Genomic DNA, 72,089 nt, shown 5'->3' with positions numbered 1-72,089 from the left:
ATTATATAAGACCGTATTTACTACATATAACATAACTACAGTAATACTTTTATAATAAATATTAATAAATGTAAATAATTAGGTTACTAATGAAACACTTAATTAAAATAACAGTTAAATCACTAATAATATATAAACTTGTTCGATTACTATTATAGGTATTAATATATATAAATGATATAGGTTCGTGAATCTGAGGCCAACCCTACACTTGTTCAGTGACATCATATGTATTTTTACTACAAAATACAGTATTGTGAGTTTCATTTGCTCCCTTTTTATATATATTTTTGGGACTGAGAATACATGCGCTGTTTTTATAACTGCTTTATTAAATGCTTTTGAGAATATATTTTGAACTGCGAATACATGAAATGCTTTTATAAATGTTCGACGAGATAGACACAAGAAAAACATTCCTCGAATGAATTATTATTCAGACAGAAGTTCTGCGGATTATTATTGAATTATGTGGACATGATAATTGCCATCATTGAATTATGTGGACATGATAATTGCCACCATTGAATTATGTGGACATGATAATTGCCACCATTGAATTATGTTGACATGATAATTGCCACCAATTGATATGAATGTTATGTATCGAGAGAATGATTTTATACACAGGTTATGTGTATGTTATTTTTGTGCACAAGATATGTGTACGGTTACTAAGATTTACGAAAGATGATTTCGTACACGAGAAATGTGTACTGTATTTAAAAGATATCGCATGTACATTACAGGTGGGTATAGGATTCGGGCCCATTTGTACCATGCAGCATTTAAATCTTGTGGTCTATCAAAATGATGAATTTTGTTGTTTTATGATAAACCTATGAACTCACCAACCTTTTGGTTGACACTTTTCAAACATGTTTATTCTCAGGTTTGAAAGAAATCTTCCGCTGTGCAATTGCTCATTTTAAAAATATTACATGGAGTCGTTCATGGCATTTAGACGTCAGTTCATCGTGATGATACCGGTTGTTGAAGACTTCGTCCGGATGGATTAGGACGGGGTATGACAGTTGGTATCAGAGCGGTGGTCTTAGCGAACCAGGTCTTGCATTAGTGTGTCTAATTGATAGTCGTTAGGATGCATTAGTGAGTCTGGACTTCGACCGTGTCTGCATGTCAAAAGTTTTGCTTATCGTTTTTGTCGGAAATCATCTGCTTATCATCTTTAGGAAATTACCTGCTTATCATTCTTAGTCTAGACATGTCTTATTGCATTGATTGCATGATTAATGTATAGACAAAATTCATATCTTAGCATATCTGCTAATTCATATCTTAGCGTATCTGTTATTGTTACCTTTGCCTGACAGTTTCCGTAGATTCCTCCGTAACTTATGGGATTTTAGTATTATATATGCATATGTAAATTATGTATTGCAGGGTACTAATCTACATCCTATAATCTATTTCTTATCGAAAATCATTCATCTGATCGTACGAGATGAATCCCTCAACCAATTCGAGTTCCTCAGATTCTGATAGCTATTCCGATAGTTATTCCGACAGCTATTCCGACATAGATATTCATCTAAGCTCCGAAAGCAGTATAAATGAAATGGATCAACCAACTAGTCATCTTCAATTCTGGATGAATTGGGAATGGGTTCGTAGTCTACTTAATCATTGGAGACAAGAAGAAGCGATCCCTTTCATCCACCATATTGTCCTCTGGGAGAAGAATCTGAAGCATTCACCAGCGAACTAATCTGAAACACCATTTTCACTCTCATTTCCCAAATATCTCGCCACGATTATATTCTATCTAAAATTCTAAACCTTATTCATCCGCTCGTTCCAACCGACAATCATCCTGGAATAATAGAAGAAATCAACGAACTTCGCGCTCGAATAATCAATTTGAAGAATATGGTGCAAAATGTACCAGCTTCAGCAACATCACCGGCACCAACAGTACCATCAGTAACAGCACCAGTACCATCATCAATACATGCCTCAACATCTCATTCGGTACCTCGAATATAATCATCGTTCTACGAATCGTTCTACATAAACTATCTTCGTCCTTCGTGATGATTATGTAATCTTTAATGTTTTAGAGATTATGTACTCTAGTTCTAGTCGTAAATCTGACGAGTTTAATATCACATTGACTCATTAAATCCATGATTACGTCTGAAGAAAATATATATGTATATATGTTTTCATAAAGATTGTAATTAAAATTTTTATTGTACAAACTGTTAATGGTGAAAATATTTTAACAGGTAGGTAATACCCGAGGAATATTTAGATTTCGCATTAATAAGTTACACTGTACATTCTACGAATCTGATTCAACTGTTATTTACTATCCTACTTACAACCATAGCTATACGAATTCGTTCACCACAAAATAACCATTTTCATTCAATTTTATATTTTGATTTTGACCTATCAGAATCCAACAAGTTGCATAATGAAGAAATAATGGACACAATAAAAATTGATTAGAAACAGACTAATTGACAATATAAAATTTTGTTAAGAAACCACGCTAACAAGATCCTAGCTAACTGTTCCTAGCTAACTGTTAATTCCATATTACATTTTATTTATCGCAATTTAATTATCGAAATTTATTTTATCGCAATTTTAATTCTCGCAATTTTATTTAACATCATTTAATCTCTGTTAATTACTTTACGCACTTTATTTATCGTCATTTATTTTCTGTTATTATTTTACGCACTTTAAATATCGGGACACGTATACAAGGTTTTGACATATCATATCGACGCATCTATATATATTATTTGGAATCACCATAGACACTCTATATGCAGTAATGATCGAGTTCTCTATACAGGGTTGAGGTTGATTTTATAATAATATATATACTTTGAGTTGTGATCGAGTCTGAGACATGTACACGGGTCACGATACGTATTAATTAATTCGAATATTATATATTAAATTATATATGAATTATTGAACTGTCAACTGTGGACTATCGACTGTGGACTAATAACATTGGACAATTAAAATGAATTAAAATATTGACTATAACATATGAAACTAAACAATTCTTCAAGTTTGCCACTTGATTTCATCTTAAACCTCATTTGTATTTTGACGAATTTCAATCTACGTTCAAACTTTTCATAATTCTTGAGAACATCTCAATCGAGAGGATGAACCAACCGCACATCATCTACGGAAAAAAAGATTGATGCGTATTGTTATGCATCTGAAAACACTCGGAACCTGACTAAACGTTTCACACGTATCCGTGCTAGCGCTTTTGGCATTATTATTACTGAAAATTAACATTTAAATTCCTTCTCCAATTAGACAATTTTGTCACAGCTCCAACAAGTCAACTTCGACTTTTCGTTCAAAACAACCTTATTATAACCTTGATATATACTCGTGCTCATTTATTGTTACCAGGGAACCTTTTATATTCCACCATACTACCATCAGCGTTTAATCATCTAAAAACACAATTCTCCTGAAACCACCTCGGATTAATAATCGACGATTCAGATATCGTAGCATTAAATGCAGAGGAAACAGAAAAATGGTAGATGGTCTAAACGACTAAAAGTTTGATGATAAAGAAAGGAGTGTTAGAAACGCTCGATAGAAAATTTGGTACTGAAAAACAGATTGAGCTAACCACGAAGGAGACCAAGGACAAATACAAGGACCAAACCCTATATTCAAAGAATCCAGGTAATTCTGGATCCGCCGAAATCTTTAGAGAATATTTTATTCCGAAGTCATGTTAAAATCTTACTGAAAATATTTCTTCATCAACCATCGAACTTTGAAATCCTAAAATATCATCATAAATATCTTCGATATTTCTGAGGATATTTTCATAACTCTTCTTGTCCGAAATTAGTTATCTCTTCGTGCTATCCGTATTACATCAATAAGGAAACCATTTTAGTTTCTAAATTTCTTTAAAATTCGAGATTAAATTATGAATGACTTCTGGAGTAGTGTTGGAAATTGATGCATGAGTTAGTATAATATAATGACACTTGATCAACGTGATTATATTACAGTAATTCATGCTGAGTTTCTAAATGGAATATGATGATTCACAGATTATAACGTCATCATGTGTCATGTTACATAACTCTTTTATTCTGATTAACTTCTGAACATATCAAGAAAATATATTCTTGATAGTTCTATTCTCAGTTATTCTGGTAATCTGACAAATCAAATCGTGCTATTACGTTCTTTCTTGTTTAGAACTTTAAACTCATTCGAAACTTCATACTTACGAATTCTAGACCGTTACTCACTTTATTAGAGGTTGGGAGGATAATAAAAAGGCAAAGAGATCTAAAATATAAGAGAAATTATAAAGTCCAACAACAACACGGAGGTTACAAACCGTGGATATTAATACGAATAACAATATAAAGACACGGTATAATTAAGAATAGTATCACCCCAAGGTAATAGTAGAAGTAAACAGATTCTTCTGATGGAAGATTGAAAAGAAGGATGACAGAAATGATAATTAGAAAAATATCAAGGATTAAAACTGGATTAAGCATTTTCACAATCTTTTCGATGTATGAATTAAGAAAGAAAGTATATGAATGGTGAGAATAATGGAACGAAAGAGCTTAATTTATAGTGAAAATATCAGACAGAGTAATTGAGGCAGATCACCATATTTAATTATGGAGATCTTAATTTCCTTATTCGCCGAAAAATCAAATCTTTAAGATTTCGAAGATCTTCTTTAAATCCTTGAATTCCGGAATTTAACAAAGACAAAGTCAAAAGTTAAGACGTACCTTATTTTCTAAATTCAACCATGACTACGTCAAAAGTTATGGAGAATCTCCATTTCTTCATCTCGGTCTTTGTGATAGCTTCATTCATACGCTTCGATTAATCGAATCATTTTATCCATATTACTCAATGATGATAAAACTCTATTTATCAACTCACATTCGTCATGAAAACATTTTTATTGTTAACCATGACCACCTCACTCAAATTTCAGGACGAACTTTCTTTAACGGGTAGGTACTGTGACGACCCAGCAATTTCCGACCAAATTTAAACTTAATCTTTATAAGTTTCCGACACGATAAGCAAAGTCTGTAATGTTGAGTCTCGAAAACTTTGGAACAGATTACATGAATGCATTTAACCTTTGACCGATTCTGACGATTCACGAACAATTAATGGTAAATAAATATGTGTGTGTATATATATAGGTAATGATTTGAAATATAAATTGAAGTAGTATATGTTGTTATTATACTTAATTATGTAAAATAAAATAAAAATATGATATTATGATAATTAGTATTTAAAACATATCTATATATAAATAAAGTATATTAAATATATTTTATGATTTCGAATTTATTTAGTAAATAACAGTAACACTCAATTAACTTTCGATGAATATTAAACAAGTTAAATATAAATTTATATGTTTTTTTAAATAAACGGTGATTCGAAAATGGGTTTTATAATTTATAGGCCTATTAAATATATATTTAGGAGTTATTTGTTAAGTTTTACACTTAGCATATTTTACTTGGGGTTGGGAGCTAATAATTAATTTAGTTTTTTTGTAAATAGTTAACGATCAATTTGTATACATAATGACGGAAATAAATAAAGATAATTAATATAAAAATTTGGAATTTTTCTGTAGACTTTTATCAGCCACTAATTATCAACCGAACACGATATAATACTCCGTAAATTGAGAAGACAACAAACCTACCGGCTGCTAACTATTCCTAATAATGTAATTAATCAATTATGATCACTGTTTTTTTCTTTTAATCATTCCACACGCTCTCTTTTAATCAAAACTAGTGAATGTGATTGCATTCATTATTACTACTTTATGTTATATTATATAATACGTATTCTGTTTCATGTTATTATCGCACTGCATTTGATTTTGACTTCTGTCTCATATCTAGCACAAATCACGGTTCCACTCACAAGACAAATCCAAAAATCCTCTAGTCATCAATATCATTGTTTTTATTTTCTTCTGCTTGTATCAACCTAACGTCCACCATTATAATCCTCGAATTGCTGCTACTTATATCTGTTTCTGTTTCAGACCCAATATCGAATATCCTCACCATCAAGGACAATTAAAATGCTGCTACATACGCAACTTGTAAACCAAACTGCTGCAACTACGATTTTCACTCAGTCGAACACCATCATATATTCTAAATATACTTCGATGACACTTAGAAAACTGATACATATCGATTGTTAACTGCTTTTTGCTTAAAACCACCACAAACAATCGAATCAAACCTGCAATTAAATTCGTTGGTTACTGCTGCTGATCACACGACCTTCTATTTCTTCTTCAGCTGCTAAACGAGAATCAATCACCACAAACCAAACAAAGTCATCCATGATCACTATTATTGAAAATAAAAACGAATGGTGTTGATGCAGTACGGTATCACGAGATTGATGACAGAGAGTAGATGATGATACATAAAATAACAGAGATTGAAGACGAAGAATAGTATACGAGTGTGATTGTGATGATGTTGCAGTGAATTCTGCGTTGATGATAATGAATTTGATGAGAGTTGTTGAATTTTGTCAAGTAGGTAGGGAAAAGGGATAATCCATTTTGATTTTATTTTTTTTACAAGGTCTGATGTTTTTTTTTCCTTTACCAACGAAGTAGAAAAAAAAACAGTTTATAAATGGATTGTTATTTCGTGAATTTAGACTTAAACTCTGCATATTGATAAGTGTGCTTGTGGACTCAGTTTAATTGTTGGGCCAAGTCAATGGAATGGGCGATGATGGGTTAAAGTAAGATAGGCCGAGATTAAATAAAAAAAACAGATACGGAGTAATGGTTTGGGAGTGTGTCGTATGAACGAGAGGTCATGGGTTCGAGTCCCGTTCGCGGCAGTTTTTCTTTTTAAAGCTTCTTTTGAGGTAGTTTTCATATCAAAATATTATTATTATTAATACCATTACTAATGTATGTGTTATTATTTTAACATGATTAGGATTATTATTAGTATCATTTATTAGTTATTAGGATTATTAGTATTATTAACCTATGTTTCATATATATAAATATTAGAGTTATTACTATTATTATTAACATGTGTATTAGTATAAATATTATCATTATTAGTATTGTGATTACAATTATTAGTATTGTTATTATTAAAAATTACTATTATTATTATTATTATTATTATTATTATTATTATTATTATTATTATTATTATTATTATTATTATTATTATTATTATTATTATTATTATTATTATTATTATTATTATTATCATTTTTACTAAAAATATCTTTTTATTAAAAATATCATTATTATCACTATTAGAAAAATTATCATTTTTATCAAAATTATTATTGTTATTATCATCATTATTATTTTGACAACAATATTATTATTTTTATATTGTTATTTTTATTATTAATACTAGTATCAATATTGTTATCATAATAACTATTATTATTATTATTATTGTAAAATAAAACAACTTTTTATTTATTATTATTATCAATATTATTTTATCAAATAACTATTAATTATATAAGACCGTATTTACTACATATAACATAACTACAGTAATACTTTTATAATAAATATTAATAAATGTAAATAATTAGGTTACTAATGAAACACTTAATTAAAATAACAGTTAAATCACTAATAATATATAAACTTGTTCGATTACTATTATAGGTATTAATATATATAAATGATATAGGTTCGTGAATCCGATGCCAACCCTACACTTGTTCAGTGATGTCATATGTATTTTTACTACAAAATACAGTATTGTGAGTTTCATTTGCTCCCTTTTTATATATATTTTTGGGACTGAGAATACATGCGCTGTTTTTATAACTGCTTTATTAAATGCTTTTGAGAATATATTTTGAACTGCGAATACATGAGATGCTTTTATAAATGTTTGACGAGATAGACACAAGCAAAACATTTCTCGAATGAATTAGTATGCAGACAGAAGTTCTGCGGATTATTATTGAATTATGTGGACATGATAATTGCCACCATTGAATTATGTGGACATGATAATTGCCACCATTGAATTATGTGGACATGATAATTGCCACCAACTGATATGAATGTTATGTATCGAGAGAATGATTTTATACACATGTTATGTGTATGTTATTTGTGTGCACAAGATATGTGTACGGTTACTAAGATTTACGAAAGATGATTTCGTACACGAGAAATGTGTACTGTATTTAAAAGATATCGCATGTACATTACAGGGGGTTATAGGATTCGGGCCCATTTGTACCATGCAATATTTAAATCTTGTGGTCTATCAAAATGATGAATTTTATTGTTTTATGATAAACCTATGAACTCACCAACCTTTTGGTTGACACTTTTCAAACATGTTTATTCTCAGGTCTGAAAGAAATCTTCCGCTGTGCAATTGCTCATTTTAAAGATATTACATGGAGTCATTCATGGCATTTAGACGTCAGTTCATCGTGATGATACCGGTTGTTGAAGACTTCGTCCGGATGGATTAGGACGGGGTATGACACGGTTGATGATCAACTGTGTGAACCTTTGAGCTCACTTGTTAAGTTTGAATTGGTTGCTCACTCGTTTGACAGAGCTGACATGTGTGATTACACGCACGAGTCACCACACGGTTGATTCACTCGCTTATGAACAGTACCTCAACCGTGCACCTTGTATGAAACCATATTACTGCTCAAATGTGTCAACAGTGGCACGAGTGACTATATCACTCGCACGGTTGATGACTCAGCCGCACGTGTGACATTATCACTCACACGGTTTATCATGTTAATATGTTTATGACACTCTGACGCGAATGCTTTGATATTTTATAATATGTGGGTCATATTTCTAACATTTCTGTTAATGTTTGTTAAGATATCATCAATGGTTGATCAACAAGTCAATGTTCCAATTGTTAACGTAGAAGGACAGGTGGAGCAACAAGCTAATCCTCAAGTGAATCCAGTTAACCCACCTGCTCAGCAAGAGATTCCTCTAGAGAAGGGTGAACTGAACAATCAAGTCGCTCTCTATGACACTACTTTAGAGAGAGGTGATCATTTTAAAGAAATTATAGTTTTCCTTCAAAGATCAAGGATACACACCACTATTTCTACTCCATGCACGCCATACTACAGCCATCAAAGAGAATTCTGGAGAAATGTTGTACTTGACGTATCAGAAGATGATGCTAAGATTGTCAGTGAGGTTCAAGGGCATGAGATCATCTTTTCTAAGACAGTGATAAGAAGGATTTTTGGTTTTAATGACGGGAACTGCTCTCACATGACGATCAGTCGAGAAAGAATTCATGGTTGCTTCAAGAGATGTGCTTATTCTGGGTATATTGCTGGAAAATCTGAACTGATGAAGACGCTTCTGCCTCCACAGTTTAGATATCTTGCTCATGTTATTATGCACTGCTTGAGTGGACGCAAATCGGGTTTTGATAAGTTGAATGAAAAAGTGCAGAGTATGTTTGTGGTACTTGTCCTAAAGGCTCCATACAATTTCTCAGGATTTGTCTTACACTACTCAAAGCGAATCTTTTCAGTTCTACTCAGAGATATCTCATTTATGCCCGTTTTCTTCAATTGATCATTAATGACGTTGCACCTGATCTACCTAAGCTTGAAGAGGATATTATTCACCTTAAGCCAATGAATCCGATAACTTTCCGGAGAGTGGAGGAGACAAGAAATGAGGGTTTGAAACCTGACTTTAGCAGAAAGCTTATTTGTCATCTTGCCAAGGAGAGTTATCGATGTCCAGCAGGTAATGCTTGGAGGAATGAAGATTCAGACTCTGACTATGAAGTTTCTGATAAGGAAGGTGAGGGTGATAATCAACGAGCTACTGGTGAAGTTCAAGGAGGAGGTAATGTTGATGATGAGATTATCGAAGGTGATGATGAAGTGACAGAGGATGATGTCAGCTTGATTCAGAGGAAGAGGAAAGGGAAGGAAGCGATGACTTCAGAACAGCCCAAGAAGAAGGAGAAAAGAACAAAGCATCACTTTGATTCGTCTCAAAAGTCATCACAGGGAGGTTCGAAACAACAGGCTCAGAAACAACCATCCGGTTTCATGAAGGATGCGAGAGCTGCTGTTACATCACCAAAACCTTCCACCACAACAACTCAGGTCACGCCAGATGAATTCAAGACACAGCATAATCTACTATTGTCTTTGATCACGAAAATAACCAACTTAGAGAATCAAGCCATTGAGGACAAGAAGATCAGTGAAGCTAAGATTGAATCATTGGTAGAAGGAAATAAGAGGTTATCTGATAGATTGGACCATCAGAAGGGAAGGACGGAGAAGTTGAAGAAGAAAGTTTTGGCGATTAAGAGTGAGAACACGGAGAAATTGAAGATTTGAACAATAAGATTGAATCGATTACATCTGGTAAAACTAAGTTGATTAAGGAGAGAGGAGAAGAATTTTCTTCTGACTTGGGTGGTGATGACGAGAAAGACGATGAAGAAGATGCTGGAACTGGAGGACCCTCTTTTAAGATAAAGTTAGTGATACTTATTCGAAGCTTTAATGAATACGGTGAGGTCTTTACTGCTGAATATTATATGAATTATTCAAATGTTTTTAATGAGGCAGAAAATGGGGACGTTCCACCAAGTGATTTTCCGATGGAACAGCTTCCTGCTCTGGCATACGATAGCGAAAACGATACAGAGGATGCAGAGACAGTTGAAGCTAAGAACAAGGCTCAACAAGAAGAGTCATTTGCCAGTATCCCTCTCGAATCAATCCAAAATATCAACTTGAGCGATTTCGATAATTTGTTTGCTGATGAGAAGAGTGAAGATTCTGTTGGTAAGGATAATGTAAAAGAGGATGTGATTGTTGAATCCGAGGACAAATTGGTAACAGAATCTGATGAAGAAGAAGAAGAAGAAGAAGTTGAGATTGTTATGCCTTCGCTTGAGCCATACTCAAATCCGTCACTTAACACATTAAGTGACTTTTTCAATTTGAGTAGTGATGTGAAAAGAAAGTAATTAGATGATTTAGAACAGGCGAGGAAGGTATACAAAGAATAAGTGAAAGAAGTGGATGTTTTAATTGAAAAGAACAAGAAAATCTGACATGAGAAACTTCTCGTTAAGAAAGAAAGAAAAGAGATTGAGCTGAAGAAGAAGAAACTCCGAGCCGAGCAAGCTAAAGCCGAGGCACGGAATGAGAATAATGAATGGTTCAAACGTGATAGGGTTAAAGTTAACAAAAACATTGAAGAAGACGAGATCTGTCAGAGTTGGTGGAAGCAGAACGTCGTTAACCCTGATCAGTTGAATAAGCCAGAACTCGAGCCGAAGTTTGCTAGTTTCTACGAAAGGGGAAAGAGAACCAAGAAGTATTCCAAGGGTAAAATACTAAGCTGGGTTTACTTCAAGGAGATCAATTGTTTTGCGATCAAGAGGGAAGGAGGATTTGATTACATGGTACGTCCTAGTCACTTCAAAACTCTACCGTACTTCGAGATCATGCAACTTGCTAAGCTGAAGATGTTGAACGCTGAAGATTGTGACCTTTCCAGGTGGTTTAAGAGAAAACTCAGATATGAGTATAAGACAGGGAAATGGGACATCTTTGAATCAACAGCCGCCAGGTTTTCCATGCACCCAACAAAGAGAAATTCTGAAGGTGGACCTGTACGCGTTGTTAAGTTCCGCCCAGCCAAGTACATGAAGCAATCTCCATTGATGCCCTTACCCAAGGATATATGCAAAAACTTCAGATGGTGGTTCTATGATGAGTTATCGGAAGAAGCAGTGATCTTAACTGCAATTGAAAAGGAAGATGGAAGCATACAGTTCGACAATGTGAGGATTTTAGATCCTATGTGACTAAGGAACTTATCGAGATTTGATGTGGAGACACTTCACCGCCATCACATTATGTTTAGAGATGATCGAAAAGAGGAAGCTATGAGATATCAACGTGTGATCGATGTCTACTATGCATACCTCAACAAAAACAGTGATGCTCAAAGCTCAAACCAAGTTCAAGCTAGCTGATCTATGTCGGATACTGTGTTGCTAGTTTGAAATTTTTTGTTTTGATGATGTATTTATATGAGAGAGAGAATCTGGATATGTACTTGATGTTAAACTAATGTTACTTTTGGACTTATATGTATTTCATGGACGTTTACTTTATTATAATCGATGGTCTAGGTCCTAGGGGGAGTTGTTGATGCATTTTATGTAAGTCCCTAGACATCTAACCCACGTCCATTGTAAGTACTTCAGTTTATGGGCTACCATGATCGCTTGTTATTATCCTATATATGTTTATATATGGTTACAGGTACTGCAGGAACGCGAAAAGGATAAGTTGACATTACTAAAATCTGTCACACGTACGAGTGAAGTCTCACTCGTACGGGTGACAAGCTCATACGCACGGTTGAGCTGAGCTGAGTCATAAATCTAATCTGACTAAACATACACGAGTGAGTGATCACCCATACGGCTAAGGCTGATCACTCGTATGAGTGATAGCTGGCATGCGCGGTTGATGCATCAGCAGGGGTATATAATGTGTTATGTTCTTCATTTTAGGTTAAGCCTCACACACATCACTCAGATCTGGTAACCCTAATCCATTTCTCTCTTAACCCAAATCACTCCTGTAGTGAATAATAGCTCTAGGCATTAATCTAATCACACAATCCTTATTGTGGTTTGACTAATTTAATCCCAAAAAGCTCCTAATATTCACTAGTTATGGTTTGATTCACTAATTCTGCCTTTGTGTGAATTAAACCTATTGATTTCGAAGTTCCTAGTCATGTTTCATCACCAGTTCTGTGACCCTTGTCACAAATTGGTCCTAACCACATCATTAAATAATAATAAACATTAAATAAAAATAAAAGCATATAATAACTGATGTGTGCGAGGTGTAGTACGAAATAGATTATATTTTACTAAGAAATACTATTAAATACGATACAATTTACACAAGTTATTTATTTATTTATAGAATGGATATACCCAAACCTTGCTACAACACTTATAGGCAGTGTACCTAATCGTAGAGTAGTATAGTTTTTAGTAAGTCCGGTTCATTCCACAGGGAGCTAGCTAAGTTTAACGCTATATATTTTAAACTATATTTGTATAAATATAAATATAAGTAATATTATTATAATTATAAAAGGGGGGTTTTACCGTTTAGTGAACGGTTTGTCGATTTTATGTCTTAAGTAACAATTAAAACCTAATGTAAAATATTAAATATAAATACAACTTAATTTAAAGCGTAAAGTAAATGACGATAAATAAAAGTGCGATAATTAAAAGTGCGATAATTAAAATGACGATAAATAAAAGTGCGATGAGATATAAAATAAAGGAATTATGCTTATTTAAACTTCCGTAATCATGATGTTCGACGTGTTGATTTTAATTTATTACCATGGGTTAATTGTCCTTTGTCCTGGATTATTCGATATGTCCATCTGCTTTTTGTCCATAACAGTCCATCGGTCATAAATATAAAGTGCGAGTGTCCTCATCAAATTACCCTTATACCCAAAGTCAAATATTCCAACTAATTGGGGACTTAAACTGTAATAAGGTTTTAATACATTATTAATGATTACACCAGGTTATCGACTGTGTGCAATTCAAGGTTTTAATAGTTTATTAACAATTACACCAAGTGTCCTTGTATGTAATCCACCCCTGTTTTAATGAGACCATTGACTATTAATCCATTCCCGTGTCCGGTTAAATGAACGATTATTAGTATTTATAAATATAACGCCCATCGTGTCCGATCGAGTGTATGTGGTTATTTATAATTACCTCAAATTGTAAATCTCTATACTAAATTAATGAACTATCATTCAGTTAAACAAATATAAAGCCCATTAATAGCCCATAGTCCAATTTCCACAAGTGTCGGTCTTTTGTCCAAACCCCAATTATGGTCCAAAGCCCAATAACTCCGTCTTAATATTTAGTCCAACATCATGATTACTCCGGCTTAAATAAACATAATAATAACTTAGCTACGAGACATTAATTTAAAAAGGTTAAACATAACTTACAATGAGTATTAATCGCGTAGTGTTACACGGACAGAATTTCGACTTACAAACTTAAAGCATTCGCCACTATAACCTTATTATTATTAACTTAATATTAAAGTTATAATTATAAAATAAATATAAATATAATTGAGAGAGAGCAAGAGATCAGTTGATGAAGGTGTAAATAACTCGTCGCCCAAACTTGCAATTTATAGCACTTGGCCACAACTTTGAGGCCATGCGATCGCATGGGATATGTGCCTTCTGGCCATGCGATTGCATGGAGGCCTAGGACAGCTCACATCCTTTTGTTTTCTTGTTTGTCGACGGTTTTTAATAATATAATATAATATATATAATTATATATATATTATATTATATTCATGTGCATAGTTGACTTGTATTTTCAGTTTCGTTGAGTCGCGCGTTGATAGTTGGTTCATGTCCCGGTTCCGAATTTTCGAACGTCTTTCGTACGATTTAATATCTTGTACTTTGCGTTTTGCGGCTTGTACTCTTGTAATTTCTAGACGTTTCTCATCAATAATTTGAACCACTTGGATTGTACTTTGTACTTTTTAGCTTTTTGGTCATTTACGTCTTCAAATCGTCGAATCTGTCTTTTGTCTTCACCTTTTATTATTTAATCGAATATCACTTGTAAATAGAACAATTGCAACTAAAAGCTCGTCTTTATTGAAGGATAATGCTATGAAATATATGTTCGTTTTTAGCATTACTAAATATTCCCACACTTGAGCATTGCTTGTCCTCAAGCAATATAGAACTTGAATATAGCTTTACTAGAATCACTTCTTTATTCTTCACTCTATGTACATCAGTGATTTTAATATGGCGGTATGAACAATGGTAGTAACAATGTGGTTTACAGTCCCACATGACTATAAAAATTTAGATCCTTTAGGAAATTGGATCTTTATGAAAACATTTGATCTTTTGAAAATTCAATCTAGCTTTTACACTAGATAAGTTTTCCGGAATAACCCTTCACCGGTGTTTGCAAGATGTTTTTGTGGGTTTTGTAGGTTTCAGATTTGAAAATTTTAGCTCAAAACTTGCGGTTTTGTGTCACCCACTTGCTAACCTTGTATTGGGAAAGCAACACATCCAGTATACTTGCTTCGTATATTACCTTTCGGTAAACTACCATCCGGTTGTAAAGGAAAGCGTTGAACAAGCAACTGTTAAGGCAATGTCTAATGACATGCTCTTGATTATGGTCCACAACGTGTCGGATGCAATTACTATCCTTTGTAGGAGCAATAGCAAAGATCACCCCATAATTTTTCGATCTGGCAAAAGGTCCTGTCTTCGACCATGCTATGCAACCACAGTTCTTACGGTTGACACCCGATTTGGTTCAGGTGACCTAATGAATTCCGGTGAATTCTTAGGATTTACTTTCAATGGTAATGAACTCATTGAAAATAGGTTTTCAGAAAACAAATCGGTTTGTAATTTGATCAAAATATTTTCTCGTTCAAGCTCGAGTTTAGATATCATCGAATTCCATGAGTTTGTAATTCTCAATCTTTAAAAGTCAATCTCAAGGATTGATTAATATCAGGCTTAAATGCTGATTTTTAATCTTTAAGGAGATTATCCTTTCTGGGGATCTGATTTATTAGTCTTGTAAGCTAATTTGCATGGTGCCCCCCCCCCCCCCGATTATACGAGACAAATCCTCTCATGGATATGATAAGTCTGACCACATGGCGACCCTGTTTGATGCTGAGGTCTGTGGATTTCCAGCTGATTTTCGAGAAAAATTTTCAAGGTTTTTCGTAGACTCTACAACTGGTCTGGACGACAACTTCCTGACCTAAATCAAGAAGCACGTGTCTTTTTCTCGGAAGACTTTACTTCCTTTTAAATTCTATTTATATTACAATAAAATTGGTAAAACTGATTGATATCGTCCAAAAAGTATCTTCAATTATTTGTACAAAAATATGTGATATATGTTCTAAATAACTTGGTAAATTTTTCTCACACTTGGCTTTTATTTTTCTTTCTTTGCCTTTTTATTCTCTTCTATTCCATTTTAAAAGAATTCAAGCGTTTTGGGTTGTTTCTCAATTTATGTCCTTTCCGAGGTAACAATAATTTCGGTGTTAACACCTAGTTTTATCGTTCATAAATATGTATAAACATGATTTTAAGTTCATTAAGTTGAAAATTTTTAAAAATTTTACTAGAAGTGGGTAGTCAGTATATAAGACTAGGACTGTTCTTTATTATCAGAGAGCACTAGATTCTAATACAACTACTGCATTACTAGTAAAGTTTAACGGTGGATATTAAACCAAGTGTATAAGTCAAAATTTTAAAACCGAAAGAATTTAATCCCTTCCCACACTTAAGATCTTGCAATGCCCTCATTTGCAAGAAATCAGCAACAATTTAAATTATTGAGGGTTATTAGCGTAGAAAAATGAATAAATTTTACCAAAGTTTCCAAACATATTGTTGTTTGTTTGAATGACAAATGGTGCACATCATTTGTTCATTCCTGCAGTTGTTATTTCACATATATTTTGCATCTTATCATCAAAATTAGTTGCTTTTGCTGAACTTAATGTCAGTATTTGAAAATGCGATGTTTTACCCTGTTGTGTACATGAGATAAAATACATACAATACAAATATAAACATGCATGGTATTTTGAAATGGGACTTAATATCCCACTTTCAAATTACAAAAATGAAATAATAGTACAAAATAATAAAAATGTTAAACATTACATAAAAGTATCAAAATGTTAAATGTTTAACATAAATAGATAAAAATAATAAAAGATAAGAAATCACCAATGGAACACTATTGATTTGGATAGGGATTCCAGTTCATATCATCGCTCGGGTTCCATGGTTGGTGATAGGTGTCCTGGTAGGCTTGATTGGGGTCGTATAGGTCAAAGGGTGGTCGTATGTCGGGCTGATGTGGTGGATAAAAAGCAGGCCGAGTTGGGATGTAGTTATGTGGTACCTGATATGATAACTGGCTCATGATTTGGTGCTGATGAACTTTCCAGCTATCATGTTGGCATCGCCTGGAGTGCTCATACTCATCTGTGTCTCTCCACTGCTCATACTGATGATGCCTAGCCTGGTTATTCATTTCCACCTCATCTACATGCTGGAAGACATCAGTATAACTATCCTTAATGTCATTTGTTTCCTCTATCTCCTCATCCGAACCCCTCTCTACCTGTGGATGGGTGCCCTGATATGTTATTGGCATATTGTGCCTCCGTGTTAGTACCTTTGCACCTTGATAAACCTACAAGCCTATGCTCTCGGCTTGTTCCTCAATTTCTACCATCGGACCCCCATGCTCTTTATCTACACCTAAGTACTCTCCAATGAGAGTAACAAAAATACCTCCCCCTATAATACTTCCTGCTTGCATACCCTCAACAAATTTAGAAAGATAATGGCCTACGCAATAAGGTATGTTAACAAAGCTCCTCGGGTCTCGAATACACTTCAGGTAAAATAAATCGTTTAAGGTCATTTTTCCTTGTTTCTACCCGTTTGTGTAATTGAGTTTGCTAAGAATCTATGTATTACCCGGAGCTCTGCTCTATCAATATCTAAGTAGGAGTGTCTTCCACCCCGCGTAAATTCCCTAAATCTTGACATACGCCTCCATATGGCGTTAGCGTCAAAATTCCTATCTACTCTTTCACCTTCAGTAATTAAACTATTACAATCAGGTGTAATAATCTTAGCGGGGGTGTAGATTAATAAAGCTCTAGCCATGTCCAACATGGACATTCTGTACATTGTACCTCCTAAAAGAAATCTAATAAAACTTTTATCTCCTATCATAGTAACTTCATTATTTAACTCTATAGTGCTAAGCAATTCAACACACCATTCTCTATATATAGTTCTACGCGTAGTAAATAAGCGGATCCAATCGTTAAATGTAGAGCTACCATACCTCTGGACTAGTAAATCCCTAACCGGTTCGGCTAGGTTAACCGCTTCCAAAGGCTCCCAATCGATTACCCGAGGCATTTCAATATTTTTGCGGTAAAGAATGTGCATGTTCTTTTGAATTTTCGGGTATTCTGTCCAACAACGATCGAATCTTAGGTTGGGATGTAATTGTTGGTCATCGATAAGTGGGAGCATAATCCTCGGGTGAGGCTGAAATTGACGATAATGAGTGTTAAACAGTGGTTCCGGCTCATAATATAGCATGTGTTGATCATAATGTTGTTGTTGTTCAGGTTGTGGTTCCGGTTGTGGTTCTTGATCAGGTTCTTGTTCAGGTTCTTGTTCATGTTGTCTAAATGATGATGCAACATCTGTATCTGTATTTCTCTGCAAAACACATTAAACACAAAATTTGTGCACCCAAATATGCATTAGTGTTAGCAAAATAACAAATTAAAACAATTACAATATCATGTTTAATCCACATTAAACTTCTACACATTTTTATATTTTTATCAATTCTACAATTTTTCAAATAAGCATATATGAAAAGTATACAAAGTTCATAAGCATTCAACTCAAATAACTTGTTAAAATAACCATTACTAGCAATTAAACAAGTTTCAAATGGCAATTACATCAATTTAATCAAGTTCATGAATTTTAGACTTAAAAAGTCCACTTTGATGTTCAAAAATCATGTTTAGGATCAAAGTTTGGATCATTTAGCTACCTAAACATGTTACACTACTTAATTTAGCAATAATCCATAACAAAAATCTGCCATAACCTGTTTAAATCAAAAAGCCTAAATTGCTCAAGAACACAAACCCTAGATTTCTAAAAATTTTGAAGTTTAAGGCTTCAAATCATGACAAATAACATCAATCTAGGTTATACAAGCATAATATACTAACAATTTAACTCTAATTAAGCTAGAAATCATCAAAATTAAATTAGGACAATTAATTATAATTATCACAAAAATTAGGAAATTTATGAGTTTAGGGGTGAAATTTTTACCTTTTTGCTTCCCCATCTGAAGAAAGGCATGATTAGAGTGGATTAAAGCAACGAATTTCGTGAATTTTAGTGAAAATTGGTGATTTTAGGGAGAGTTTTGAGAGGGTTTCGTGAATATGTGTGTGTTTAATGGAGACAGAGAACCAGCTCGCTGCCTTTTTGATCCTGTCCAGTTTTTTAAGTCCATGCGATCGCATGGTTTTTCTGGGTAAACCCCATGCGATCGCATGGGGTTTATTTTTTATTTTTTTTATTTTATAAAAATCTTTTACTAGTGAAACAAAAATTAATTTATTTTTAAAATTTTGTTTCTATTTAGATTAAGGTTGTTTCGGTACATTTACCTAGTTCGTCCCTCGACAAAAATTTTAAAAATTTTCATTTTAAAGCGTTTGTTTTAAAAGCAAAGATTTTTGGGTTTTTTTAATGTTTTTGGCATACTTTAAATCAATAAGATTAAAAATAATGATAATAAAATTTCTCGTCCCGCCCTCGGGTAAAGCAATTTCGGTTCCATAACCTAGTCTTCAACTTACGACGAATTTTAAATATCAAAATTTTAACTTAAAGAAATAAAGTACATTTTTGTTTTTAAATTCACACCAAACTTAAATTTAAAATGCATATTAAAATTTCATATAAATATTAATAATATTTATACACTGGTTTTACAACTTTATATTTAAAATAATATAGTTATATATTAATTTTAAAAACAAAGGTAAAAATAAAAATAAAAATCTTTTTGATCTTTTATCCCACTTTAATCAATCAAATATTATCAAAAATATACGTCCCTCGTTTGGGTAAAGTAATTTCGGCTATATTACCTAGTTTTACTCCTGATGAATTTCTGAAATATTTTAGATTGATTGATTAAAGATATTTATACCTTATGAATAAACGGTAAATTTCGCAGTGATGAATTAAATTTTTGTATGATATCAATGGTTTCAGTTTCGCATACCTAATTTTATTGAATATCAATTTAATACTTTATAGCGAACGATTCAGCGTTTATTATCAAAAGGTTAAAAGCAATAAATAAAAACAAAAACTGTACATACTTACCTGTGATATGGAATCCTCAAAGACCTGCTTTAGCCGACTCATAGGAGAGTCGTTCGATTTGGTTCTCCATAGCTACATAAGCGTAACCTTGAATTTTCAATAACTTTTCTTCTAAACATATGAACGGTCCTTCTCTGCATAGAGTAACGAACTCGGTATTGGAATGTGTTTGATTGTTCGAACATTTCCCTTCGTGCGACCATTTTCCGCATTTATGACATCTTTCAAGGTGTCGTGCTCTTCTTTTTGCTGCGGATTTTGATTTTCCTTTACGAAAATGTGTCTTATGATGATCTTTTCTGAGTTCTTTCCTCACTTCGTCCATTTTTCCTCTTATGAATGATACCAGTTCACTCGAGAAAATGTTATTATTACGTTTAGTAATCATAGCGTGTAGTAGTAGACCATGGTTCAGATCAAAGGAATTCTTCATCTCGTAAAACCTAAAAGAAATAAAAATTCAGAATGGAGGGATAAGACTAGTTCTTTAGGGTCTGCTAGGGAAAGACCATTCGGATTCCATTTTTGAGAACTACACGAAAACAGAACATCTAACTGTAACTGAAATTCATATTACCCTTAAAAGATTCGAATCTTCCCACACTTAGTTAGCTGTGATGTCGATATTGTGATTAACTTCATTTTTAACTTTCATTGGATTATCTATTTAATGTTTAACTCTGTGACCATCAACCTTAAATTCAATCCCATTTGAATTTATTAACTCTACTGTTCTGTACGGGAAAAATCTTTTGACTATGAATGGTCCAGACCAACTTGATTTCAATTTTTCAAGAAATAGCTTGAATCATGAATTGAAAAGAAGAACTCTATCTCCTTCCTTAAATTCTTTTGAACTTCTGATTCTTTTATCATGCCATTTTTTCATTCTTTCCTTATAGATTAACGAATTTTCATATACCTCATGTCTTAATTCTTCTAATTCGTTTAGTTGACTTAACCGTAGATGTCCGACTTCATGTAAATCAAGATTACATGTCTTCAAAGCCCAAAATGCTTTGTGCTCAATTTCTACTGAAAGGTGACATGCTTTTCCGTAAACGAGTTTAAAGGTGTGGTTCCAATTGGAGTTTTGTAGGCTGTTCTAAAAGCCTATAGTGCATCCTCCAATTTCATGGACCATTCCTTTGGATTTGATCCTACGGTTTTCTTTAGAATACTTTTTAAAGCTCGGTTGGTATTTTCAACTTGTCCACTTGTTTGTGGATGATAAGCAGTGGATATTTTATGAGTTACTCCATATCTTTTAAGAACTTTCTCAAGTTGATTATTACAAAAATGAGTACTGATAGTGCTCCAAATGATCATATATTTAATCGCAATATCCTTCCAATATGTAAAGTTTTTAGTTATAATTGTTCTATTTTTAAGTTGTAATCGTTTATATTAAATAAGTGCAAAGACGAAAGACGAAAACGAAGATTTGAAGACGCGAACGTCCAAAATGCTCAAACGTACAAGTTAAACTCCAAATGATACTATTTATCGATGAATAACGTCTAAATATTGACAATAGTACAAGCCGCGAAACGTAAAGTACAAGATATTAAATCATACGAAAAGACGTTTGAAAATCCAGAACCGAGATATAAACTGAGTATCAACGTACGAGTCAATGGACCTAAAATTACAAGTCAACTATGCACAAGAATATAATATAATATATATAATTAATATAAATTACATATATATATATATATATATATATATATATATATATTATATATTATTATGTCGACAAGAATTAAATAAAATATAATAATATAATAATAATAATATAATAATAATAATATAATAAATCATGCTACGTATGAAAAGATCAACTTGGAATGAATTGAAAATATTGAATTGAACAACTTGCTCAACCATCTGTTTCAACATCTACCTTTCAAAGGTTTAATAGTAACATTCAAGTGGCTATAAATAAGAGGGCATCGAGCATCAGACTACTACACCTTTTTACCATATCATAATATATATGTGTGTATATATATATATATATATATATATATATATATATATATATATATATATATATATATATATATATATATATATATATAATATAGTTTAGTTTTATATTAGATTAGTTTGGGTAATGTAAAGGTTATTTTACGAGTTTTGAAGTCGAAGTTCTGTCCATGTAACACTACGCGATAAATAATCAATGTAAGTTATGTTCTCCTTTTTAAAATTAATGTCTCGTAACTAAGTTATTATTATGCTTATTTGAGCCGAAGTAATCGTGATGTTGGACTAAATATTAAGACGGGATTATTGAACTTTGGACCATAATTGGGGTTTAGACAAAAGATCGACACTTGTGAAAATTGGACTATGGGCTATTAATGGGTTTTATATTTGATTAACTAAATGATATCTTGTTAATCTAATATAGAGATTTACAATTTAACGTAGATATAAATAACCACATACGCTTAATCGGGTACGGCAGGCGGGATATCTATAAGTACTAATAATTGTTCAATTGACCGGAAATGGGGAATTGATTAATAGTCAATGGACTCATTAAAATAGGGGTGGATTAAATTCAAGGGTAATTGGTGTAATTGTTAACAAAGTATTAAAACCTTGGATACACGCAGTCGATAACATGGTGTAATCATTAAACAAAGTATTAAGACCTTGTTACAGTTTAGGTCCCCAATTAGTTGGAATATTTGACTTCGGGTATAAGGTTAAATTTGTCGAACATTTTATAATTATAACCGATGAACTATTATGGGCAAAAACCAGATAGGTTTCAAATAAATCTAGGACAAAGGACAATTAACCCAGGGTAATAAATTAAAATCAAAACGTCAAACATCATGATTACGAAAGTTTAAATAAGCATAATTATTATATTGTTATTTATTTTACGCACTTTAGTTATCGTCATTTATCTTTACGCTTAAAATATAAAATCGACAAACCGGTCATTAAATGGTAAACCCCCTTTTATATTATTACTATATATAATATATTTTGTACAAATATAGTTTTTTAAAATATAGTGTGCAATAAGTCGTCTCCCTGTGGAACGAACCGGACTTACTAAAAACTATACTACTCTACAATTAGGTACACTGCCTATAGTGTTGTAGCAAGGTTTAGGTATATTCCATCTGTAAATAAATAATTAAAACTTGTGTAATTTGTATCGTATTTTGTAATAAAAATTATAGTATTTTTCGAACATCTCCGCTCGCACATCAAGTTTTTGGCGCCGCTGCCAGGAAGCGCGAAACGCTATATTTTTAATTTGTAAAAATATAATTATATATAAGTTTGAAAAAAAAATTAAAATATAAAAAAAGAAAAAAAGAAATAGAAATAAATAAATAAAAGAGGTAGGTTTTATTTTTAGGAGTTGGGAGCTGCGATTGCAGCAGCCGTGTGCCCCACCTTGGGGTTTCACTTCGGTCACAGCAACAACAAAAAGAAAGAGAGTTGGTGGTTGCAGTGATTGGGACCCACATCTTGTGAGGATTGTTCTTGTTTGTGTCCTTGGCCACCCAACAGAGGAAAATAGGCAAAGTGATTTTGGTAATTGGTGTAAGTCAAATAACTGGGTCTCACCTTGGTGTGAGCCTGCGTGTGTAGATCAACAAGGAAAGAATGCAAAATAAATTAATTGTTGGTGTTGGTCTTGGGGTCACGAACAGAAGCACATGGGTGGTGATCAATTTTTTATCCTACTTTGTTTTATTATTGTTCAAACAATTAATTAATTAGTACTATATTTTGATCCTAAGTTCCATGTTTCATCGAATGACTAGAATATTACACATTAGTTAAAAAAAATAGAAAATAATAATAATAAATAGAACATTTGGTAACTAACTTTCAAATTCAACTTTTTCACGTGTACAAGTTAGTCGATATTTTTTTAGACATAAAGCGCACAAGTTTTTGGAGAAAAATAATATTTCTATCTTGTACTACGAATTATTGACTATTAATTATTGAGTGATTATTGATGTTGGTATTATGACTTACTACATATAAATATAAAAGATCTGAATGATTTTAATGGATGGGAAATAGTAGATGAAGCCAATAGAGTAGACCAAGACTTAAGTAAATAACTCTTCCACTTGGAAATATTTTATTATTTTAATAAATAAAGTAGTAGTAGTGCGTTTAATCTGTTCCAATTGGAAATATTGTAGTTATTATTTTAATTATTAATATGTAAATGCATATAATCTACTCCACTTGGAAATATTAAAGTTCAATATCATCAGTTCAATATAATCTGCCATTCTAAAATAAAATAAAAAAATTTATACTGATTTTTAGACTTTAAGATTGTAGCTAAAAATTGGTCATAATAATAAAATGGAAAATTTTGAAGACAAGGCCTTAGAAACTATTTTTGACATCCAAAATCAATTAAATCAATACCCTCAAATGGGTGTTGATGACAATTCGTTCGGTCAAACTTGGATCACGAATAACGAAACAATAACTAGTTGTGAAATCTGTGGAGATTATCATTCAACATGGGAATGTTATTATTACGTTCCTATAGAAAATTATGCACCCATGGAACCTGAATGGAACGATTATGAAGATTTAAATTGGGATTATTCTCAAGAATATATCCAAACTCAACAACCAGAGGACGAGAAAAATTATGTGTCTGAAAATTTTTTAGATTATAAAAAAATCAAACTCAAAGAATTTGACGCTCAAAATGAACAGATAAGAGAGTTTGCAAATTGGCAGACTGAAACCTGTTGATCTGAGGAGTATTTTGCAAGAAAATCTAATATCATCGAATTTTGATGAATTCGAGAGCTCCGAAATCACCAATTATCCCGATGATACTTTTTATTCAGTTTTACCAATTTCACAACATACCGACACATTAGCATTAACCGACAAAATCACTGATCTATCAATGGATGAAAAAGTAATAAGGGTGACAAATTGGTACTCTTGGGAAAACGATAACGTTGAAAATTTTACCCCCGAGACCAAAGTGGTGGGACCGATAAGGAACGTTAATGAAAAAGAATTTACTTCAATCCCAAAATTCACCATTCCACAACCTTCCAACCCAATATTCTCAATAGACGAGTCATCTACCGAAGATGAAGTACGAGCTGTAATAGATATTGACACCTTGGATTTCACCCAATTGGGTAATAGAGGTGAAAACTTTGATCCCGAGAATGAACGGAAGGAAATGTTAGGAATTGTCCACCCTAAAGAAATATGTATGTCGGTGTATAATGATCCATTTGACCAAGAACCAGAAAAGAGACATATCCATTTACTAAAAGCTACACTTTAAGTAGTGATGATCGGGTGAGTCTAAACTTTAAACCCATTGATATATTATACACCACCCGAGATGTAAATAACTGACTCACTATTTTAATTCGTAGAACTTATTCTACCAACTTCACATGTCGTCAGTTAAGTGTGGGGAAGTCTAACCCCACTTAACGTTAAATTCAGGGTTCGGGTTAGTGCATAACTCGTTAATAAACATGCATGATGAGTAAGGGTAAAAGATGCATTTTCAAAGATTAGCAAACACTTCGGAAAAGCAACCGTTTTTGAAGAAAAACATGTGTGATAAAAAAATAAAAGGAATGAACGATGAGGCGCGCCATCTATCATTCGACGAGCTTAGTAATTACAAACTGGGTATTTTTAATCACTTTTCTACGCTAATCACCCTCATGAATTTAAAATTTTTACCGATTTCTTGCAAATGAGGGCATTGCAAGATCTCAAGTGTGGGAAAGGGTTATAAACTCTCTCGGGTTTGCACTTGGTTTATTTGCCAAATTTTGTGAAAATTTGAAAAAATTTCAACTAAATGAATTCAAAATTATGTTTATACATATTTATGAACGATAAAAACTAGATGTTAATACCGAAATTGTCGTTACCTCGGAAAGGACATAAATTGAGAAACAACTTAAAATACTTGAATTCATTTAAAATGGAAAAGAGGAGAATAATAAGGCAACGAAAGTAATAAATAAAAGCCAAGTGTGGGGAGAATGCACCAAGTTATTCAATTAAAAACTATCTATCACATGTTTCTGTAAAGTTATTGCATGTGCTTTTGTTTTGGACTAAATTAACTGTTTTACCCGGTTTATTGTAATACATTTGAAAGAAAAGATGGATCTACACGATGAATCAATTTCATCATTAAAAGGAAGTAAAGTCTTCCGAAAAAGACATGTACTTCTTGATTTAGGTCAGGAAGTTGACGTCCAGACCATCTGTAGGTTGACAAAAAATCTAGAAAAGTTATCTCTAAAATCAGCAGGAAATCCACGGACCTCAGCATCAAACAGGGTCGCCATGTGGTCAGACTTATCCTAACCATGAGAGGATCTGTCTCGTAAAATGGGGAGGGCGCAGTGCAAATTAGCTTGATAAGACTAATGAATCAGACCGCCAGATAGGATAATCTCCTAAAAGATTAAAAATCAGCATTTAAGCCTGATATTACTCAATCCTTAAGATTGACCTTAAAGATTGAGAATTACAAACTCATGGAATTCGATGATATCTAAACTCGAGCTTGAACGAGAAAATATTTTGATCAAATTAAAACCGATTTGTTTTCTGAAAACCTATTTTCAATGCGTTCATTACCATTGAACGTAAAATCCTGAGAATTCATCAGAATTCATTAGGTCACCTGAACCAAATCGGGTGTCAACCGTAAGGATGGTGGTTGCATAGCATGGTCGAAGACATGACCTTGTTCCAGATCGAAAAATTATAGGGTGATCTTTGCTATTACTCCTATAAAGGATAGTAATTGCATCCGACACGTTGTGGACCATGAACATCTGCATGTCATTAGACATTGCCTTAACAGTTGCTTGTTCAACACTTTCCTTTATAACCGGACGGTAGTTTACCAAAAGGTAATATACGGAGCAAGTATACTGAACGTGTTGCTTTTCTAATACAAGGTTAGCAAGTGGGTGACACAAAACCGCAAGTTTTGAGCTAAAATTTTAAAATCTGAAACCCACAAAACCCACAAAAACAATTTGCAAACACCGGTGAAGGGTTATTCCGGAAAACTTATCTAGGGTAAAAGTTAGAATGAATTTTCAAAAGATCAAATGTTTTCATAAAGATTCAATTTCCTTAAAGGATCTACATTTTCATAGTCATGTGAAACTGTAAACCACATCGTTACTATCATTGTTTATACCGCCGTATCAAAATCACTGATGTATAAAGTATGAGAATAAAAAAAATGATTCGAGTGAAGTGTGATTTAATTTCAAGTTATGTATTGCTTGAGGACAAGCAACGTTCAAGTGTGGGGATATTTGATAGTGCTCCAAATGATCATATATTTAATCGCAATATCCTTCCAATATGTAAAGTTTTTTGGTTATAATTGTTCTATTTTTAAGTTGTAATCGTTTATATTAAATAAGTGCGAAGACAAAGACGAAAAAGAAGATTTGAAGACGCGGACGTCCAAAATGCTCAAACGTACAAGTTAAACTCCAAGTGATACTATTTATCGATGAATAACGTCTAAATATTGACAATAGTACAAGCCGCGAAACGCAAAGTACAAGATATTAAATCATACGAAAAGACGTTTGAAAATTCGAAACCGAGTATCAACGTACGAGTCAACGGACCTAAAATTACAAGTCAACTATGCACAAGAATATAATATAATATATATATATATATATATATATATATATATATATATATATATATATATATATATATATATATATATATATATATATATATATATATATATATATATATATATATATATATATATGTATATATATATATATATATATTATGTCGACAAGAATTAAATAAAATATAATAATATAATAATAATAATAATATAATAAATCATGCTACGTATGAAAAGATCAACTTGGAATGAATTGCAAATATTGAATTGAACAACTTGCTCAACCATCTATTTCAACATCTACCTTTCAAAGGTTTAATAGTAACATTCAAGTGGCTATAAATAAGAGGGCATCGAGCATCAGACTACTACACCTTTTTACCATATCATATTACTCCCTCTGTATATATATATATATATATATATATATATATATATATATATATATATATATATATATATATATATATATATATATATATATATATATATATATATAATATAGTTTAGTTTTATATTAGATTAGTTTAGGTAATGTAAAGGTTATTTTATGAGTTTTGAAGTCGAAGTTCTGTCCGTGTAACACTACGCGATAAATAATCAATGTGTAGCGACCCCGACAAATCGTCAAGTGACGGCGTCGGCTACGTGGGTCCCATTACCTGATTATAAGTCTTTAAGATAACGTTTGACCAAAATATGTCGCCTTCATTTCAAAATAAAGATTGTTTCAAAGTTTACAAGGATTGTTCAACCAAAAGTTAAGTTACAACGTTATAAGTACGATTGAAATCTAGGCGACACGGTTTAAAGTAAAGTCAAAAGACGCTCCATGAAATGCATGTATACTCGACATCGGATGCAAGTATCAAATAGTAAGCGGAAGCATGTTTCACATATCGTGCATGACCTGAGAAAAACATAGAAATCTGTCAACGAAAACGTTGGTGAAATCATAGGTTTAAGTAAGTAAGTACAAGTGAACCACAAGATTTGCATCAATGAAATAATAGTAATACATTCCAAAAGTTGTTTCACGAGCACCCAATTATCAAAGCTTAACATTCCTTCCATTGTATACCCCATCACTTAGTGCTAGAACAAACACTGATTCTCGAAAATATATTTCATCCGTAGACGGTAGCGAACCGTCAAGGATGAGGGCTGTCAAACCCATATGGCCATATAACATAAGTTCTCGCTTACACCCGGCAAGTGTAACTAATGATAATCGAATTGAGGATTTTGTTCTAAACTCGTATGTAGAATGTTTGTTTTCCCGTTCTTGTGTTCACTTAGTTCAAAAGAATCGTTTATGTTTTCTCATCCCAATATAAGTTCAAAAAGAGTAAAAGTGGGACTATGATCTCACCTCGAGTGCACGAGTATAAAAGTACTTCAACAAGTAAACGTGTGCATGAAAGTTGCTTAGCCTTGACCTAAACAAGTAAGTTATATCAATTAACCGGTTACGACACAAGGTCGGGTGAAATGTGTTCAATTAGTCCTATGGCTCGACACGACTCGATTATGTAGCATGTGAAGCAAATTGTCAAGTTTCATGCAAGATACAAGTATAAAAGCATGTTAGGAAGATTGCATTAAAAGTTTGGTTAAGTTTGACTAAAAGTCAAACTTGGTCAAAGTCAACGAAAAAAAGTCAACGCGTTCGGGTTCGGTCCCGAACTATTTTTCTGAGGTTTTTACTCATATATAAGCATATTAGAACAAGTTTCATGTGAATCGGAGGTCGATAGCTAGTCAAACATTTCACGTGAAACGGGACGAGGAGGTCAGAATCTGACCAGGCACATCGGCGCGCCGCGCGGGGAAGGGGCGCGCCGCGCCACCCTCTGTGCAGGGATTTCTGGTCAGTTTTCAAAGTATGCACGAACCAAAACACAAACAATCACATTTTATGATCCGCAAACAATTAGAACATGTATTTTATATCATCGGAAAGCTATTTCGACAAGGAATACAACTAACCACATATCATCAATCAAAAACATCATTTACAATAAACGAAAACTCGTCAATTGATCGAGAAAGGTTTATTTTCAAGTTTCAAGTTCGTAAAACGTATTTTATGATTCGGGAATCCAATTTACACATACGATATGCCGTTTTGAAGGTAATGAAGCATACATTACTACTAGACACTAACAATTAACATTCCATGGCATTTAAGCATCCAAAAGTTCATGTCAAGAACTATCAAACCCTAGTCAAACATCACAAAATCATTAATCGGGTTTTTGAAGTTTCCTTAATCAACCTACACATCCAAATGTGGCTAATGATACTAGTAACACAATTAAAACATGCACTTTAACAATCTAACAACATTAACTCATCCAAAATCAAGGATTAAGCATCCACTTTTCATTTTCAAGCTAGTTACACCAAAACATCAAGATCGAGCATACAAATCATATAATCATGCTAGACACGAGCCATAGACACTAACTAACAACATTTCAAGTCAAAAACACGAATTTAAAGAAATCTAGAGTTTTAGAAATGTTACCCAAAATCGGTGTAGTTAGTATCAAATCGTAGAGGATGAAGAGAGGATCACGAAAATGTAATTTGTTTTGTTGTAAGCCTCCTAGATCGAATTTAGATGATGATTTAGTGAAGTTGGGAGAAATGGGGTTCTTGAGCTAGAGAGAAAAGGGAGAGAGATGGAGGGATTGAATGGATGAGAATGGTGGGTTGACTAGTTGACCTAGTCAACTAGTTTGCCCACTTGACAACTTCGGTCCCTCAAGTTTCAAAGCGGGTGCGGGAATTAACCAACGAAATATTTTAAAAACGCTCGAGTAACCGAGTGATGTTATAATTAAATAGCGGAAATATAATGAACGTTACTCACGGAAACTATTACTTTAAATACGAAAGATTATGTTTTTAAAAAAAAAGACGGTGTTAAAATTAAATTTAACGGAAAAACGCGGGATGTTACATTATCCACACCTCAAAAGAAATTTCGTCCCGAAATTTAGTTGGAAGTAGTAGTTGTTGAATCTTACTCGAGACCTTGCGTTGTAAATTCTACGAATAAGTGAAGGTACGTCCTTGAGTATTTCCACGAATTTTGACGGTCGGGATCATATGTTGTTTTAAGGTTTGGCTTCCATGATTCATGGTTTCAACCGGTCCTCCTAGGAAGTGAGGGTTATCGTCGATAGTGAGTTCATCAAAGGAGATAACAAGTTCTCGTTTCGCAAAACACGTCTTTGAGTTGATACATTGAATGTAGGATAAACGGAGACCCAAAATGAGTCGGAAAAGTCTAAACGGCTAGCTACGGGTCCAAAACACCCCCAAGAATTTAAAGGATCAAAATATCGCGGATTTAGCTTCCTACGTTTTCCCGAAACGGATTGCACCCTTCCAAGGTGCGACTCTTAACGTGACGCGGTTTCCCACGTGGAATTTGAAATGTTTACGTCTAACATCGGCGCAGCTCTTGGTGATTACGAGTCGCGTAGGGTTTTGCCTGAATATGAATAAATTTTCTCGGTTGCTCATGAATAACCTCGGCCCCGGTGAATTGATCATCGTTTACTTGGTTCGACAAAGGAGAGTGACGTTTCCGGTCACACGTGGTTTCAAAAGGAGTGACGTTAAAACTCGAATGAAAATCATTGTAGTACGAGGATTCGGTTAAAGGAAAATATTTTTCTCAAGTAAATTTGAAGTTGGTAATACAAATTCGTATTATGGTTTCCAAGGTTTAAATCGCATGTTTGTTCGGTCCGTCGGGTTGTGGATGGTACGCGGTACTCATGTCTGAACGCGGTCCCGAGGCTTCTTGTAAAACTAGAAGTGAAACGAGTATTTCGATACGGGATAATTAACAAAGATACACCGTGTTGGAATAGAATCTCTTAAGATATGTTTGAACGAGTCAGTTAGGGTTCGAAAAAAAAATGTTCGTTAGGACTATTCACCCTCGTGGCGAATACTTATGTAATATGAGGAGTTTCTCTATCCATGGAGAAATGTTACAAGGAGTTTCTTTAAACGGAAATGCGAACGGTAAAGATAGTAGTGAAATGAGGACTTAGAATAGGATGAGTTTACATCTCGAGGTTGCCATAACGTGCCTCTAGTTGTCAAAAGTTGAAGTCTGAAAGAGAAACGAGATCGTACACGTAGTTGTTTAGTTCGGGGTTGAATAATAGTTGGCCGATTATTAGAAACACAATGACATTAAGTCAAAGAAGAGTGAAGTATCATTGGATCGTGTGTTATCTTAAGCTCCAGTAATATCAGACGGTAACGGTGAAATAACAGAGATATGTAGCGTGGTATGTGATGACGAGAAAATTGATCGGATCCACAATTTAGTATTAGAATTCTTCGCGCAACATAACGAATTTCAGTTACACTGATTTTGAGTCGAGAGAGCATGCCTTCCGGCGTTCATGTAGAAATATTTTCATAATTGAGTTCCATCTGGTGCTATACGATTTTTAACTAGAAATGTTGGTGTGAAGAATCACGCTCAAGGTTCGAACACGGAGAGGTTTAGAGTTTTCCTTAGTGAGTTAACGAGTTTAAAAGTCGTGTGACACGAGAAAAGTCAGAAATGAATCTTCGGTAACAACCGGTGAGATCTAATATTTTTACGAATATAAGTCTGAATTGGGAGAGTTTCCTGATTACATGTGGCTTGATTTCGAGATTGATTGTAATGCCTTGACCATTAACATCATGGTCTAGAATATTGGACTTCGTTCAACAGAAATTCTCACTCGGAGAATTTGGTATAGAGTTGCTCTTTTCTCAAAAGTTCGAGCTTAAGATGGTGATGTTGTTCGTTTTCCTTCTTTACTTGAATAAGTTAAGATGTCATCTATAAATACGATAACAGATTAGTCTATATGAATTTGCATACGCGGTTCGAGAGGTTTGTGGATACGGGCGTGCCTTGGATAAATCGAATGGTACCAAGAGAGATTTACAACTAACGTTGTGAGTTCGGAAGATGGCTTAGGAGACATCGTCTCCCTTAACCCCCAATTGGTGATAACCGGAACGGAGGTCGATTTGGAACATACGGGATTCGTGCAAATAATCATGAGGTCATGGATGCGAGGGAGAGGGTATCGGTTTCCAACCGAAAATTACTCAGTTCACAATAATCTATACAAGATGATGGGGAAACATTTTTTTTTTTTTTTTTTTTTTTTTTTTTTTTTTTTTTTTTACGAAATAGGTTCCGAGCTCCCTAGTTCTATAGGTGTCAAGTCAAAAGTCTTAACGTATTTCCTCCAATAAAATTTATAGGTACACAATATTTTTCCGTCGGTCACTTAAATCGTCTAAGTAGTATCTGGGGGAAAGAGGTGAAATATAAAGAGCATGAGTCAAATCCTTGGTTATAAAACGTCTAGCGGTAATCGAATCGAACAAGTATGAAATATACGGTTTGTTGTGAAGAAACGTACCCGTTACTAGTCCATCGTCGTTCCGGGCATCCTAGGTGTCGATGTTGAAGGTTCAACGGCGTGCGTTGGGGTTGATTTTCTTATTTGGGCACACATTCCTAAAATGACCCAGTTGGCCACATTCGAAGCAAGCATCCGTTCTGTGTGCGTTGGGCATCTTTCGAGCGACGGGTCCTTGGCGCCGGTGGCGAAACCTGCCACATCCTTCAAAGTGATGCTTGTGGCATTCGTCACAAAAAGGCAGCTTTCCGGCATAGCCTTTCTTGTCGTTGGAGGTAAAAGGCTTCTTGGCGGGGTTGTTGTTATTGTTGTGGTTGCTTGATTGAGAGGCTTCCCATGTTCTTTTGTTGTTACTCGGGTGGTTCTCGACCATTGGTGCCGGTGCTTCCATTTCATTCACCGTTTCTAAGGCTTGGCGGGCCATTGTTAAAGCCTCTTGTAGGTTAGTGGGTTGAGATGTCATTACCTTGTGTTGAATGCTCTTAGGGAGGCCATCCATGTAAAGTTCGATTCTTAGGGATTCGGGAGTCATGAGAATTGGACACATCGAGACTAGTTCGGTAAACCGTTGATTATAAGCTCCGAGGTCATTCCCGACCGTTCTTAAATTCCTTAGCCCTTGCTCGAGCCTTCGAGTCTCATCGCGCGGGAAGTATTCGGTGATCATTCTTTCTCTTAATTCGGTCCAAGAGAGTGTAAGGGCTTCATCGATACCCACTGATTGTACATACGTGTTCCACCATGAGAGAGCGATACCGGTGAAAGTGAGGGTGGAAAACTTGACCTTATCTTGGTCTCGACAACCGCTTGTGTTAAAAATGGTCTCCATTTGTTCAAACCATCGGGTGAGAGTAACCGGTCCTCCGGTTCCATCGAAAGTGGGAGGATTGTACTTCATGAAGTTCTTGTAGGAGCAACCTTCGATTGAATTACCGGCTCCATGATTGTTGTTGTTAGAAAAGTGATCGGTCACGGCCGTACCCACGGCGGAGGTTATCATTCGTTGAAGAGCTTGTTCTAGGGTTTCGAGAGGAGTATTGTGTTGACCTTGGTGAGCCATTGTTCCTTCATGAGACAAGAATATCGTTGGTTAGTATTTTCAACAATACTAACCGTGGCATGGAATAAGAATATCGTTGACTCGCCTTAAATTCTCTATGTCATAATGTCGGAACGTCCATGTGAATCACCGTAATATAATCCCGGAAATTATATTACCCTGATTCTCATGTGCATTTAACATTACTTCATAAAGTCAAGGTGGCGCACCAACAAAATTTATCAACGTAAGATCAAGATCGAATACGAGTTAGGTATGATAGAAGAGTTCGAGTATAAATGCACAAATAGTCAAGTAATTCCTACTTCAGTCTATATGCCGGTTGTAGTCTAGATTCACCTATGTACCCTATGACTCGGGGTGGACACAAATGAACTCTAAATCCCTACAACCAAAGCTCTGATACCAACTGTAGCGACCCCGACAAATCGTCAAGTGACGGCGTCGGCTACGTGGGTCCCATTACCTGATTATAAGTCTTTAAGATAACGTTTGACCAAAATATGTCGCCTTCATTTCAAAATAAAGATTGTTTCAAAGTTTACAAGGATTGTTCAACCAAAAGTTAAGTTACAACGTTATAAGTACGATTGAAATCTAGGCGACACGGTTTAAAGTAAAGTCAAAAGACGCTCCATGAAATGCATGTATACTCGACATCGGATGCAAGTATCAAATAGTAAGCGGAAGCATGTTTCACATATCGTGCATGACCTGAGAAAAACATAGAAATCTGTCAACGAAAACGTTGGTGAAATCATAGGTTTAAGTAAGTAAGTACAAGTGAACCACAAGATTTGCATCAATGAAATAATAGTAATACATTCCAAAAGTTGTTTCACGAGCACCCAATTATCAAAGCTTAACATTCCTTCCATTGTATACCCCATCACTTAGTGCTAGAACAAACACTGATTCTCGAAAATATATTTCATCCGTAGACGGTAGCGAACCGTCAAGGATGAGGGCTGTCAAACCCATATGGCCATATAACATAAGTTCTCGCTTACACCCGGCAAGTGTAACTAATGATAATCGAATTGAGGATTTTGTTCTAAACTCGTATGTAGAATGTTTGTTTTCCCGTTCTTGTGTTCACTTAGTTCAAAAGAATCGTTTATGTTTTCTCATCCCAATATAAGTTCAAAAAGAGTAAAAGTGGGACTATGATCTCACCTCGAGTGCACGAGTATAAAAGTACTTCAACAAGTAAACGTGTGCATGAAAGTTGCTTAGCCTTGACCTAAACAAGTAAGTTATATCAATTAACCGGTTACGACACAAGGTCGGGTGAAATGTGTTCAATTAGTCCTATGGCTCGACACGACTCGATTATGTAGCATGTGAAGCAAATTGTCAAGTTTCATGCAAGATACAAGTATAAAAGCATGTTAGGAAGATTGCATTAAAAGTTTGGTTAAGTTTGACTAAAAGTCAAACTTGGTCAAAGTCAACGAAAAAAAGTCAACGCGTTCGGGTTCGGTCCCGAACTATTTTTCTGAGGTTTTTACTCATATATAAGCATATTAGAACAAGTTTCATGTGAATCGGAGGTCGATAGCTAGTCAAACATTTCACGTGAAACGGGACGAGGAGGTCAGAATCTGACCAGGCACATCGGCGCGCCGCGCGGGGAAGGGGCGCGCCGCGCCACCCTCTGTGCAGGGATTTCTGGTCAGTTTTCAAAGTATGCACGAACCAAAACACAAACAATCACATTTTATGATCCGCAAACAATTAGAACATGTATTTTATATCATCGGAAAGCTATTTCGACAAGGAATACAACTAACCACATATCATCAATCAAAAACATCATTTACAATAAACGAAAACTCGTCAATTGATCGAGAAAGGTTTATTTTCAAGTTTCAAGTTCGTAAAACGTATTTTATGATTCGGGAATCCAATTTACACATACGATATGCCGTTTTGAAGGTAATGAAGCATACATTACTACTAGACACTAACAATTAACATTCCATGGCATTTAAGCATCCAAAAGTTCATGTCAAGAACTATCAAACCCTAGTCAAACATCACAAAATCATTAATCGGGTTTTTGAAGTTTCCTTAATCAACCTACACATCCAAATGTGGCTAATGATACTAGTAACACAATTAAAACATGCACTTTAACAATCTAACAACATTAACTCATCCAAAATCAAGGATTAAGCATCCACTTTTCATTTTCAAGCTAGTTACACCAAAACATCAAGATCGAGCATACAAATCATATAATCATGCTAGACACGAGCCATAGACACTAACTAACAACATTTCAAGTCAAAAACACGAATTTAAAGAAATCTAGAGTTTTAGAAATGTTACCCAAAATCGGTGTAGTTAGTATCAAATCGTAGAGGATGAAGAGAGGATCACGAAAATGTAATTTGTTTTGTTGTAAGCCTCCTAGATCGAATTTAGATGATGATTTAGTGAAGTTGGGAGAAATGGGGTTCTTGAGCTAGAGAGAAAAGGGAGAGAGATGGAGGGATTGAATGGATGAGAATGGTGGGTTGACTAGTTGACCTAGTCAACTAGTTTGCCCACTTGACAACTTCGGTCCCTCAAGTTTCAAAGCGGGTGCGGGAATTAACCAACGAAATATTTTAAAAACGCTCGAGTAACCGAGTGATGTTATAATTAAATAGCGGAAATATAATGAACGTTACTCACGGAAACTATTACTTTAAATACGAAAGATTATGTTTTTAAAAAAAAAGACGGTGTTAAAATTAAATTTAACGGAAAAACGCGGGATGTTACACAATGTAAGTTATGTTCTCCTTTTTTAAAATTAATGTCTCGTAACTAAGTTATTATTATGCTTATTTGAGCCAAAGTAATCTTGATGTTGGACTAAATATTAAGACGGGGTTATTGAACTTTGGACCTTAATTGAGGTTTGGACAAAAGACCGACACTTGTGGAAATTGGACTATGGGCTATTAATGGGCTTTATATTTGATTAACTAAATGATATCTTGTTAATCTAATATAGAGATTTACAATTTGACGTAGATATAAATAACCACATACGCTTAATATGGTACGGTAGGCGGGATATCTATAAGTACTAATAATTGTTCAATTGACCGGAAACGAGGAATTGATTAATAGTCAATGGACTCATTAAAATAGGGGTGGATTACATTCAAGGGTAATTGGTGTAATTGTTAACAAAGTATTAAAACCTTGGATACACGCAGTCGATAACCTGGTGTAATCATTAAACAAAGTATTAACACCTTGTTACAGTTTAGGTCCCCAATTAGTTGGAATATTTGACTTCGGGTATAAGGTTAAATTTGCCGAGCATTTTATAATTATAACCGATGAACTATTACGGGCAAAAACCAGATTGGTTTCAAATAAATCTAGGACAAAGGACAATTAACCCAGGGTAATAAATTAAAATCAAAACGTCAAACATCTTGATTACGGAAGTTTAAATAAGCATAATTATTATATTGTTATTTATTTTATGCACTTTAGTTATTGTCATTTATCTTTACGCTTAAAATATAAAATCGACAAACCGGCCATTAAACGGTAAACCCCCTTTTATATTATTACTATATATAATATATTTTGTACAAATATAGTTGTTTAAAATATAGAGTGCAATAAGTCGTCTCCCTTTGAAACGAACCGGACTTACTAAAAACTATACTACTCTACGATTAGGTACACTTCCTATAGTGTTGTAGCAAGGTTTAGGTATATTCCATCTGTAAATAAATAATTAAAACTTGTGTAATTTATATCGTATTTCGTAATAAAAATTATAGTATTTTCGAACACCTCCGCTCGCACATCAAGTACCCCGATCACTTATTAAAGCTTTCGGTGTTCCGAACCTAGCAAAAAGATGTTTTAGGAAGTTGACTACAACTCGTGCATCGTTAGTTGGGAGAGCTTGTGCTTCCGCCCATTTAGATACATAATCAATGGCAACGAGAATGTAGAGATTATTATGAGATTTTGGAAATGGACCCATAAAGTCAATACCCCAAACGTTAAAAACTTCACATACTTGAATGACATTTCGTGGCATTTCATCACGTTGACTTATTTTTTCGGTCCTTTGACAAGCATCACAGGATTTACAAAGAAGGTGTGCGTCTTTGAAAATTGTAGGCCTATAAAATCCAGCGTCGTAGACTTTTCTTGCTGTGAGTTGAGGCCCATAATGCTCTCCTGTTAGTCCTGTGGGACAATGGTTTAAGATTTGACTAGCTTCATCTCCGAATACACATCGGCGTATTATTCCATCGGGATAACTTTTAAACAAATGTGGATCTTCCCAGAAATAGTGTTTTATATTAATAAAGAATTTCTTTCGTTTTTGGTACGACAACCCTTTTTCAAGGAATCCATATACTAAGTAGTTTGCATAGTCTGCAAACCATGGAATTTCATTATAATCGATCTTCAATAGATATTCATCAGGAAAGTTGTCTTGTATAGCTGATTCATTTAGTACTTCTAATTCAGGATTTTCAAGGCGAGAAAGATGATCGGCTGCGAGATTTTCTGCTCCCTTTTTGTCTCGGATCTCAATATCGAATTCTTGTAAGAGTAAGATCTAATGGATTAATCGTGGTTTGGCATCTTGTTTTGAAAATAGGTATCTAATAGCAGAATGATCAGTATAGACCACCGTTTTAGCTAGAACGAGATATGAATGAAATTTGTCAAAAGAAAAGACAATAGCAAGGAGTTCTTTTTTAGTAGTTATGTAATTCGTTTGTGCTCCTTGTAACGTCTTACTAGCGTAATAAATAGGTTGGAATCGTTTTTCAATCCTTTGTCCTAAAACGGCTCCCATTGCAAAATCACTTGCATCGAACATGAGTTCAAATGGTAGATTCCAATTTGGAGTTATCATGATCGGCACATTAGTGAGTTTTTCTTTAAGAATATTAAAAGATTTATGCGTTCATCCAAAAAGATGAATGGAGCATCTTTTTCAAGGAGTTTATTCATAGGAGTGGCAATTTTAGAAAAATCTTTTATGAAACGTCGGTAAAAACCGGCATGCCCTAGAAAACTCCTAACTCCTCTAACATTGGTGGGATGTGGAAGTTTAGCAATTACATCTACTTTAGCTCTATCCACTTCAATTCCTTCCTTTGAAATTTTATGACCAAGAACGATGCTTTCTTTAACCATGAAATGGCATTTCTCCCAATTAAGTACTAGATTTGATTGCTCGCATCTAATAAGCATTCGTTCAAGATTAACTAGACATGTTTCAAAAGTATCACCGAAGACTGAAAAGTCATCCATGAAAACTTCCATGCATTCTTCTATAATGTCGTGAAAAATCGCCATCATGCACCTTTGAAAGGTTGCAGGGGCGTTGCAAAGTCCAAATGGCATGCGTTTGTAAGCAAAAGTACCATAAGTGCACGTGAATGTGGTTTTCTCTTGGTCCTCAGGTGCGATTGGAATTTGAAAGTATCCGGAAAAACCGTCAAGAAAACAATAGTAACTGTTCCCAGCTAACCTTTCCAACATTTGATCAATGAAAGGTAAGGGAAAGTGATCTTTTCTGGTGGCATCATTTAATTTTCTATAATCAATACAGACACGCCATCCTGTTACAGTCCTAGTAGGAATAAGCTCATCTTTTTCATTTGTGGAGACAGTCATGCCACCCTTCTAAGGTATACATTGAACTGGGCTTACCCATGGACTATCAGAGATTGGATAAATTAAACCTGCATCTAGCAGTTTAATAATTTATTTCTTAACAACATCTTGCATATTAGGATTTAGTCTTCGTTGGCGTTGCACATATGTTTTATGACCTTCTTCCATAAGGATTTTGTGTGTGCAATACGAAGGACTTATACCTTTAATATCATGAATCTTCTATGCAATAGCTGGTTTATGAGCTTTTAGCATAGAAATGAGTTGAGATTTTTCATTTTCCGTAAGAGAAGACGATATTATTACAGGTAATCCAGATTCACCATGTAAATAAGCATATTCCAAATGGTTTGGAAGTGGCTTTAACTCTAATATCATTGGTTCTTCTATCGATGATTTGTATCGATATGTGTCTTCCCCTTTTAGCATTTGAAGTTCTTCTGTTGTTGGTTCATATTCATTAGCCATGAGTGTAGCTAATATTTCAACTTCATCAATTGGTTCAGTTCCTTCTCCTAAAGAACATTCTCCTGTTCCTTGTAATTCTGGAAATTCTCTAACAATTCTGCATGTGAAACTATAGTTTGAATATAATAACATGTATCATCTGCAGATTGCGGTTGTTGCATGGCTCTATCCACATAAAAGGTAACACTCTCATCCTCTATACTTAGGGTCAGTTTCTTACCAAACACGTCTATTATTGCTTTAGCCGTGTTTAAGAATGGTCTTTCTAATATGAGAGGAACTCGAGAATCTTCTTCCATGTCCAGAATAACAAAATCTACTGGAAATACTAAAGTACCAACTTTAACTAGCATGTTTTCCATTATACCTCTAGGATATTTTACTGATCGATCGGCTAGTTGTATGCTTATTCGTGTTGGTTTCAATTCTCTGAGGTCTAGTTTAGCGTATAGTGAATATGACATTAAATTTATACTAGCACCTAAGTCTGCCAAAGCTTCTATTGAACTAAGACTACCCAAAAAACATGGAATTGTGAAACTTCCTGGATCTGATAATTTTTCTGGTAGTTTATTCAACAGCACTGCAGAATAATTAGCATTCATAGTAACAGCCGAGAGTTCTTCCATTTTTTTCTATTTGTGATTAGATCTTTCAAGAATTTAGCATATCTTGGCATTCCTAAAATCATATCAATGAAAAGAAGATTGACATTTATTTGTTTAAACATATCCAAGAATTTGGATTGCTCGGCTTCAAGTCTTTCTTTTCTCATTTTACTTGGGTAAGGAAGTGGTGGTTGGTATGGTATGACACAAGGCTTTGCCTTAACTGTGTTATCTTCATTAACCTTTTCAACTACCTGTTCTTTTTCCTTTTCTTGTTCAGATTGTGGTTCTTGTGGAGTAGGAATAGAGTCATCAGAAATTACAGGCATTTCAGGTGGTTTAAGTCTAATACCACTTCTTTTGGTAATGGCTTTAGCTGTTTCATTCTGGGGGTTAGCATTTGTATCGCAAGGTAGACTCCCCGGTTTTCTTTCACCTATCAACCTTGCTAGGTTACTTACTTCTTGTTCCAGATTTTGGATTTCAGCTTGTTGATTTCTAAATGCTTGAGATTTTGTTCATTAGTTTGTTTCTGAGATGTGAAAAATTGAGTTTGAGATTCAACTAGCTTCGACATCATATCTTCTAAATTTGGCTTTTTATCATCGGTTTGTGGTGGTTTATTTGGAAAAATAGGTCTTTGCTGGTTGTAAGTATTATTAGATACTTGTTGATTGTTAGGACCTTGTTGGTTGTTGTATGGAACATTTCAATTATAATTCTGATTTTGATTGTAGTTTGGTCTTGGCGGTTGATAATTATTCTGATAATTATTTCCAGGCCTTTGGTTTATGTATGAAACATTCTCTCTTTGTTCCATTGTTTGTTCAATACTGAGACAATCTTTTGTCAAATGTGGTCCTCCACACTGCTCACAACTAATTCATATTGCGTGAATATCCTTAGTCATCTTTTCCATTCGTCTCTCGAAAGCATCTAACTTTGCGAAAATGGAATCAAAGTCATGGCTAGAATCGGCTCTAGCCGCTTTAGATGATCTAACGATGTCTTTTTCTTGATGTCACTCATGTGAGTGGGAGGCTGTGTTATCAATAATTTTGTAAGCTTCAGTTGCGGTTTTCTTCATAATGGAACCACCAACTGCTATATATGTAGTGACCCAAACTTTTCCATGTTTATATATATTAATTGAGATTGATATTTACATGATTAAATGTTTCCAACATGTTAAGCAATCAAACTTGTTAAGACTTGATTAATTGAAATATGTTTCATATAGACAATTGACCACCCAAGTTGACCGGTGATTCACGAACGTTGAAACTTGTAAAAACTATATGATGACATATATATGGATATATATATAGTTAACATGATACTATGATAAGTAAACATATCATTAAGTATATTAACAATGAAATACATATGTAAAAATAAGACTACTAACTTAATGATTTCGAAACGAGACATATATGTAACGATTATCGTTGTAACGGCATTTAACTGTATATATATCATACTAAGATATATTATATATCATAATATCATGATAATATAACAATTTAACATCTCATTTGTTATAATAAACAATGGGTTAACAACATTCAACAAGATCGTTAACCTAAAGGTTTCAAAACAACATTTACATGTAACGACTAACGATGACTTAACGACTCAGTTAAAATGTATATACATGTAGTGTTTTAATATGTATTCATACACTTTTGAAAGACTTCAAGACACTTATCAAAATACTTCTACTTAACAAAAATGCTTACAATTACATCCTCGTTCAGTTTCATCAACAATTCTACTCGTATGCACCCGTATTCGTACTCGTACAATACACAGCTTTTAGATGTATGTACTATTGGTATATACACTCCAATGATCAGCTCTTAGCAGCCCATGTGAGTCACCTAACACATGTGGGAACCATCATTTGGCAACTAGCATGAAATATCTCATAAAATTACAAAAATATGAGTAATCATTCATGACTTATTTACATGAAAACAAAATTACATATCCTTTATATCTAATCCATACACCAACGACCAAAAACACCTACAAACACTTTCATTCTTCAATTTTCTTCATCTAGTTGATCTCTCTCAAGTTCTATCTTCAAGTTCTAAGTGTTCTTCATATATTCTACAAGTTCTAGTTACATAAAATCAAGAATACTTTCAAGTTTGCTAGCTCACTTCCAATCTTGTAAGGTGATCATCCAACCTCAAGAAATCTTTGTTTCTTACAGTAGGTTATAAATCTAATACAAGGTAATAATCATATTCAAACTTTGGTTCAATTTCTATAACTATAACAATCTTATTTCAAGTGATGATCTTACTTGAACTTGTTTTCGTGTCATGATTCTGCTTCAAGAACTTCGAGCCATCCAAGGATCCGTTGAAGCTAGATCCATTTTTCTCTTTTCCAGTAGGTTTATCCAAGGAACTTAAGGTAGTAATGATGTTCATAACATCATTCGATTCATACATATAAAGCTATCTTATTCGAAGGTTTAAACTTGTAATCACTAGAACAAAGTTTAGTTAATTCTAAACTTGTTCGCAAACAAAAGTTAATCCTTCTAACTTGACTTTTAAAATCAACTAAACACATGTTCTATATCTATATGATATGCTAACTTAATGATTTAAAACCTGGAAACACGAAAAACACCGTAAAACCGGATTTACGCCGTCGTAGTAACACCGCGGGCTGTTTTGGGTTAGTTAATTAAAAACTATGATAAACTTTGCTTTAAAAGTTGTTATTCTGAGAAAATGATTTTTATTATGAACATGAAACTATATCCAAAAATTATGGTTAAACTCAAAGTGGAAGTATGTTTTCTAAAATGGTCATCTAGACGTCGTTCTTTCGACTGAAATGACTACCTTTACAAAAACGACTTGTAACTTATTTTTCCGACTATAAACCTATACTTTTTCTGTTTAGATTCATAAAATAGAGTTCAATATGAAACCATAGCAATTTTATTCACTCAAAACGGATTTAAAATGAAGAAGTTATGGGTAAAACAAGATTGGATAATTTTTCTCATTTTAGCTACGTGAAAATTGGTAACAAATCTATTCCAACCATAACTTAATCAACTTGTATTGTATATTATGTAATCTTGAGATACCATAGACACGTATACAATGTTTCGACCTATCATGTCGACACATCTATATATATTTCGGAACAACCATAGACACTCTATATGTGAATGTTGGAGTTAGCTATACAGGGTTGAGGTTCATTCCAAAATATATATAGTTTGAGTTGTGATCAATACTGAGATACGTATACACTGGGTCGTGGATTGATTCAAGATAATATTTATCGATTTATTTCTGTACATCTAACTGTGGACAACTAGTTGTAGGTTACTAACGAGGACAGCTGACTTAATAAACTTAAAACATCAAAATATATTAAAAGTGTTGTAAATATATTTTGAACATACTTTGATATATATGTATATATTGTTATAGGTTCGTGAATCAACCAGTGGCCAAGTCTTACTTCCCGACGAAGTAAAAATCTGTGAAAGTGAGTTATAGTCCCACTTTTAAAATCTAATATTTTTGGGATGAGAATACATGCAGGTTTTATAAATGATTTACAAAATAGACACAAGTACGTGAAACTACATTCTATGGTTGAATTATCGAAATCGAATATGCCCCTTTTTATTAAGTCTGGTAATCTAAGAATTAGGGAACAGACACCCTAATTGACGCGAATCCTAAAGATAGATCTATTGGGCTTAACAAACCCCATCCAAAGTACCGGATGCTTTAGTACTTCGAAATTTATATCATATCCGAAGGGTGTCCCGGAATGATGGGGATATTCTTATATATGCATCTTGTTAATGTCGGTTACCAGGTGTTCACCATATGAATGATTTTTATCTCTATGTATGGGATGTGTATTGAAATATGAAATCTTGTGGTCTATTATTATGATTTGATATATATAGGTTAAACCTATAACTCACCAACATTTTTGTTGACGTTTTAAGCATGTTTATTCTCAGGTGATTATTAAGAGCTTCCGCTGTCGCATACTTAAATAAGGACGAGATTTGGAGTCCATGCTTGTATGATATTGTGTAAAAACTGCATTCAAGAAACTTATTTTGTTGTAACATATTTGTATTGTAAACCATTATGTAATGGTTGTGTGTAAACAGGATATTTTAGATTATCATTATTTGATAATCTACGTAAAGCTTTTTAAACCTTTATTGATGAAATAAAGGTTATGGTTTGTTTTAAAATGAATGCAGTCTTTGAAAAACGTCTCATATAGAGGTCAAAACCTCGCAACGAAATCAATTAATATGGAACATTTTTAATCAATAAGAACGGGACATTTCAGTTGGTATCCGAGCGTTGGTCTTAGAGAACCAGAATTTTGCATTAGTGTGTCTTATCGAGTTTGTTAGGATGCATTAGTGAGTCTGGACTTCGACCGTGTTTACTTGAAAAATGATTGCTTAACAAATTTTGTTGGAAACTATATATTTTTAACATGTGAATATTATGTGATATATTAATCTCTTAACGCGTTTGATATTATGTGATAGATGTCTACCTCTAGAACAAGTCCCATTGACTCACCTAATAATAATGAAGAGTCAAATGTAAATTGGAATGATTCGTGGAATGATTCACAAGTTCCCGAAGAGGAACCGGAAGAAAAGTCGGAACCAGAAGAAGAATCGGAACCGGAAGAAGAATCGGAACCGGATGAAGAAATAGAACCGGTGGGGGAAATAATAAAACGGTTGAGTAAAAGAAAATCCTCAACCAACCGACCAAGGTTAATTATGGTCAATGGTGTTTCCGCCAAGGAAACAAAATATTGGGAGGATTACCAATTCTCCGATGAATCGGATTCCGACGAAAATTCCGATGATGTTATAGAAATTACCCCAACTGAATTTAAAAAGGAAAAAGAAAATAATAAGGGAAAGGGCATAAAAATAGAGAAATCTAATTCCAACCCCGATGAACTTTATATGTATCGTCAACCCCCGAAGTCCTTAAGTTGTAACAATGACCCGGGAACCTCTAAACCACCAGGTTTTTCTAAACCAATGTGGAAAATTACGGCTCGTATTAGGGGAACATCATATATCCCTAGAAACTTGGCAAAACGAACCAAAACCAAAGAAGAAGAAACAAGCGAGTCGGAATAAGATAGTTGTATTCGTGTGGTGTAATATATGTAATATAGTGTGCTTATGCTTTATGATATATGTAAAAATTGCTTGTATTAATAAGTATTTTCTTTTATGAATCTAACTCTTGTCTATTTTACAGTATAAAAACACAAAATGGATAGACAACCCAATATTTTAAGAGACCTACCCGGAGACATGATTGATGAAATCTTGTCTAGAGTCGGTCAGCATTCTTCGGCACAACTATTTAAGGCGAGATCAGTTTGTAAGACATTCGAAGAACGTTCCAAGAATGCCTTGGTTTATAAAAGGCTTTCGTTCGAAAGATGGAGGATATCACATTGGGAAATCCATAAGTTACGATGTGTTTACTTTGACGCATATATTGCGGGGAACCCAAATGCTATTTTACGCAATGGGTTAAGAAATTATTTTGACTCAATATATCCGAATATTGGACTTCGTGATTTAGAAAAAGCGGCTAATATGCAACATAAAGAAGCATGTTATGCTTACGGATTAGTAATGTTCGCTTCTCACCAAAGTGAGAACAAGAACATCGGCCTACAACTATTAAACAAAACGTTCTTACAAGTGACGGAGTCGGTAATTGGGGTAAGAAATGAGGTTTTTAGATTTTTACGGGACTGTTGGACATTACGTAACCCTCGTCCCTTTGACGACGTTACAACACGCTATCTTATGAACGGCCATAACGGTTATGTTCCACAAGACCAAGGATGGGAAGTAGTCCTAGTAAAACCAGAATGCATGACTTGTTTCTGGACGTATGAATTACGTGTCTTTATTGCCTTTGCTGAACGACTTGTGTACTAGCTAGAATTATCTTCACAACCATCTTGTATCAAATTTATTGTGTGCTATATTTCATGCTATATGTAAAATAAGCGGTATTGTAAGTTTGTAAAATATTGTGTAAAAGTTTGAACGCGAAATATTATTATAATCAGTTTTTCATATAGAATTGTAGTAGTTGAATTGTATATTAGCTACTAAGTATGAACTTAACGGGTAGGTACTACCCGAATTTAAACTTATAAAACGCTAATATGAAGAAAAAGCTTTTATAAATGAGTTCATATTATGCTACAAAATACTATTAACTACTCTTAATATTCTGTATGATTAACTTGTTCCATTTGACTATTTTGAAGGAAATGGCACCGACTACTCGACACACCGTGAATATGAATGAAGAGGAATTCCGTACTTTTCTAGCTTCAAACATAGCCGCAGTACAGGCTGCGCTACATACCAACAATAACCTTGGATCTAGCAGTACAGGAAATCGTGTAGGATGCACCTACAAAGAATTCACTGCCTGCAAACCTTTGGAATTTGATGGAACCGAAGGACCGATCGGATTGAAACGGTGGACCGAGAAGGTCGAATCGGTGTTTGCCATAAGTAAGTGTACTGAAGAGGACAAAGTGAAGTACGCTACGCATACCTTCACAGGTTCTGCGTTAACATGGTGGAATACCTATCTAGAGCAAGTGGGACAAGACGATGCGTACGCACTACCGTGGTCAGCATTCAAGCACTTGATGAACGAGAAGTACCACCCCAGAACCGAGGTCAATAAGCTCAAGACAGAACTTAGAGGGTTACGAACCCAAGGATTTGATATTACCACGTACGAAAGACGATTCACAAAATTGTGCCTATTGTGTCCGGGAGCATTCGAAGATGAGGAAGAGAAGATCGACGCGTTTGTGAAAGGATTACCGGAAAGAATCCAAGAAGATATAAGTTCACACGAGCCCGCCTCCATACAACAGGCATGTAGAATGGCTCACAAACTAGTGAACCAGATTGAAGAAAGAATTAAAGAACAGACTGCTGAAGAGGCCAATGTGAAGCAAGTCAAAAGAAAGTGGGAGGAAAACGGTGATAAGAATCACCAATACAACAACAACAGCAATTACAACAATAATCGCAACAATTATCCCAACAATCGCAACATCAATTGCAACTACAACAAACAGCCCAACAACAACAACAGCAACTACAACAATCATCCCAACAACAATAATAACCGCAACAACAACAACAATCAGAAGCAGATATGCCAAAGGTGTGAAAAGTATCACTCGGGGTTCTGCACCAAATTTTGCAACAAGTGTAAAAGAAATGGTCATAGCGCGGCGAAGTGTGAGGTCTACGGACCAGGGGTTAATAGAACGAAAGGAACAAATGGTGTCGGAACGAATAATGGCGGAGCAAGTAGTGTCGGAGCAAGTTATGCCAATGTAGTTTGTTATAAATGTGGAAAACCGGGCCACATTATTAGAAATTGCCCGAACCAGGAGAACACGAATGGACAAGGCCGCGGAAGAGTTTTCAATATTAATGCGGCAGAGGCACAGGAAGACCTGGAGCTTGTTACGGGTACGTTTCATATTGACAATAAACCTGCTTACGTTTTATTTGATTCGGGTGCAGATAGAAGCTATATGAGTAGAGATTTTTGTGCAAAATTAAGTTGTCCATTGACGCCTTTGGATAGTAAATTTTTACTCGAATTAGCAAATGGTAAATTAATTTCAGCAGATAATATATGTCGGAATCGAGAAATTAAACTGGTTAGCGAAACATTTAAGATTGATTTGATACCAGTAGAGTTAGGGAGTTTTGATGTGATAATCGGTATGGACTGGTTGAAAGAAGTGAAAGCAGAGATCGTTTGTTACAAAAATACAATTCGCATTATACGAGAAAAAGGAAAACCCTTAATGGTGTACGGAGAAAAGGGCAACACGAAGCTACATCTTATTAGTAATTTGAAGGCACAAAAACTAATAAGAAAAGGTTGCTATGCTGTTCTAGCACACTCGAGAAAGTACAAACTGAAGAAAAGAGCATCAATGATGTTCCCATTGCAAAAGAATTTCCCGATGTATTTCTGAAAGAATTACCGGGATTACCCCCACATCGATCCGTTGAATTTCAAATAGATCTTGTACCAGGAGCTGCACCAATAGCTCGTGCTCCTTACAGACTCGCACCCAGCGAGATGAAAGAACTGCAAAGCCAATTACAAAAACTTTTAGAGCGTGGTTTCATTCGACCAAGCACATCACCGTGGGGAGCTCCTGTTTTGTTTGTCAAGAAGAAAGATGGTACATTCAGGTTGTGTATCGACTACCGAGAGTTGAACAAACTTACCATCAAGAACCGCTCCCCACTACCGAGAATCGACGACTTATTTGATCAACTACAAGGCTCATCTGTTTATTCAAAGATTGACTTACGTTCTGGGTATCATCAAATGCGGGTGAAAGAAGATGATATTCCAAAGACTGCTTTCAGAACACGTTACGGTCATTACGAGTTTATGGTCATGCCGTTTGGTTTAACTAATGCACCAGCTGTGTTCATGGACCTTATGAACCGAGTGTGTGGACCATACCTTGACAAGTTTGTCATTGTTTTCATTGATGACATACTTATTTACTCAAAGAATGACCAAGAACACGGTGAACATTTGAGAAAGGTGTTAGAAGTATTGAGGAAGGAAGAATTGTACGCTAAGTTTTTAAAGTGTGCATTTTGGTTGGAAGAAGTTCAATTCCTCGGTCACATAGTGAACAAAGAAGGTATTAAGGTGGATCCGGCAAAGATAGAAACTGTTGAAAAGTGGGAAACCCCGAAAACTCCGAAACACATACGCCAATTTTTAGGACTAGCTGGTTACTACAGAAGGTTCATCCAAGACTTTTCCAGAATAGCAAAACCCTTGACTGCATTAACGCATAAAGGGAAGAAATTTGAATGGAATGATGAACAAGAGAAAGCGTTTCAGTTATTGAAGAAAAAGCTAACTACGACACCTATATTGTCATTGCCTGAAGGGAATGATGATTTTGTGATTTATTGTGACGCATCAAAGCAAGGTCTCGGTTGTGTATTAATGCAACGAACGAAGGTGATTGCTTATGCGTCTAGACAATTGAAGATTCACGAACAAAATTATACGACGCATGATTTGGAATTAGGCGCGGTTGTTTTTGCATTAAAGACTTGGAGGCACTACTTATATGGGGTTAAAAGTATTATATATACCGACCACAAAAGTCTTCAACACATATTTAATCAGAAACAACTGAATATGAGGCAGCGTAGGTGGATTGAATTATTGAATGATTACAACTTTGAGATTCGTTACCACTCGGGGAAGGCAAATGTGGTAGCCGATGCCTTGAGCAGGAAGGACAGAGAACCCATTCGAGTAAAATCTATGAATATAATGATTCATAATAACCTTACTACTCAAATAAAGGAGGCGCAACAAGGAGTTTTAAAAGAGGGAAATTTAAAGGATGAAATACCCAAAGGATCGGAGAAGCATCTTAATATTCGGGAAGACGGAACCCGGTATAGGGCTGAAAGGATTTGGGTACCAAAATTTGGAGATATGAGAGAAATGGTACTTAGAGAAGCTCATAAAACCAGATACTCAATATATCCTGGAACGGGGAAGATGTACAAGGATCTCAAGAAACATTTTTGGTGGCCGGGTATGAAAGCCGATGTTGCTAAATACGTAGGAGAATGTTTGACGTGTTCTAAGGTCAAAGCTGAGCATCAGAAACCATCAGGTCTACTTCAACAACCCGAAATCCCGGAATGGAAATGGGAAACATTACCATGGATTTCATCACTAAATTGCCAAGGACTGCAAGTGGTTTTGATACTATTTGGGTAATAGTTGATCGTCTCACCAAATCAGCACACTTCCTGCCAATAAGAGAAGATGACAAGATGGAGAAGTTAACACGACTGTATTTGAAGGAAGTCGTCTCCAGACATGGAATACCAATCTCTATTATCTCTGATAGGGATGGCAGATTTATTTCAAGATTCTGGCAGACATTACAGCAAGCATTAGGAACTCATCTAGACATGAGTACTGCCTATCATCCACAAACTGATGGGTAGAGCGAAAGGACGATACAAACGAGTGAAGACATGCTACGAGCATGTGTTATTGATTTCGGAAACAGTTGAGATCGACATCTACCGTTAGCAGAATTTTCCTACAACAACAGCTACCATTCAAGCATTGAGATGGCGCCGTTTGAAGCACTTTATGGTAGAAAGTGCAGGTCTCTGATTTGTTGGAGTGAAGTGGGGGATAGACAGATTACGGGTCCGGAGATTATACAAGAAACTACCGAGAAGATAATCCAAATTCAACAACGATTGAAAATCGCCCAAAGTCGACAAAAGAGCTACGCTGACATTAAAAGAAAAGATATAGAATTTGAAATTGGAGAGATGGTCATGCTTAAAGTTGCACCCTGGAAAGGCGTTGTTCGATTTGGTAAACGAGGGAAATTAAACCCAAGGTATATTGGACCATTCAAGATTATTGATCGTGTCGGACCAGTAGCTTACCGACTTGAGTCACCTCAACAACTCGCGGCTGTACATAACACTTTCCACGTCTTGAATTTGAAGAAATGTTTTGTTAAAGAAGATCTCACTATTCCGTTAGATGAAATCCAAATCAACGAAAAACTTCAATTCATCGAAGAACCCGTCGAAATAATGGATCGTGAGGTTAAAAGACTTAAGCAAAACAAGATACTAATTGTTATGGTTCTATGGAATGCTCGTAGAGGACCCGAGTTCACCTGGGAGCGTGAAGATCAGATGAAGAAGAAATACCCGCATCTATTTCCAGAAGATTCGTCAACACCTTCAACAGCTTAAAATTTCGGGACGAAATTTATTTAACGGGTAGGTACTGTAGTGACCCGAACTTTTCCATGTTTATATATATTAATTGAGATTGATATTTACATGATTAAATGTTTCCAACATGTTAAACAATCAAACTTGTTAAGACTTGATTAATTGAAATATGTTTCATATAGACAATTGACCACCCAAGTTGACCGGTGATTCACGAACGTTAAAACTTGTAAAAACTATATGATGACATATATATGGATATATATATAGTTAACATGATACTATTATAAGTAAACATATCATTAAGTATATTAACAATGAAATACATATGTAAAAATAAGACTACTAACTTAATGATTTCGAAACGAGACATATATGTAACGATTATCGTTGTAACGGCATTTAACTGTATATATATCATACTAAGAAATATTATATATCATAATATCATGATAATATAACAATTTAACATCTCATTTGTTATAATAAACAATGGGTTAACAACATTCAACAAGATCGTTAACCTAAAGGTTTCAAAACAACATTTACATGTAACGACTAACGATGACTTAACGACTCAGTTAAAATGTATACACATGTAGTGTTTTAATATGTATTCATACACTTTTGAAAGACTTCAAGACACTTATCAAAATACTTCTACTTAATAAAAATGCTTACAATTACATCCTCGTTCAGTTTCATCAACAATTCTACTCGTATGCACCCGTATTCGTACTCGTACAATACACAGCTTTTAGATGTATGTACTATTGGTATATATACTCCAATGATCAGCTCTTAGCAGCCCATGTGAGTCACCTAACACATGTGGGAACCATCATTTGGCAACTAGCATGAAATATCTCATAAAATTACAAAAATATGAGTAATCATTCATGACTTATTTACATGAAAACAAAATTACATATCCTTTATATCTAATCCATACACCAACGACCAAAAACACCTACAAACACTTTCTTTCTTCAATTTTCTTCATCTAGTTGATCTCTCTCAAGTTCTATCTTCAAGTTCTAAGTGTTCTTCATATATTCTACAAGTTCTAGTTACATAAAATCAAGAATACTTTCAAGTTTGCTAGCTCACTTCCAATCTTGTAAGGTGATCATCCAACCTCAAGAAATCTTTGTTTCTTACAGTAGGTTATAAATCTAATACAAGGTAATAATCATATTTAAACTTTGGTTCAATTTCTATAACTATAACAATCTTATTTCAAGTGATGATCTTACTTGAACTTGTTTTCGTGTCATGATTCTGCTTCAAGAACTTCGATCCATCCAAGGATCCGTTGAAGCTAGATCTATTTTTCTCTTTTCCAGTAGGTTTATCCAAGGAACTTAAGGTAGTAATGATGTTCATAACACCATTCGATTCATACATATAAAGCTATCTTATTCGAAGGTTTAAACTTGTAATCACTAGAACAAAGTTTAGTTAATTCTAAACTTGTTCGCAAACAAAAGTTAATCCTTCTAACTTGACTTTTAAAATCAACTAAACACATGTTCTATATCTATATGATATGCTAACTTAATGATTTAAAACCTGGAAACACGAAAAACACCGTAAAACCAGATTTACGCCGTCGTAGTAACACCGCGGGCTGTTTTGGGTTAGTTAATTAAAAACTATTATAAACTTTGATTTAATAGTTGTTATTCTGAGAAAATGATTTTTATTATGAACATGAAACTATATCCAAAAATTATGGTTAAACTCAAAGTGGAAGTATGTTTTCTAAAATGGTCATCTAGACGTCGTTCTTTCGACTGAAATGACTACCTTTACAAAAACGACTTGTAACTTATTTTTCCGACTATAAACCTACACTTTTTCTGTTTAGATTCATAAAATAGAGTTCAATATGAAACCATAGCAATTTGATTCACTCAAAACGGATTTAAAATGAAGAAGTTATGGGTAAAACAAGATTGGATAATTTTTCTCATTTTAGCTACGTGAAAATTGGTAACAAATCTATTCCAACCATAACTTAATCAACTTGTATTGTATATTATGTAATCTTGAGATACCATAGACACGTATACAATGTTTCGACCTATCATGTCGACACATCTATATATATTTCGGAACAACCATAGACACTCTATATGTGAATGTTGGAGTTAGCTATACAGGGTTGAGGTTCATTCCAAAATATATATAGTTTGAGTTGTGATCAATACTGAGATACGTATACACTGGGTCCTGGATTGATTCAAGATAATATTTATCAATTTATTTCTGTACATCTAACTGTGAACAACTAGTTGTAGGTTACTAACGAGAACAGCTGACTTAATAAACTTAAAACATTAAAATATATTAAAAGTGTTGTAAATATATTTTGAACATACTTTGATATATATGTATATATTATTATAGGTTCGTGAATCAACCAGTGGCCAAGTCTTACTTCCCGACGAAGTAAAAATCTGTGAAAGTGAGTTATAGTCCCACTTTTAAAATCTAATATTTTTGGGATGAGAATACATGCAGGTTTTATAAATGATTTACAAAATAGACACAAGTACGTGAAACTACATTCTATGGTTGAATTATCGAAATCGAATATGCCCCTTTTTATTAAGTCTGGTAATCTAAGAATTAGGGAACAGACACCCTAATTGACGCGAATCCTAAAGATAGATCTATTGGGCTTAACAAACCCCATCCAAAGTACCGGATGCTTTAGTACTTCAAAATTTATATCATATCCGAAGGGTGTCCCGGAATGATGGGGATATTCTTATATATGCATCTTGTTAATGTCGGTTACCAGGTGTTCACCATATGAATGATTTTTATCTCTATGTATGGGATGTGTATTGAAATATGAAATCTTGTGGTCTATTATTATGATTTGATATATATAGGTTAAACCTATAACTCACCAACATTTTTGTTGACGTTTTAAGCATGTTTATTCTCATGTGATTATTAAGAGCTTCCGCTGTCGCATACTTAAATAAGGACGAGATTTGGAGTCCATGCTTGTATGATATTGTGTAAAAACTGCATTCAAGAAACTTATTTTGTTGTAACATATTTGTATTGTAAACCATTATGTAATGGTTGTGTGTAAACAGGATATTTTAGATTATCATTATTTGATAATCTACGTAAAGCTTTTTAAACCTTTATTGATGAAATAAAGGTTATGGTTTGTTTTAAAATGAATGCAGTCTTTGAAAAACGTCTCATATAGAGGTCAAAACCTCGCAACGAAATCAATTAATATGGAACGTTTTTAATCAATAAGAACGGGACATTTCAATATCGATGTCTTTTCGTGTAGTAATGTCGCATCCTTGGTAGAATATTTGTACTATTTGATAAGTGTCTAAACCATGTTGAGGACATCTTCTCAACAACTTTCCAAATCTTGTCCACGCTTCATATAAAGTTTAATTTGGCTTCTGCGTGAACGTAACAATTTCTCCTTGAAGTCTCATGGCCTTAGATGCCGGAAAGAATCTTTTAAGAAATTTCTCAACTAAGACATCCCATGTATCAATCGCCCCTTCAGGTAACGATTCTAACCAATCTTTGGCTTCTCCCTTTAAAGTCCAGGGAAATAACATGAGATAGATCTGTTCATCCTCAACTTCTCTGATTTTGAATAGAGTACAGATCCTATTAAAGGTACGAAGATGTTCGTTTGAATCTTCTTTTGGCGTACTACTAAATTGGCATTGATTAGTTACCATGTGTAGGATTTGTCTCTTGATTTCATAATCTGGCGCATTAATGTCTGGTTGAGTAATTGCATGACCTTGGCTAGTGCGTGTGGCTCTCATTCGGTCTTCCATAATTAGAGGTTCCTGATTTTCCATGATTGAATTTGTTGAATCTGAATCACTAGAGGATTCTGATTTAATGGTTTCTTCCTCGACAATCTCTGGATTAGTAATTTGTGGTTCAGGAGGAATGATTAGTGGTTCAGGATCTCTGAATTGTCCTTGAATATCCTCCGGGTTCTCAATTGTGAGGTCTGGTTCAAAAAATGGATTATCAGAAATTTGATTTGGAGTACTTGGTCGACTTGATGATGATTCTAAAGAGAAATCAATGGCGAAAATATAGGCTAGATGTCTTGATCGAGTTACAGGTGGTGAATGTATGAAAGGTGATGAACGTATGAAAGGTGGTGAACGATTTGCTCGGTGCATTCACTGAATATCCTATTAGTTATAAAAATAAAAAAAATTATATAAGTTATCAATTAATAGACTTTTCTGATTTTGCCCACGTTTCAAATAGCCAATAGATGCAGCAGGTAGCCAGGACCCTTTAAATCGGAAGCCCACAACTCGTCACTAACAAATCCAACTATTACTACGAACCAGAAAATTTTGGATGTCTATTAATTTAACCACTTAAAATAATTTTTTTCGTTGAAATTTTGAAGATAAAATCTATGTCCTAGAAACTAGAGCATCGGGAAATAAGAGGAAGAAAAAGAGTGCGTCGAAAAACGTCAAAAAATAAAAGGTCGAAAAATAATAAAAAGAAAGTAAAGCTTCGAAACTTAAAAGTCTATAAACTAAAAATTAAAGATTGCGTCTAAAGGAATTTAAGCTTAAAAGAATTCTATATCCAAAACGGCAGTTACTTAAATAGGTACTAAAATTTATAAACTGCGTCGCAAAATTCTAAAGCACTTAAATCTTAATCTAAAGAAAAGTACTTAAGAGATTTTACGACAAAGCCTAAAAATCTAGAAATATAAACAATAATTATGGCAAAATACTAAGTTTAAAACTAATTAAGAACGATAAAAATACAAATTACAAATTACAAATTAAAAGATTAAAATGTACAATTTATAAAAAGATATAAAAAATGATAAAATTACTTATTTTTATATAATTATTATTTTTATGTTATTATTTTATAAAAGTATTAATTTATAATTTAATAAAACTAATTAAAACTTTAAATACAAAATTAATTAAAACTAAAACTAATTAAAATTTTAATTATACCCTAATTCTAATTAATTAATAATGATAATTATTAATTACAAACCCTAATTCGAAGAATCCAAGGATCGGACCTGTCAAATCACCTCATGCGTTCGCATGAGGTATGTGAACGAATCTCATGCGTTCGCATGAAGTTGGTTACCAGGCCGGATTGATTGGACTTGCTACAGTGACCAGCCTGTTTACTTTTTATTTTAATTTTTATTTGATTTTTAATTTATAAAAATAAAATATAAGTAATATTTATTTGAATAAATTTATATATTTAAGAAAAAAAATTACTTTAGTTTTTATAACTTTTAACAATAAAAATTCAAACTTTTTTTTAATTTAACTAAACTTTAAAAATATAGATATATATACATATATTTTTTTCTTTTTCTTGTTTTTATATTTTTGTTTTTATTATTTAAAACTTATGTAAATATATTTTTACAAAAATAGCATAAAAACTAAATTTTTTTATAGCGTTTCGCTTTCGACGTTGTTGAGTTCCCCGGCAGCGGCACCAAAAATACTTGATGTGTGCGAGGTGTAGTACGAAATAGATTATATTTTACTAAGAAATACTATTAAATACGATACAATTTACACAAGTTATTTATTTATTTATAGAATGGATATACCTAAACCTTGCTACAACACTTATAGGCAGTGTACCTAATCGTAGAGTAGTGTAGTTTTTAGCAAGTCCGGTTCGTTCCACAGGGAGCTAGTTGAGTTTAACGCTATATATATTTTAAATTATATTTGTATAAATATAAATATAAGCAATATTATTATTATTATAAAAGGGAGGTTTTACCGTTTAGTGACCGGTTTGTCGATTTTATGTCTTAAGTCACAATTAAAACCTAATGTAAAATATTAAATATAAATACAACTTAATTTAAAGCGTAAAGTAAATGACGATAAATAAAAGTGCGATAATTAAAAGTGCGATAATTAAAATGACGATAAATAAAAGTGCGATGAGATATAAAATAAAGGAATTATGCTTATTTAAATTTCCGTAATCATGATGTTCGACGTGTTGATTTTAATTTATTACCATGGGTTAATTGTCCTTTGTCCTGGATTATTCGATATGTCCATCTGGTTTTTGTCCATAACAGTCCATCGGTCATAAATATAAAGTGCGAGTGTCCTCGTCAAATTACCCTTATACCCGAAGTCAAATATTCCAACTAATTAGGGACTTAAACTGTAATAAGGTTTTAATACATTGTTAATGATTACACCAGGTTATAGACTGTGTGCAATCCAAGGTTTTAATACTTTATTAACAATTACACCAAGTGTCCTTGTATGTAATCCACCCCTGTTTTAATGAGTCCATTGACTATTAATCCATTCCCGTGTCCGATTAAATGAACGATTATTAGTATTTATAAATATCCCGCCCATCGTATCCGATCAAGTATATGTGGTTATTTATAATTACCTCAAATTGTAAATCTCTATATTAAATTAACGAACTATCATTCAGTTAAACAAATATATAGCCCATTAATAGCCCATAGTGCAATTTCCACAAGTGTCGGTCTTTTGTCCAAAGCCCAATAACCCCGTCTTAATATTTAGTCCAACATCATGATTACTTCGGCTTAAATAAACATAATAATAACTTAGCTACGAGACATTAATTTAAAAAGGTTGAACATAACTTACAATGAGTATTAATCGCGTAGTGTTACACGGACAAAATTTCGACTTACAAATTTAAAACATTCGCCACTATAACCTTATTATTATTAACTTAATATTAAAATTATAATTATAAAATAAATATAAATATAATTGAGAGAGAGTAAGAGATCAGTTGATGAAGGTGTAAATAACTCGTCGCCCAAACTTGCAATTTATAGCACTTGGCCACAACTTTGAGGCCATCCGATCGCATGGGATATGTGACTTCTGAAAGGACCCGTCCTAATCTATCCGGACGAATACATTACATTTGGTTACATCGCGAGGTACTTGACCTCTATATGATACATTTTATAAACATTGCATTCGTTTTTAAAAGACAAACTTTCATTACTTCGAAAGTTGACGGCATGCATACCATTTCCTAATATATCCAACTATAATTGACTTAACAATAATCTTTATGAACTCAATGACTCGAATGCAAAGTCTTTTGAAATATGTCATGAATGACTCCAAGTTATATCTTTAAAATGAGCAAATGCACAGCGGAAGATTTCTTTCGTACCTGGGAATAAACATGCTTTCAAGTGTCAACCAAAAGGTTGGTGAGTTCATTACTTTATCATAATCATTCATTTTCATCATTTTAATAGACCACAAGAATTTCATTTCCAGTTCTCATAAATATACGTCCCATGCATAGAGACAAAAATCATTCATATGGTGAACACCTGGTAACCGACATTAACAAGATGTATATAAGAATATCCCCTATCATTCCGGGACATCCATCGGACATGATAAAACAACATCGAAGTACTAAAGCATCCGCTCCAACGGATGGGGTTCGTTAGGCCCAATAGATCTATCTTTAGGATTCGCGTCAATTAGTAGACTGGTTTACTAATTCTTAGGTTACCAAGTAAAAGGGGCATATTCGGCTTCGATCATTCAACCATATAATGTAGTTTCAATTACTTGTGTCTATTTCGTAAAACAGTTATAAAAAAATTGCGCATGTATTCTCAGCCCAAAAATATAAAGGATAAAAAGGCAAATGAAACTCACCATAATGTATTTTGTAGTAAAAATACATAGAACGACATTGAAAAATGCAGGGTTGACCTTAGATTCACGAACCTATATCATTTGTATATCTATTAATATATATAATGGAAATCACATTCATCCCTTTATTAATATATATTATTTATATATTTGTAGTTATATAGAATTTATACTAAACTCCATTTAAAACGTATATTTATATTATATCTTAGATTATATGTTATTTATATATTTCTTTTGTATATATATCTTTTTAAAATGATTAATATCTATACCTTTAGTTATATTATCATGTCTCTATATATTCCGTATTATATTTAAAAAATTCAATAGTTTGTTATGTGTAATATTTATCTATATAATGTTAATATATAGTATTATGAAATATTAATATCGTTATAGTATATGTACTAAGTACATTTGGTATACAAAATATATATTTGCTAAGATGATAGTTTTGACATTAATGAGTCACTAATAATAATAACTTTATTTATAATGATAATACTAATAATAATAATGATATTGTTAATAACGATAATAATAATAATACTAATATTTATGAAAGTACCAATAACATTAGTAACTAAAATGATAATTTTCCTGCTAGTGGTAGTTACGCTAATAATATTAGTAATAACAATAATAATAATAATCCTAATTGTAATTTTAATCATGATAATAATAACAGTAACTGATAACTAATATTTATCTTAGTAACCATAATAATAATTATAATACTAATTGATATTACTAATAATAACAATAATGATATTATTACTAATTTGATTAATGATATTAATAATCATTTTTTTATTGATTGTACTAATAACACATAACATGGTAACTCTAATTAATAACAATAATAACAATAATAATAATAATAATAATAATAATAATAATAATAATAATAATAATAATAATAATAATAATAATAATAATAATAAAAATAATAAAATTACTACCTCTTATAAAATGGGCCTCAAAAAAAGTAGAAAGCCGTTGCAAAGACTCGAACCCTCAATCTTTCGCTAACCCGCAAACACAATAAACCATTGAACCGTTCATGCTTTTCTGTTATTTTACAACACCCATTTATTTTTAAATCGATATTTTCTGTCCTATTTCTACCTTCATCTTCAAGAACCCATCGACCAAAACTATAAATTGGTCATAGAAATAATTTAAATGTTATCTCAAAAGTCCTAAACTAAAACACAACTCAATTGGTTACGTTTGAAATTTATTAAAACGAAAGAAACAATAAAAATCAAAAGCTGTACAGCTCTCGGATGAACACGAAGCACTCAGGTTTGATTTTCAAATTCAAGATTGTTTTAGACAAAAATTTCTACACAACATACTCTTTAAATCCCTCCTACCAACTTTTGCCATAGTCAATTGAGCTTGAATCATTGAAATGCGTTTGAATTTCACGAAAAGCAGGTGGTTTTGACTTTTAGATTTAAATGTTTGACTTGAAAATTAGAACTCGATTTTAGAAATTGGGTTTTGAGAATTTGCAGATAGTTTGTATATGGGATTCCTAACAGAATTTCTTTAATACATTTTGAAGATTGATTCGAATTCGATATATGACCAAAAAGTTGAAGAACAGTGGCAGTCGGCATTTTTCTTCATCTTTTCTGTTTAATTTTCGTAATATAGAGATAATTGAATGTGCCAGAGTGATAAACGGTTTATAATACCTATATTTAGACTCTAAATTGTTTGAGTTAAAGCTAGATTGGGACGTATAATAATTAACAGACAACAAGTACGTGAATAATGTATCAGGTGGGTAAAATTTTAAAAACAGATAGCTAAGTCTAACAGATTTTTTGGATTGTTTCCCATGTTTGATTCTGATTCGTACCAGATTGATTACAGCAGGATCATGAAAAAGGGAAACTGGTTACGTATTCATTTAATATCTTGGCTGTAAATATTCGGATGTATATTTGTATATATATCTATATCTGCTTATATGTTTATATATATATATATATATATATATATATATATATATATATATATAAAGCTGTATTTACTTATATATTTTTGCATAGATCGTATTTTATATGTATATATCTATTTATACATTTAAATTTATATAATCCATAAGCTTTAAATAATTAACAGATAATATTAATAATAAAGTACTAATAATAATAAAAATAATTATGTTAATAATAATGATAACAACAATTGTTAATAACAATGTTAATAATAATGTTATTAATGATAACATTATTAAATTATATTACTTTTATAATAATAATGATATTGATTATTTATAATAATAATATTGATTCTAAGTGCTAGTATCTAATAATAAGGTTAATGTTAATCATTATAATTTTCTACAAGTAATAATGATATTAACAATGGTAACAATAATATTAAAAATATACATATCAAATGTATCAAGTTCATATTATAATAATATTTAAATATACTCATAGTTCCAATATTGGTATTTGGTATTAATAATAATAATGAATGTAATAATAATATATCAGCTAGAATTAAATTTGTTATTACATTTATTACATTAACAGTAAAATTTATTAATTATATAATGTTTAATAGTTATATAATATATAATAACTTTCATTGAATAGTTAATATTTATAAATTTTATTATACTATACATATTATAATACTTATGGGAATCATACATATAGATTCATTTTAAATTGCAATTAATTATTTTTGTATTTTAGTTTACATATTTAATAATATGTTAATTATATTTTAAAATTTCAAATTAATATACATATACCTACATTTATATATATATATACATTTTTATTTACAACAATTGTTCGTGAATCGTCGGGAATGGTAAAAGGGCAAATGCATTCATGTAAACTGTTCTAAAGTTTTCGAGACTCCAACATTACAGACTTTTCTTATCGTATCGAAATCATATAAAGATTAAGTTTAAATTTAGTCAGAAATTCCCGGGCCGTCACACCTTCTGGCCATGTGATCGCATGGAGGCCTAGGACAGCTCACATCTTTTTGTTTTCTTGTTTGCCGACGGTTTTTAATAATATAATATAATATATATAATTTTATATAATTATATATATTATATTATATTCATGTGCATAGTTGACTTGTATTTTCAGTTCCGTTGAGTTGCGCGTTGATAGTTGGTTCATGTCCCGGTTTTGAATTTTCGAACGTCCTTTCGTACGATTTAATATCTTGTACTTTGCATTTTGCGGCTTGTATTCTTGTAATTTCTAGACGTTTCTCATCAATAATTTGAACCACTTGGATTGTACTTTGTACTTTTTAGCTTTTTGATCGTTTGCGTCTTCAAATCGTCGAATCTGTCTTTTGTCTTCACCTTTTATTATTTAAACGAATATCACTTGTAAATAGAACAATTGCAACTAAAAGCTTGTCTTTCTTGAAGGATAATGCTATGAAATATATGTTCATTTTTAGTATTATCAATAACACAACACTAACTTAAGGGCAATTTAATAACCTTACAGCTAGGCCCGGTTGAGGATGTTACAATATACTTTAGCAGTTGGTAGCTTGATGTATGTTATGGTATGTACTAGGCCTAATATAGCTCATGCGGTAGCTGTTGTTAGTCGTTTTATGTCAAATCCGGGTAAGAAGCATTGGGAAGCAGTTAAATGGATTTTGAGATTCTTGAGAGGTACTTCAAAATTGGGTATCACATTTGGAAATGGAGAGCCGATGCTTGTTGGTTAAACAGACTCAGATATGGTAGGAAACAAAGATAACATGAGGTCCACTTCTGGATATTTGATGACCTTCGCAGGGGGAGCGGTTTCATGGCAATCAAGGTTGCAAAAGTGTGTTGCATTGTCTACGACCGAGGCTGAGTATATAGCAGCAACAGAAGCGTGTAAAGAACTATTATGGATGAAAAGGTTTCTTCAAGACCTTGGGTTTAAGCAATCAAGATATGTGGTTCTTTGTGACAATGAGAGTGCGATTCACTTGGCTAGAAACTCTATGTTTCATAAGCGGACGAAACATATTGATGTGCAGTATCATTGGATTAGAGAATGTCTTGAAGATGGTTTGTTTGAACTTGATAAAGTTCATACCGATGATAATGGTTCTGACATGTTCACAATGGCTTTGACGAGTGAAAAGCACAAGGTATGTTGCTCGATAGCCGGGATGGCGATCTCTTCATCATAATCGGAAAGGGGGAGATTTGTTAGGTTTTATTTGGGTTTCCATTTATGATGATGGCCCAAAGCCCAACAATCAGGCCCATACAAGGTTTCCTTGGCCTTGTATCTTTAGGGCATCATATAAAAGGTTTTTCTGTAGCCATTTAACACATAAGAGAGTGGAGAGATTAAAAAATAGAGTGTGATTCCCAATTCCCGTCTACGAATATAGCAGTCCAGAAAACCTTCGATCCTCGGAGATCCGACCATTGAATCTTCACCATTTTTGGCCTGTGTCTTCCTGACATCAGTGCTAAGGTTTTCAACCATTGAATTCATCTAATAAGGTCTGTAGTTCGAGTTCTTGCTGCTAGTACAGTAGCAATTTTTGGGTGAGAAAATTCCTCTTTTGTCTTTAGGTGTTTCATATACTTGTTGATTGTTATAGTTCAAGAGTATGATGATGTCGTATGCCTCTAGTTGATCTAGAGAAGATCTATTGTATTGCTCTCTTGTTGGTGATAATGGAATTTAAGTGGCCTACAGGTCCCGTGGTTTTTTACTCTCGTTTGAGAGGGTTTTCCACGTAAAAAGCTCGTGTCTTTGTGTTTGCTCAATCATTCTTTATATTATTGATTTGGGGCTGATTTGAATTATATTTGGTATAGTTTATTTGTTAGCATCCTCACAGTTTTATACGGGTCGGGAAAGTGTTTGTGATCACGCATAGAATAATCGGGTTGGGGTCGGTCCATGCTTGACATCATTAAGAGGGGATTTAAGGGTCAATTGAGTGTCCGGAGTACCGTGAGTAACCCCTTGCGAGATGATGATCTCAATAGGGGTGGTTAAATGTAGACCCACCATCGACGGGTAGTCCGGTCATTGATGGCTCGCGCGAGGTTGTAGGATTTATGTTCGAGGAACGTTACCTGTATATCAAAGATGTCTAGTGAAATGCTAAAAGCTTGGTAGCGCGGGTGAGAGGGGCACTATATAGACAGTGCGGCTGATCCGTACGAATATACTAAAAATAGTATGTGTGTAATTTCCCAAAAGAACCAGCATCCTGCCTTGTGATTCAAGTCTGTTATTTATAGCTACAGTGCTATCCATTCATTGGAGCCATGTGTTCTACATTACTTTTTTGTCTGCACTGCATGGTAACTTCGTGGAGGGGACCAGGGAACAGTACTATTACTTTTTTGTTACTTGTCAGCCCTTTGTACAGAGATCGTGATAAGTACAGGACACGTCATCTTTTTCTAGTGCGCCATCATCAAGTTGGAGCCCCTAGCGCACATTTACTTGCGCCAGTAGTGCTTTAGCGTGGAGGATATGCACATGGTGCAAGTGTGATGTGCAACACGAGCCAATCGGGTATGCGTATCATTAAGTCCCCCAGTTCGATATTATGCGCGAGCATTGCGCATGGTGTCGAACTCAACTGCTATTAATTCCATGACAGGTGTGACGTGACAGCCGTCACATCACCCGTCACGTTGCATTAAATTCTCTTCTTTAATTGTCTTCTGACACGTGCAGGGTCAAGATCCATTATGGCCGTCTCTTCCCCTTCTATAAATAGAACTTTCTTCATTCATTTTTCACTTTTCACTCTCTTCCCTTTCCGTCATGGCTTATCGCGCTGACTTTTCTAACGTTGGTTCTATTCCTTCATCCATCATCGCCGAATATGTAGCGCATATCTCCAAGCGCTATCCTCCTATGAGATCTCTATCGCCTGCCGTTTCTGGTCATTTAGACTGGGCCAACCGCTCTCCTAGCGGAAAGGTGGCCATTTATAGTGTGGTTTTCGAGCGGGGGAATATGCGCATTACGCCTACGAACTTCATCTTGCGCATACTTTCTCATTTTAACATTGGTGTGGGTCAGTTAGATCCTGACAGCGCCTGCCGTTTTGTTGTTTTTCAGATGTGGTGCAGGGCACACGACTTTATTCCTACAGTGAATTTTTTTAAGAACATCTTTTCATTTGAGCGGCTTGATATAGGTTGGTCCTCTTTTCGTGACAATGTTCGCTTCACCGGTGAGCCATTGGAGGAAAATCCGTGCGACTGGAAAGAGCGTTACTTCGTCGTGGATGACACCTTCATTCCGTTAGAGTTCTCAAATGTGAGTGCTTGGCAATATGGTTTTGACGATAGTTTAAATATGGCGCCACCTTTAAGTTCAAGCGAGAGGTCGATGTTGGATAAATGTGTAGGTTGCGCGCTTCCCTTACGCGCATATAGCAATAACGTGTTGTATGCTGGAGGGGTATCCAAACATTGGCCAGATCCGAACTACTATCCTCACTTCAGTCCTCATCTGCAAGGTATGCAGAGCTTTTTACCTTCTTTTATTCTTCATCCTCCTTAATGCTCCTACCCTTTGTTGACAGTAATTTCCTTCTCCGAGTACCTCGAGTTCTCTCCTTCTACTTCTGTCTTGGTGGATCGCATGCCTTTAGGGAAAGGTTTTTCTACAAAGCGCCCCATTGCCGCAGCTTCTACTTCTGGCCCTTCACGCAAGAAGAAGAAGAAGAAGGTTGCGGAGCAATATGCTGACTTGCCCAAGAGATGTCCTTGTGGGAAGCTCGTTCCTCCACCTCGTGATGCGCCTGCTCCGAAGAAGTGCAAAAGATCTGCTGCTTCTTCACCCTCAAAGCGCGCTCGTACTAATATGCTGCACATTTCCTTTGTTACTTATTTTGATTGTACTTCGGCATTGCTTTAATTGTTATTATTCTGACACAGATGATGGGCACGGTGGTAGCGCGAGAGGGAGCGCGGATAGGCCTCATCCGTCTCCCATTCAGATTGACAGTAGCTCTTCTTTCATAAGGTAGTGCTTAAACTCGGCAGGTTTTTGTAAAGGTAAGAACGTCCAAAGTCTCAGGCCGAGCAACGAGTCTTCCGACAACAAATTTGGCATGATAAGGGATACCATAATGCGTCTCTGTGCCAGGCTTGACAAGGCACAGCATGCAAACAACAAGATTCAAGCACAATTGGATCGCTCTAAACTTCAGAATAACGATCACGAGGAGACCATTCGCGTGCTACGTGCACAGTGCGCCGAATCAGAGCAGCGAGCGAGGTCGGCCACTCACGAGTTTGAAGTGTTGAAGGTAGGTCTACCTCGTATAGTGGATCATGCTTTAAATAGCACTGCCGTGAATGATCAGTACGAGAATACTTTAAAAGCTATACAAGATGTCGAGCGCCTTCACTTTTGGGATATCATAAAGGAACACATTCAGGTGCCCACTATTCTTCCCAAGGCTGTTCGAGACTGCCTCATTCCTGGAGCGCGAAAAATCGCTAGGGAGGCCTGCAGAGCATTACATCACATCCCCATTCCCCGGCTTGAGGAGTTGTTGTGCAACCCGTGAATTCGGCACGAGAGTTGATAGATTCTAAGTTGTAATTTTGCTTTGTAATGTCATAATGCGTCACGACGCGTGTAACATTTTTTATCAAGTGTATTTTTCGCAATAAATGGAAAATGTATTATCACAATGTGGGCTTGTGATGCGCTTGCTTTTTGTATTCTTGTTTCGTTACTTAGTACTTATTGTTATTTTATACTCTCGGTGTGCCGTCACTAACCTTCATGTGTGCTGATGTGCACTCAATACACACTTTGGTTGCGCGCCGGTAATCGCGTCGAAGAGTCTTCCAAACGTTAGTTTGGGACTGCGGACAAGCGTGACCAACACTTTTTTGTTTATAGTCATGACTTGCAGATCCCTAGGTCTGCTCGGTTGGAACTAGGTCAACCCAATGACCGTCGTTCTCCAGTAATAAGTCTAGTCTGTCGCCAAACAGACTTCTGCTGTGCGGGAGCTAGGGAAAGTCATCCTTTAAGTAGGCAGGAATGCGCTAGTATTTTACTAAGCACGTGCAGTTCAAATCATAAAGCTATTCAGCTCCAAGAGGCACATGAAATCTTAACTGAAAAATGAGTTTACAATAGCGCAGTACACGGTCGACCTACAAAGGCGCATTTTTTAGTAATTACATGTAAGTCTAGACAAAGTAGGTGATTGATCAAGTCTCCTATTTTCTATATTACATGTAGCATTTTTTAAGCGCGGTAGCATGCCAGGTCTGCTTGATTGGATTTCCCTTAAGCTCTGCCAGTTTATAACTTCCAGTGTTACTGATCCCAACGACCCTATAAGGTCCTTCCCAGTTTGGCCCTAACTTTCCAGTGTTTTGGGCCCTGCTTGCTTGGTTGTCGCGCCACACAAGGTCTCCTACCTTGTACGTTCTTGCCCTTACGCGCTTGTCGTAATATTTTTCAATGCGCTGCTTGTTGGCGGCTTCTCGGATGGCCGCCATTTCTCTGTGCTCCTCCGCGTAGTTTATGTTAGTGTGCAATCTTTTGTCGTTCTCGCCTTCACTTTATGACAACATTCTTTCTGTTGGAACGGTTATCTCTGCTGGGATTACTGCCTCTGAACCTTACACCAAACTGAATGGTGTCACTCCTGTGCTGTTCTTGTGCATCGTTCTGTGTGCCCATAGGACTTTGGGTAACTCATCCACCCATCCGCTGCGCTTTATCCCCAACCTTGCTTTGATGGCGTGCACAATGTCTCTGTTGGTGACCTCGCATTGGCCATTGGCCTGAGGGTGCGCGGCGGAGGTGAAGCGTTGTTTGATATTCAGATCTTGACACCAGCTGCGGAAGGGATTACCTTCAAATTGCGTACCATTATCACTAACAATCTCATTAGGTTCGCCGAACCTGCACACAATGCTTTCCCAGAAGAAATCTCTAACTTGCTTACTGGTAATAGTGCGCAATGGCTTTGCTTCCACCCACTTGGTGAAGAAGTCGATGGCTACCACCACGTATTCAGCGTTTCCCGCGCCCTTTGGGAAAGGTCCCACTATGTCGATAGCCTACTTGCAAAATGGCCACGGTGATACGATATGTATCATGGGATGCTGAGGCGCTTTGCTGACGGGCGCATGTAACTAACACTCCTGGCAGACTCTGATCCTTTCAGCTGTGTCAGCGTACATTCTAGGCCAATAATATCCTAGTCGCTTAATCCTCTCGGTGACCTTTTTCCACCCAGAATGCAACCCGCAGGATCATTTGTGAACCTCATCGATAATCATAGCAGCCTCTTTAGGTCCTACGCAGCGTAGGGACGCGCCTAAATAAAGACTTTCGATATAAAATTTCTCCTCGCAACTCGTAGTTTGGTGCCTTCACCCTGATCTTCATTGCTTCCTTCTCTCCTTCGGGTAAAGATCCGGTTCGCAGGAATTCTATGATATCTGTCATCCAAGTCGCTTCTTCTTCTTCAACAGATGCGATTGTGGTTTCTGGCTCTGTGGACTTCGTGAAGACTTGTTCTACTAATATTTCTTTTCCAGGTGATTGAAGGTAAGGGCCGCCAGTTTACTGAGCACATCCACCTGCTTGTTCTAGCTCCTGGGAATTTGGCTGATCATGAAGTCGACAAACGTGTCGGCTAAAGAATGAACTAGAGCTAGGTATGATTGCATGGATTTGTCATTGGCATCAAAGGTGCCATTTACCTGACTGGCGACTAGCTGTGAATCCATGTAAGCTTGCAGCTTCTTTATTCCTAGCTCTCAAGCTATGCGCATTCCTGCTAACAGCGCCTCATACTCTGCCTCGTTGTTTGTTACCTTAAAGTTAAATCGTAACGCATATGTATGCTCTTCCTGATGTGGACCTGTAAGGATTAATCCTGCGCCAGTGCCCTCAGAGCTTGCCGCGCCGTCAGTATAGAGTTCCCACAGTTCGAGCGATGGCACGGGATGCTGTTCAGGGTCGTCTATCGCTGGCATATCAGCGGCCGTTTCGGCCAAATAATCGACCATCACCTGCCCCTTAATAGCGCTTCTAGCGCAGTATGAGATTTCATGTTCACTCTATTGCCCATTTGGTTAGCCTACCCGATATCTCGGGCTTATAGAGTAGCTGTCGAATAGGTTGATCAGTGAGCACCATTATCGGATGTGCTTGGAAGTATCTGCGCAGATGTCGGGCGGTAATGACGAGTGCGTACACAAATTTTTCTATGGGGCGATAATTCAGCTCGCTTCCTGATATCGCTTTGCTGACGAAGTAAATTGGCATTTGGGCGTCCCCTCGTTCAGCAAATAAAACGGAGCTAACAGCCTCCCTAGATACCGTGAGGTAAAGTATCAATGTTTCGCCTGCAATCGGCACTGTTAACGTCGAGAGGTCTTTGAGGAGTGCCTTCATCTCCTGGAACGCCTTTTCTGCCTCGTCGGTCCACTTAAAATCTGACTTCTTAGCGCAGTCCTTCAGGGTGTGAAAGAACGGGAGTGATCTTTCGGCGGCCTTGGACAAGAATCGCGTCAATGCAGCTAACTTCCCATTGAGGCTTTGAACTTGCTTTTTTGTTTTAGGGGAAGGCATTTTTTCAATTTCTTCTATCTTCTTTGGGTTAGCCTTGATTCCACGCGAAGTCACAACGTATCCCAAAAAATTCCCTTCCTCTTCCCCAAAGCTGCACTTGGCCGGCTTGATTTTCATGTTGATGCTTCGGAGCGTGTTAAACGTTTCGAGTATATCGGCCAACAATTGTTCCTCGATATTGCTCTTAATGACGAGGTCGTCAAAATATGCCTCGAGGTTGCGCCCTATCTGCTTAGCAAATGATGTATCGATAGTGCGTTGATAAGTAGTGCCCGCGTTCTTTAGTCCAAAGGGCATCTTAGTGTAACAGTATATCCCTTGGTCCGTGTGGAACGCGGTTTTCTCTTCATCCTCTTCCGTCATTTGTATTTGGTAATATCCTTTGTAGGCATCCAGGAAGCACTTGAATCTATAACTAGCAAGCGACTCTACTTTCCAATCTATTTCTGGCAAAGGATAGTTGTCTTTAGGGCAAGCTTTGTTAATGTCTTTAAAATCAATACAGAGCCGCCACGTTCCATCTGACTTGGCCACCAGCACAGGGTTGGCTACCCATGTCTGGTAATTCACTTTGCGCAGTATGTTGGCTTTAACCAGCTTATCCACTTCTCTGCATAACCACTCACTTCTCTCTGGGGCTATTGGCCGCTTCTTTTGCTTAATTGGGGTCAAATTCATGCTGGATGATGTTAAAGCGAAGGGGTACGAAATAATTAAATTTTTACTACAAAATACTATTAAATACGATACAATTTTACACAAGTTATTTATTTATTTATAGAATGGATATACCTAAACCTTGCTACAACACTTATAGGCAGTGTACCTAATCGTACAGTAGTGTAGTTTTTAGTAAGTCTGGTTCGTTCCACAGGGATCTTAGCCAAGTTTAACGCTATATTTTTAAAAACTATATTTGTAAATATATAAATATATATAAGTAGTATTATTATTATAAAAGGGGGTTTTTACCGTTTAATGACCGGTTTGTCGATTTTAAAACTTAAGTCGCAGTTAAAACCTAATGTAAAATATTAAAAATAAATATAACTTAATTTAAAGCGTAAAGTAAATAACGATAATGAAATTGTGATAAATAAAAGTACGATAATTAAAAGTGCAATAAAATGACAGTAAATAAAATGTGATAATTAAAAGTGCAATTAAATATGAAATAAAGGAATTATGCTTATTTAAACTTTCGTAATCATGATGTTTGACGTGTTGATTTTAGTTTATTACCATGGGTTAATTGTCATTTGTCCTGGATTATTCAATATGTCCGTCTGGTTTTTGTCCATAACAGTCCATCAGTCATAAATATAAAGTGCGAGTGTCCTCGTCAAATTATCCTTATATCCGAAGTCAAATATTCCAACTAATTGGGGACTTAAACTATAATTACACCAATTTTCCTTGTATGTAATTCACCCCTGTTTTAATAAGTCCATTAACTATTAGTCCATTCCCGTGTCCGGTTAAATGAACGATTATTAGTACTTATAAATATCCCGCCCATCGTGTCCGATCGAGTGTATATGGTTATTTATAGGTACGTCCAATTGTAAATCTTTATATTAAATTAACAAACTATCATTTAATTAAACAAATATAAAGCCCATTAATAGCCCATAGTCTAATTTCCACAAGTGTCGTTCTTTTGTCCAAACCCTAATTATGGTACAAAGCCCAATTACCCAATTTTAATATTTTAGCCCAACATC

The sequence above is a fragment of the Rutidosis leptorrhynchoides genome, chromosome 10, assembly GCF_046630445.1.
Source record: "Rutidosis leptorrhynchoides isolate AG116_Rl617_1_P2 chromosome 10, CSIRO_AGI_Rlap_v1, whole genome shotgun sequence".
Classification (NCBI taxonomy): Eukaryota; Viridiplantae; Streptophyta; class Magnoliopsida; order Asterales; family Asteraceae; genus Rutidosis; species Rutidosis leptorrhynchoides.
The sequence above is the reverse complement of the archived record's forward strand: the minus strand, read 5'-3'. Positions refer to the sequence as shown.